The sequence below is a fragment of the Nuphar pumila genome, chromosome 1 (genome assembly GCF_984573655.1).
Source record: "Nuphar pumila chromosome 1, dmNupPumi1.hap1.1, whole genome shotgun sequence".
NCBI classification, from domain to species: domain Eukaryota; kingdom Viridiplantae; phylum Streptophyta; class Magnoliopsida; order Nymphaeales; family Nymphaeaceae; genus Nuphar; species Nuphar pumila.
This window is the reverse complement of record NC_143249.1, coordinates 73,443,186-73,504,133: the sequence shown is the minus strand read 5'-3', so window position 1 is coordinate 73,504,133 and position 60,948 is coordinate 73,443,186. Positions and strand designations below refer to the sequence as shown.

The 60,948-nt window shown below is 37.5% G+C and overlaps 2 protein-coding genes across 2 annotated transcripts; one reads left to right on the top strand and one right to left on the bottom strand.

Annotated features, from left to right (window-relative positions):
• Positions 1–20,082: 20,082 nt before the first annotated feature.
• Positions 20,083–20,715, bottom strand: LOC149849032 (uncharacterized). Its single transcript, XM_090006595.1, has one exon. It carries the CDS (start codon positions 20,713–20,715, stop codon positions 20,083–20,085), a length of 633 nt encoding a protein of 210 aa, XP_089862721.1.
• Positions 20,716–25,132: 4,417 nt separating this feature from the next.
• LOC149849031 (subtilisin-like protease SBT5.3) lies at positions 25,133–47,454 on the top strand. The gene is made up of 12 exons (XM_090006586.1): positions 25,133–25,270; positions 25,339–25,617; positions 28,357–28,463; positions 28,557–28,654; positions 29,271–29,435; positions 30,112–30,223; positions 31,042–31,691; positions 34,701–34,752; positions 45,016–45,483; positions 46,051–46,165; positions 46,273–46,486; positions 46,706–47,454. Exons 1-12 carry the CDS (start codon positions 25,133–25,135, stop codon positions 47,260–47,262), a joined length of 2,955 nt encoding a protein of 984 aa, XP_089862712.1. The 3' UTR covers positions 47,263–47,454.
• The last annotated feature ends 13,494 nt before the right edge of the window (positions 47,455–60,948 follow it).

The window sequence follows — 60,948 nt, the reverse complement described above, 5'->3', positions numbered from 1 at the left end:
TAAAATCCACTAACACCACTACATGCATAACCCACGTTCATGTATGGATGCATCATGGTTTTTTCATCAAACTTTATCACACCCCCTTGATGCAAAGTCGGATACACCATGTGATGCCCTAAATTTAGAAAACTTTGGATAGCTCAGTGCTTTAGTTAATCCATCAGCAACTTGATCATTAGTTGAGCAATACTCCATATTAATCAATCCTTCAGCAACAACACCCCGAATGAAATGGTGGCGCAACTCAACATGCTTGGTTCTGCCATGAAATACTGGATTCTTTGTCATTGCAATCGCCACCTTGTTATCACAATATAACTTTGTCGGCATTTCTTGTTTTTGGTGCAAGTCTTCCAAAATCCTCTGCATCTATATAGCTTGATAGGTAGTATTGTTGTTGCAATATACTCAGGTTCTGTAGATGAAAGTGTTGTGCTAGCTTGCTTCTTCAAACTCCATGAGATAACACCAGAACCAAGGCTAAAAACACTACAAGAAAATTGTTAATTAGCGACGGAAATTAGCGACGGATTTTTCCCGTCGCTACTTAGCGACAGATTAGCTAGAGATAGAATCTGTCGCTAATTTGCGACGGATTAGCGAGGAAACGACTTTTATCGCTAATCTGTCGCTACTTAGCGACGGATTAGCGACTGCATGTTTTTGTCGCTACTTTTGATTACAAGAACACCATTTTAGCGACGGATTTAGAGAGGGAACTCTGTCGTCGCTACTCCGTCGCTAATTAGCGACGGAGTAACGACAGAATATATTCCGTCGCTTTTTTGGTATTTGGGTTTCGCGACGGCTTCGCGACGGAATTTTTCCGTCGCTAAGCCGTCGCTAAATGTCGCGTAAATCCCTAATCCCATCCCTCTTTCTCTTTTCCCTGTTTCGCTGTACTGCACCCTCCCGCCGCCCGTCGGCCCTCGCCACCGTCCGGCCACCGCCGCTCGCCAGCCGCCGCTCCCCGTCCACCGCTCGCCAGCCGGCGCTCGCCAGCTGCCGCTCCCCGTCAACCTCCCGCCACCGTCCGGCGAAGCGCAGGTTCTTCTTCTTCTTCTTCTTCTTCTTCTTCTTCTAAACGCAGGGGGTACGCCCCTTCCCTGCCAGAAACGGAGGGGGTTTAACCCCCTGCCGTGCTTTCCGGCAGGGGGGGTCGACCCCCTGCGTTTCCGGCAGGGGGGGTCGACCCCCTGCGTTTCCGGCAAGGGGGGTCGACCCCCTGTCGGAAAGGCATGGGGGGTCGACCCCCTGCCGGAAACGCATGGGGGGTCGACCCCCTGCCGGAAACGCATGGGGGGTCGACCCCCCTGCCGTAAAGGCACGGCAGGGGGTCAACCCCCCATGCCGGAACTGCCTTTCCGGCAGGGGGTTTAACCCCCTTCCCTGTTTTGAAAAGAATTTTTGTCGGCTGGGCCGGCTATGGCCCTGTCATAGGCTCGCCTAGCACCCAGCCGACTGGGTGCTGGGCCTGGCGCACCTGCCAGCATGCTGGCAGTCAGCCGAGTGCTACTCGGCTGGCTGCCAGCCAGCCAACAGCCACCAACGTGAATAAAAAGATTTTTTTTTTTGAAATAAAGGGATCATACCCAGCCGATCACTCGGCTGGGCCAACAACGAGGGTTCACGGCTTGACTTCGGCTGGTCTGTCAGCCGACACCCATACCACATCGATCGTGCCATGGATTTCTTTTTGAAAAAAAAAATGAAAAACAAGGAAAAATATCAATATAACATAGTGGATTCGTAGATCCATTGATTCGCCATGGATTTCCATCAAAACATGCATGGAAATCCTACCTCTACCCGATTTCTCAAACGTTTCACATAAGAAAATGCCCGTACCTTGAGAGAAATACCCGATTTTTTTAGTTAGTGTTTCATCTTGTTTCATGATTAGTTAGTTTGTTACTTAATTTGTTTTGTTTTTGTGCAGATTTTTCAACGGAACCAACTCGTGCTCGGCCACCTGTGGTAAGTAAATGACAAAAACAATGCAAATCGGGTAAATACCCGTGGTGAGTAAGTGATGCAAACGTATCACATGTTATTTAATTTATTGAATGCAGCACTTTATTGTTCACACACTCACTTAGTTGTTGATATCTAGGACTGCTTTGTTGGAGTTCGGAGATCATGCTGAGCATGATTTTAATGTAGAAATATGGAAGTGTTCTTATTTTTGGAGTACGGAGTCCATGCTAAGCATGGTAGTAGTTAGTGAGATATTGAAGTGTGTTTGCTGCAGGTACATGTTTGCCATTTATTTGATATGAATGATTATGATGTATTGCAATGTTTGATGTAATTGTATCCATGCTTGCATGTAGTTACTTTCAATTTGATTTTGACTTCCATGTGAAATTTTATAATAAAAGCATGCTTCAAATGATTGTATCATGTCATTAATAGTTTGCACATGAAAATATTAAGTTATCAATGCATGCATCAAAATTCTTGTTATTGTTTGACATAGTATATTGCATGATAAATTTGATATTTTCTTCATCGTCGCATTCTGATTGTTTTTTTCTTAATTCGTTAGGATACTATTCGTAACATCATACGACAGAATGACTGCAAACCGTGAATGGATGTACCGTAGGATAGTGGACAATGAGTTATCGCATGAATATATGGATGGTGTCGATAGTTTTATTGAATTTGCAACGGCGAGTGTCAGTACGGTAGATCCCACAGGTCGGATTAGGTGTCCCTGCAAGATTTGTAAGAATAATCGATTTGTAGAACCTCATGGCGTTAGACATCACCTATACAGGAAGGGTTTTGTGAGTGATTATCAGAACTGGGCGTTTCATGGAGAAGAATTTAGAAACGATTTTGATGCACGGGTGAATGTGGTGCACGATAATCCATATACGAATTTGATATTTGATGCTGCAGGAACAGAACTGGGTTCTGCTATGAGTTCTAGTGATGTAAGAACTGTCGTAGATGAAGAATCACCAAACGATGCAGCTAGTAGATTTTATGATTTACTTAAAGATGCTGATGAGCCACTTTGGAACGGTTGTGAGAGTCACACTATCTTGTCTGCAGTTCTTCAACTAATGAATTTGAAGTACGAGTATAATTTGAGTCAATCATGTTTTGACCGTTTGTGCATGATTGTGAAGAGTATGTTGCCTAAAGATGAGAAATTGCCACAAAATTTCTATCGTGCGAAAGTTATGGTCAACGCTCTAGGTATGGGTTACAAAAAGATTGATGCTTGTCCAAATCACTGCATGTTGTATTTCAAGGAGCAGGAAAACGACATATCATGCCCGTCATGTGGGCATCCTCGGTTCAAGCCAAAGACAAGAGGCAATGGTAGCACGAGATCAAAGGAAGTTTCATACAAGTCGCTCCGCTACTTTCCTATCACTCCTAGATTGCAGCGATTGTATATGTCTTCAAAGACAGCTAAACACATGAGATGGCATGCAAATAAAGTTCGACACGATGAAAACAAGATCACGCATCCTGTTGACGCTGAAGCTTGGAAGCACTTTGATCGTACTCATCAGAACTTCGCAATGGAAGTGCGAAATGTTAGACTCGGTCTATGTACAGATGGATTTAATCCATTTGGGGGTAGATCAACTCCATACTCATGCTGGCCAGTATTTGTAACTCCATACAACCTTCCACCAAGCTTGTGTATGAAACGTCCAAATCTTTTCTTGTCTCTGTTGATCCCTGGTCCGACCTCACCTGGCCAAAATCTTGATGTATATCTAAGGCCATTGATTGATGAATTAAAAGTACTGTGGGATGACGGTGTTACCACGTATGATGCCCACAAAAAACAAAATTTCAACATGAAGGCCGCTGTTCTATGGACAATCAGTGACTTCCCTGCATATGGTATGTTATCTGGTTGGAGCACACATGGGAGGTTGGCTTGTCCGTACTGCATGGAGGATTCCAAAGCTTTTAAATTGAGGCATGGAAGGAAGCCTTGCTGGTTTGATTGCCATCGTCGATTTCTACCCAGCGATCATCCGTTCCGACGTCAAAAGAATGCATTTACAGCAGGCACAACTGAAATGGAAGGTCCATCCTCAAGATTGTCTGGCATAGAGATTTTAAGAAGATTGCGATACTTTCCAAATGTATTAACAGATGCCCGCAGTCCTACACCCTTCCGTGGATTTGGGAAGGAACACAATTGGACGAAAAAATCTATTTTTTGGGAACTACCGTATTGGCCGACCCTATTGATACGACATAATTTGGATGTGATGCATGTAGAGAAAAATGTGTTTGATAATGTGTTCAATACAGTAATGAATATTAAAGGAAAAACGAAGGATAATCCGAAGGCCCGTATGGATTTAAAATTAATATGTAAAAGACCAGAATTGGAACTCAAAGAGTATAATGGCAAAGTACTGAAACCAAAGGCGAAGTACGTGCTCGGACCTGATCAAATAAAACATGTATGTCAATGGTTGAGACAACTGAGATTTCCAGATGGATATGTCTCTAACATTGCTCAGGCTGTGAAGATTGACGATGGACAGTTATATGGGTTGAAGAGCCATGATTGTCATATCTTTATGCAACGATTGATACCCCTAGCATTCCATGATATGTTAGACAAACCTATATGGGGGGTATTGTCTGAGTTGAGCGGATTTTTCAGAACATTGTGCGCATCGGAGGTCATTGTATCAGATGTAAAGAATCTCGAGGACTCTGTCATCACCACTGTTTGTCTGTTAGAAAAGATATTTACGCCAGCATTTTTCGATGTTATGGAACATTTGATCATACATCTGCCATATGAACTAAGGGTTGGTGGCCCTGTGCAATATCGATGGATGTACCCATTTGAAAGGTATATGTTTTTTTATATTTGTCTCTTTAATGACAGATATTTAAAATTTGAAATGTATATTCTTGTCAGATGCATGTTCGACCTAAAAAAAAAGGTTCGTAATAAAGCAAGAGTAGAAGGCTCTATTTGTGAGGCGTACACTTTAGAAGAGATTTCAAATTTCTCATCTATGTACTTCGAACCTCATATTTCAACACGTTACACATGCCCGCCCCGTAACGATGATGAAGAACAAGTAACTGTAGCTGACAAGCTGTCGATATTTCAACGACTTGGGCATGCATTTGGTAGTTGCCGATCAAGGCTATTGACAGATCGAGAGCAAGATGCAGCACACATCTATATTCTTTTTAATTGTTCAGCGATCGACCCATACATCGAGTAAGTATATGTATATGCAACTCAATTATAAATCCTTTTATGTTCTATATGTGGATACATGGCTCGGTAATATAAGTATTTGTTGTTTGCAGACGATTTGATCTGGAGTTGCAAAGCAAAGTTTCACATCTCACTAATGCAGAAGTACAAAAAGAACGTGAAACTAAGTTTGTGGAGTGGTTGAAACAGTTGGTAAAGAAGCTAACATAAATTTTGTACTTATAAACAACACTAAGTTACTTATGAGCATATTATAATCACATATTCTATTTTTTGACTGCCTTAGCACACATATGAACATGCTATAATAACATATAGAGTTTTTTAACTGCCTTAGAACACATATGAACATGTTATATATCATTTATGATAGAATCACATATAAAATTTTTGGCTTTGCCTGCCTTAGAGCACATATGAGCATGCTATATTCACATATTCAATTTTTTTACTGCCTTAGCACACATACGAGCATGATCGAATCACATATATAGTTTTTTGCTTGCCTTAAAGCACATCTGAGCATGGTAGAATCACATATAGAGTTTTTTTATATGCCTTAGAACACATATGAACATGCTATAATCACATATTCAATTTTTTGACTGCCTTAGCACACATATGAGCATGATAGAATCACATATAGAGTTTTTTTATTGCCTTAGATCACACATGAGCACATGATAGAATCACATATAGTGTGTAATTTATTTCATTATATTTTGTTTATCAATACTGACTGTTCTTTTCTTGTGTAGGCTGCTAGCGATAATCAGGGTAGTGGAGCTGAAGGGACAGATAAAGACAATGAACAAGAAGACGCACAAAATCTTGGCGATGATTAGAGGACTGTGTTGAAGAAGTTCTATTTTTTTTATTTTTCCTAATTGTAATTGTTGAATTGTAAATAATTAAACTTCTTAGTTTTAAGGTGGAACGATTAATTATTATAGATACTTGTTATATGAATTTTTTTGTGTGGTTTGTTTTTTATTTACAGGAAATATAAATTGTACAGGAAATATAAATTGTACAGTTCTCCGTAATTAATTTTTAAATAAATTTTTTTTGATTTTTTTTTCGTTTTTGCGACGGATTAGCGACGGATGATTCCGTCGCTATTCATATTAATCTAGCGACGGCTTAGCGACGGAATTAAATCCGTCGCCACGCCGTGGTCGCCGTTTAGTACCGGCGGATTGGCGACGGAATATAGCGCTCGTTATTCCATCGCAATTAGCGACGGACTTGGCGACGGAATTATTCCGTCGCCAGTTAGCGTCGAAATATTCGCGACGTAAGCATACTGTCGCCGCGTTGTCGCTAATCCGTCGCTAACATGGTTAGCGACGGATTAGCGACGGATTAGCGACGAAAGGTGGTCGTCGCTAATCTACTGCTCTGTTGTAGTGAAATAAAGCCACATGCTTTTCCGATCATCAACAAAGCCTGCCCAATCACAATCAGTATAACCAAACAAATTAAAATTAGAAACTGGTTTGTACCATATTCCATAATTGGTTGTCGCTCGGATGTAGCGAAGAATGCGTCTCACCGTTCCAAGATGATAAACTGACGGATTATGCATGAACCTTGAAACCAAACTGACAGGAAATAGTATATGTAAAACCCACAAATTTTAAGAAATATTTTTATGAATAAAAATAAGCATTTATGTGAAAGAATAAATTTTTTGTAATATTCAATGTGATTTTGATGCTTGAGGGTTACTAGAGCGAACTTGGTAACAAATACTAGAAATGGGACTTGGATTCGGACTTTGGTGAGATCCAAGGATCCGACCCGGTTTGCGAGGCCAAGTTGAGGAATTCGATTATTTCAGGATGATGGTGTGAGATCCGAAGCGCATTAACTATAAGGTAGCGCGGAGATGGGATGACGTGAGAAAAACCCACAAGGAGATGCAAAAATCCGCCTACTAGGAAAACGTTCCAAGAAGACAGAAAGGGAATCTCTTTGTAAAAGTAAACAAGTGGTGTTGTGGTAGGACGCACGGTTGTGTAGAGCCGCAACCCCAGTTCAAAACCCACGGTGCACCTACGTAGAAAGGGAAAACATTTCTTTTTTTTTTTTCATGAAATTCGGAACTGAACCAAAAAGGTTAAATACAATAAAATCCACACACTTTGCAATGAAAACAAAGATAGCACAAGTGGTGGGGTTCTTTGCCCCTTTGGTGGAAGACCACGGTTTGAAACCTCTTGTGTGCAAAATGCCTTTTTGCACATAAAGGCCACGTTTTTATCTTGTTGGAATGGTAAAAACGTGGGCTTAAAGCCAAGCCTATTTGTTTGGCTTTTTCTCCACCAAAAACATGACAGGAGTTGCTACTCCTCTCACTTTACCAAAAATTGAGGGAAATCCCACCAAAATGGGATGAAGGGTACCAATAAAGCAAAGAAATTTGGAAGTTGGAGTAATTGTAGTCAAGAAGAGGGAGGGGTGTTTGTGGAAATGGAGGAGCACCCCCCAAAAAAAATTGTGGGTTGAGGTGGTGGCTTGAATTTGAAAATTTAAAACTCCCCTAAGTAGGGGGAGTTAAAATAGGGATTCAAATGGGAGGCTACAACCCACTTTGGACGTCCCTCTCTCTCTCTCTCTCTCTCTCTCTCTTGGTGATCGACTTCCATAGCTGGAAGTGTGGGTCTTCTCCTTCGTGAAGAAGCAGGCTCCAACATTAAGGAAAAGGGAACACCATTATCGCCGGTTAACAACTCCAAAGAGGTAAGGGGTATTTATCTTCTCATGTGTGTATTCGGTGTCCTGCGACACAAACATGCTGCGACACCGTCGAGTAAAGGTTGTACCTCGCAATAAAGGCATAGTAGAGGTCATCATGTGTCACGATCAGGGTGAGCCAATCTTCTTGGTTCGCCCGAATGGTGAGCCATGTATGGGTAGTCGACAATCACGGCTGAAGGACTGTAGGGACCGTGTGGTACAAGCACCCGGTCTGGAGCGTCAATACAAATTAAAGAGAATAATATACTGCACGGACCTCACCTTCATGACGACGGTGCAACTGACCAATAGTCCATAACTCAATGTTTGGATGGCCTGCTCGTTAAACTACTCTGTGATTGCATGCGATTTCTTGGAATATACATAAAATTTCTATAAGAAGATATCTTGAATTCGGTAGAACCGATTGAGCATGCTTCCCATTTTCGCATGTCCATAATGATCCTGCTCATGTCACTGTTTGATGCTTACCTAGTAGTGTGAGGATGCTAAGATAGGATACACGTTACACACACATACACATACTTATAAAAAAAAATCCAAAAAATTAATTAAAATATTAGGGTGTTACAGCTTTGGTATCAGAGCAGGACTGAATAATATGAGATCTTGGCTCTTCCAGCGACCGCGATGACTCTATAAGTATGCTATAATGTGATTTTAGTAACTTATAAGTAAATTAGTAAATTGTATACTGCGTTTCTATGGAATTATAAATATAGGTTGGTGACAAGTTTGTCTTTATTTAATTGTTTGTCCACATAGATGACGTGGTCAAACCGTTGCAACGACATAATGGAAACATTGCACAACCTGGCTAAGGTGGTTGGCCAGTACGCTTCGGCTATGCAGCAAATGAGCACGAATCTACACCAGGTGGCCCACGAGAAGAGTACGAACGGTGGGGCTATGTACCACAAGAAATTCATGGATATGGACTCTCCCGCTTTCGCTAGGAAGACAGACCCAGAGGTGGCAGAGAGTTGGATCTGAGAGATCAAGCACATCTTCCGTGTACTAGAGGTACCCGAGGAGTGTTGGGTGGACTTTGGGACTTATCGTCTCAAGGACCACACCGAAAAGTGGTGGGTGACCATTAGCGCAGTCAAGTTCCAGGATGGTCCTGTATCTTGGGCAGAGTTTGTGGAGGTCTTCAACGCCGCCTACTTTCCAAAGCATGAGAGGGCGAAGAAGATGCAGGAGTTCTTGGACCTGCAACAGGATAAGATGTCTCTGACAGACAACATCACTAAGTTCCATAGCTTGGAATATTACTGTCCGAACGTATACACTTTGGACGAAGATCGAGCTATGAAGTTTGCCTAAAGCTTGAAGACGGGTTTGAGGAACCGTCTGTACACTCGAGGGCTCAAGACCCTTGATGAGGCTATCTAGGTAAAATCACTATATTCGTTGTGATACAAGTTTTATCGAAGTTAACACTTGGAATATCAAGGAACATTGACTTGTTATCAACTACCTTTGCTATGTAGGTTGCGACTCTCCTCGATGATGACTGGAAGGAGGGGAAAAAGAATAGAATTGGGATTCAAAAACCCGAGTTCAAGAAGAGGTTTGGTGGGAGACGTTTCAACCATCAGACCAAGAAACCAAGGCACAACAGAGGCGCCAGACCTAGGCCAGGGCAGAATCAAAGGTGTCAGAAGTGCAACCGTTTCCACCCCAGTCAGCAGTGTCCCCATGAGACAAGAGGTTGTCTCTACAACAGAAAAATGAGACACTATATCAAGGAGTGTTGGAAGAAGCAGGCCAACGATGCAAGGCGTGAGACTGGGAGACACCACCACCACCACCACAGCCGCAAGCGGCTCAACAACAAGTAGCGGGTCGAGTCTACGCTACCTTGGCTGATCAATTACAAAAAGGGGACTTGGTGCAAGGTACATTATTTATTTTCGGCCAAGCTGCTCTAGTATGGTTTGACTGTGGAGCTTCTCATTCCTTCATTTCTTTATATTTTGCAAAACAACTTAGAATCCCCACAAAATCATTAAATCAAGAACTAGTAGTATATAACCCTATAGGATTCAATGAAATTTGTGTGAACTACATGCCAGAAGTAGAAGTTGTTTTAGGAAAACACAATTTACCTGTCAACCTAATTATACTCGATATGACCGAATACAATGTCATATTAGGTATGGATTGACTTTTTGAACACTATGCTAGAGTTCTGTATAGAGAAGGGAAAGTAATCCTATCTCGACTGGATACGCCGTAGGTTGAATTCTGACTGACAAGGCCTGGAATAAAGAAAAGGGTTATTTCGACCCTCAAGGCTCAGAAGTATCTCCACCGAGGAGATATGGCTTTTCTGGTCAGTGTGATCAAATGAGAAATGAAACCAACACTGATTAAAGATCTGAAAATCGTTTGCGACTTTGTTTACGTATTTTCAGAGGAACTTCCTAGATTACCTCCACAACGGGAAGTAGAATTCAAAATTGAACTGATGCTGGGTACAAGGCCTATATCGAGAGCACCTTATCAGATGACACCAGCAGAGTTAGAGGAATTGAAGAAGCATCTGCAAGAGTTGTTGGAGCACAGTTTTGTGCGACCTAGCACATCTCCTTGGGGAGCACTAGTCTTGTTCGTGAAAAAGAAAGATGGGTCTATGCGGCTATGTATAGACTACAAAATATTAAACCAAGCGACCGTGAAGAACAAATATCCTCTACACCGTATTGAGGATCTATTCGACCAGTTGAAAAGAGCAAAGGTCTTCTCAAAGATAGATCTGAGGTCAGGATATTACCAATTGAGAATAAAGGATTGGGATATCCCTAAATCAGCGTTCCAAACCAGATATGGGTATTATGAGTTTGTGGTAATGCCATTCAGATTCACTAATGCCCCAGCTGCATTCATGGACCTGATGAATCGGGTATTCAGGCCATACTTGGATACTTTCGTTATCATCTTCATTGATGACATACTGGTATACTCAGAGAATGCAGAGGAATACAAAAGACATCTTAAAATTGTTCTGGAAACCCTTCTGACACATCAGTTATACGCCAAATTCTCGAAATGTGAATTTTGGCTTGAAGAAGTCATGTTCCTTAGGCATGTGATCTCGAAGGACGGAGTCTCAGTAGAGCCAGTCAAGGTTGAGGCTGTGATGAATTGGGCACAACCGAAGAATGTCAGTAAGATCCAAAGCTTTCTGGGATTAGCAAGATATTACAGACGATTCATTCAAGACTTCTCTGAAATCGCTATGCCCATGATGAAACTCCTAAGGAAGTGGGTGAAATTCAAGTGGAATGAGAAGAGTGAAGAGAGTTTCCAGATCCTTAAGGCAAAACTCACAACAACACCAGTACTAGCTTTGCCATCAGAAAGTGGCGGATTTGTAGCATATACAAATGCTTTCGGTACTGAGTTGGGTTGTGTGCTGATGCAACATACAAAAGTTATTGCCTACGCATCACGACAATTGAAGACTCATGAAAGAAACTATCTCACTCATGATCTAGAACTGGCGGCCGTAGTCTTCGCCTTAAAGGTTTGGAGACACTATCTGTATGGGGAACAATTTGAAGTTTTCACTAATCACAAAAGTTTGAAGTACCTGTTCTCTCAGAAGGAGCTCAACATGCGACAAAGAAGGTGACTTGAATTCATAAAAGGCTATGAATTCATGATCTCTTACCATCCTGGGAAAGCAAACGTGGCCACAGATGCCCTTAGTCGCAAGGCTAGGGGAAATCTGGCTAGTTTGCTAAACATAGGTTGGAAGATGATTTCTGAGTTCATAGAATGGAGGCCTTTCTCCGACGATCAAGGCATACTCAAGATGTCTAGCCTGACGGTACGATCAAAACTGCGAGAGCGGATCATGGTTAAGCAAAAAAAAGACTCGCATTATGAAAGGTTGGAGGCATCAGTGCTGTAGGAGGACACAACATTCCAGTGCAAGAGGGATGGTAGCATATGGTTTAAGGATCGACTATGGGTGTCGAGCGATCTAGAGCTCAAAGAAGAATTATTGATAGAGGCACATAAGAGCAAGTACACCTTTTACCCAGGCAGTACCAAGATGTTCAAGGATCAACAACATGGGTACTAGTGGAATGGAATGTAGCGTGGTGTTGCAAGATACGTCGCGAAGTGCTTGGCGTGTCAACGGATCAAAATCGAGCATCAAAGGCAGGGAGGAACGATGCAGTTGATGGAAATTCCTCAATGGAAATGGGAGCATATCACGATGGATTTCATGATGGGGTTACCACGAACCCTCAAGAACCACGATGCTATTTGGGTAGTGGTCGACCGACTCACCAAGTCGGCACACTTTCTACCTATGAGGAAGGGTCAATCGCTAAAGAGCTTGACCAACCTGTACATCCAGGAGATAGTACGACTACATGGGGTGCCAATCTTGATCATTTTCGATAGAGACCCTCGGTTCACCTCACGATTGTGGGGGCAGTTAAAGACGACATTGTGAACTAAGTTGAAGTTCAGCACCGCCTTTCATCCACAGACTGACGGACAGTCAGAAAGGACCATACAAACACTAGAGGGCATGCTACGTGACTGTATGCTGGACTAGAAAGGTGAATTGGATACTCACGTGGTACTAGCAGAGTTCACCTACAACAATAGCTACCACGCGAGTATCGGCATGACGCCTTTTGAAGCACTGTATGGGCGGCCTTGCAGATCACCGGTACATTGGGATGAAGTTGGCGAAAGAGCAGTTGAGTCACCAATAGTAGTTCAGCATTACATCGAGCAAACACAAAAGATACAAGATCGACTTCGAGCGACACAGAGTTGACAAAAAAGCTATGCAGTTCAGTGACATAGAGAGCTTAGTTTCGAAGTGGGAGATGCAGTGTTTGTCAAGGTATCGCTGATCAAGAGCATTTTCAGGTTCGGAAAGAAGGGGAAGTTGAGTCTGAGATATGTTTGACTTTTCCCGATATTAGAGCGGATCGGCGAGACATCGTATCGAGTAGAGCTACCCTCCCAGCTGGCCAGAATTCATAATGTATTCTATGTATTGATGCTGCGGAAATACATTCAGGATCCTTTACATGTGATTCAGTTCGAGGACATCAGTGTGCAAGAGGATCTGACCATAGAAGAGAGATCGATCGAGATCGTGGATCGCAGTGAACGAGTGATGCAAAACAAGATCATCCCATTCGTCAAAGTGAGATGGAGGCACCATGGCTTAGAAGAATGCATGTGGGAACCAGAGGCTGCGATGAAAGACAAGTACCCTCAACTGTTTGATTGATATGTGTCACGAATTTCGAGGACAAAATTCCTTTTAGAGGTGAAGGATGTAAAACCCACGAATTTTAAGGAATATTTTTATGAATAAAAATAAGCATTTATGTGAAAGAATAGAATTTTTATAATATTCAATGCAATTTTGATGCTTGAGGGTTACTAGAGCGAACCCGGTAACGAATACTAGAAATGAGACTTGGATCCGGACTTTGGTGAGATCCGAGGATCCGACCCGGTTTGCGAGGCCAAGTTAAGGAATTCGATTATTTCAGGATGATGGTGTGAGATCCGAAGCGCATTAACTATAAGGTAGCGCGGAGATGAGATGACGTGAGAAAAACCCACAAGGAGATGCAACAATCCACCTACTAGGGAAACGTTCCAAGAAGACATAAAGGTAATCTCTTTGTAAAAGTAAACAAGTGGTGAAGTGGTGTTGTGGTAGGACGCATGGTTGTGTAGAGCCTCAACCCCAGTTCAAAACCCACGGTGCACCTACGTAGAAAGGAAAACATTTCTTTTTTTTCATGAAATCCGAAACTGAACCAAAAAGGTTAAATACAATAAAATCTACACACTTTACAACAAAAACAAAGATAACACAAGTTGTGGGGTTCGTTGCCCCTTTGGTGGAAGACCACGATTCAAAATCTCTTGTGTGCGGAATGCCTTTTTGCACATAAAGGCCACGTTTTTACCTTGTTGGAATGGTAAAAACGTGGGCCTAAAGCCAAGCCTAATTTTTTGGCTTTTTCTCCACCAGAAACATGAGAGGAGTTGCTACTCCTCTCACTTTACAAAAAATTGAAGAGAATCCCACCAAAATGGGATGAAGGGTACCAATAAAGTAAAGAAATTTGGAAGTTGTAGTAATTGTAGTCAAGAAGAGGGAGGGGTGTTTGTGGAAATGGAGGAGCACCCACCAAAAAGAATTGTGGGTTGAGGTGGTGACTTGAATTTGAAAATTTAAAACTCCCCTAAGTAGGGGGAGTTAAAATAGGGATTCAAATGGGAGGCTACAACCCACTTTGGACGTCCCTCTCTCTCTCTCTCTCTCTCTTGGTGATCGACTTCCATAGCTGGACGTGTGGGTCTTCTCCTTCGTGAAGAAGCAAGCTCCAATGTTAAGGACAAAGGAACACCATTATCGCCGGTTAACAACTCCGAAGAGGTAAGGGGTATATATCTTCTCATGTGTGTATTCGGTGTCCTGCGACACAAACATGCTGTGACACCGTCGAGTAAAGGCTGTACCTCGCAATAAAGGCATAGTAGAGGTCATCATGTGTCACGATCGGGCTGAGCCAATCTTCTTGGTTCGCCCGGATGGTGAGCATATGGGTAGTCGACATCCACGACTGAAGGACCGCAGGGACCGTGTGGTACAAGCACCCGGTCTGGAGCGTCAATAAAAAAAAAAAGGATAATATACTGCATGAACCTCGCCTTCATGACGACGGTGCAACAGACCAATAGTCTGGAACTCGATGTTTGGATGGCCTGCTCGTTAATCTACTCCGTGATTGCATGCGATTTCTTGGAATATACATAAAATTTTTATGAGAAGATATCTTGAATTCGGTAGAACCGATTGCGCATGCTTCCCATTTTCGCACGTCCATAATGATCCTACTCATGTTACTGTTTGATGCTTACCTAGTAGTATGAGGATGCTAAGATAGGATACATGTTACACACACATACACATACTTATAAAAAAAAAACAAAAAGGTAAATATACGTGGATAGACATACTTAGATAGACTACACAAGAACACTCAATGGGTTACACGCTAGTTAAAGAGAACACAAACATGTTGGGATATTGATTTCTGAAACACCCAAACCCACACAAGACAACATCAAGTTATTAGAAATGTCTTATCGTTATCATCAGACGGTCTTGATATGGGCCTTAGTTGTAGAAATAAAAATGATGGGGCTCTGTTGAGCCAGTTCACTGCTGATCAACCACTTACAAGGTCTGTGTGAACCTTGTTGCGGGCTGGTCCTGACCAGTCTGGTGGGTTCGGAGTCCGGGTATCAGGCCCGGGAGTCGTGACCGTCGCTATGGGCAGCACACACTGTTCCTTGTGTGCTGCTGGTACCACGTGCGCCAGTGGCACCGTGGCTTGGTTGGCCTAATTAGTCAGGCCTGTTTGCAGCAAGCTGAATAAGTCTGTGACCCCTCTCACAGGGCAGCACGTGCTGTCCCTGTTGGTACGCCTGATCTGCCTATATTGGGGCCATGCCAGACCTGCTGGGCTGCGGGGGAGTGGTACCCTGGTTACAAGTTAACGTGGTCAGTTTTGCAACTGTTGTCACTGTACGATCATGGCGACTATGTCGCATGCCACTACTTGGCGGAGGGCGGCAGACCGACAGGGGATCTGTTGATGTCCAGCAAGGTTTTGTGGGGATGCTGCACTGCTTGAGACAATGCAGCCCCACAACATCTCCCTCTTCTCAAACTGGTGGGTGCAACCACAAACCGGTGAGGGTGATAGACCGGATCAAGTGGTCCAGTTCCTCCCGAACCGGGGGCGACTAGGAGGTCGCTTGTTCCGGATCGCGTACGCTCATGGGGGCAACTACGGGGCCACATTGAGATAAGAGTCCATTGAACCGGGGGAGTGCCTATGGTTACCATGCGGGAGCCTTTTAAAAAGAAGAAGAAGAAGATATATATATATATATATATATATATATATATATATATATATATATATATATATATATATATATATATATATATATATATATATATACATTTGGTAAGGAATCGAGCCCATGTGCCACATGAATGGCACAATTAGTGGGTACGAACGCTTACGCCAAAACTTGGGAACAAATGTTTTAAAAGGTGGGCTCTGAGTCGAGCCATGTTCTGAGCAATGCGACCATGTTGGTGCTTATGGCACCCTAGCTCAGATGCATACAATGTGTGTAGGAACCCCGAGTCGGGTTCGGGATTTTGGAAATCCCCTGTGGTGCGATGGCTCGCACAAGAAAAATAATTAAGAAATAAAAATATGTACATAATCATGAGGTTGTGAGGTTCTGGGTATACCTTAAAGACGGTATATGTTACTGGACCACTCGTGGTGCGATGGTTCGCACATGTTTGTAAAGAAAAGGTTAAATGCAACATAAATATAAAACCTTCAAGATTCTGGGTATACCTAAAAGACGGTATATGTCACTGTATTCTCTGGGCTCTGGGTACACCTGAAAGAGGGTGTATGTTACCGGACCCATGGTCTACCTCGGAGAGGGTAGGTGGTACAAGCTTTGTGGACATTCTTATTTTTGTGAGAGCTAGGCGTCTCACCGGGTCCCCAGTCCACGAAGTTAGGGGGCCAGGACTACCAATGTGTCCTAAGTGGTAGATCCAAGTCTTCTACAGAAGTATCAAGGGTGCATCCTAATTCTTGTTCTAGCCTCTGGGGAGTTCTCTCTTCGTCACAGACCATCCTTTTTGGATATCCGTACGGCTAGTCATACGGGTTATTAAATAATATACCCCCGTATGGTCTCGGTTCAATACGAAGTCTATGCTTGTGCATACCCATAGGGTAAAAGTAAGATAAACACAAAAGGGTATTGAATTGGTCTAGAAACTTGTGCTTGAGAAATTATAGAAATTATTGATATGAAATCTGTAGAAAAGATAAAAATAAGCTCATGCTAGTATGAATGAATTTAGCTATAGTCCTATATATCTCTTGTACTGTATAATGATGTAGAAAGCATGCCTACTTCCTTAGAATAACAACAAAATACATGCTAGTTCTGAAATTAAATTGTTGCACATATTTGTACATGGGACACTGAGCACCACATATGAATATAATGCTTCTTACGCGGACAGGGGAGTCTGACCCTTCTGCTTTAAATCTTTTTCAAATAGCGAGTAAATCAGAGCATCAGGGCGTCGCTTTGGATAAAGCCAAGATATCTCATTTATTCCAGCATCTTTATGTTTAGACTCTGATCAGTTGTTAGTTTTCATTTATTTGATGTAATTGACATTTTGATCAATGAATGAAACTATTCAGTTTTTCTGTCTCATCTGTAATTCACCCAACACGTGGTTTTCTCACTTCCGCTATTTAAAAAAAAAAAATCCAAAAATTTACATTAAAATGTTGGGGTGTTACATTATATCCGGATGAGTATGAGTTAAATACATCAACCCACCAACCAAACTTATTAACATCTTCTCATTAGCTTTGACAGTTCCATCATTCAAAGATAGCTCCTCACTTATGTTCATTGGAGTAGAAAATATCTTGCACTTCTGCATCTGAAACTTCTTTAGCAAATCTGTTGCATATTTTTCTTGAGATATAAATATGCCATCAATAGTTTGATTAACTTGTAATCGAAGAAAATAGTGCAATACTCCCAAATCAGTCATATCAAATTCATGCATCATGCTGTCCTTGAATTCTTTAATGAGAGGATTAGAAGAACTAGTGTAGATAATATCATCTACATAAACACAAACAATAAGGACATCTTTACCTTTCACCTTTATATACAGTGTGGGCTCACTTTCACTTCTATGAAAATTATTTTGGTGAAGGTAGGAGTCGAGTCTACTATACCATACTCTTGGCGCTTGTTTAAGACCATAAAGTGCTTTCTTTAATTTGTAGACTTTGTCTTTATTCCCATCAACAATAAATCCCTGTGGCTGCTCAACATATACATCTTCCTCCAAAGGGCCATTTAAAAAAGCAGATTTAACATCAAACTGAAAAATTTTCCATCTCATTTGAGTTGCTATTGTTAAAATCAATCTAACTGTTTCAAATCTAACAACAAGAGAAAATGTGTCAAAATAATCAACGCCATGCTCTTGAACATACCCTTTAACCACCAACCTTGATTTGTATTTTTGCACATTACCATCTTGCTGATATTTGACTTTATAGACCCATTTCACTCCAATGGGGTCTTTTCCATGTGGCAAATCTACAAGCTCCCAAGTATTGTTCTTCTCAATAGCAATTATTTTCTCCTTCATTGAGTTCTCCCACTCATCTTTACCACATGCTTCATCATAGCTTGTAGGTTCTGCAACCATAAGAGCAAAGATACATGCTTCATAAATATCTGCTAAAGAACGTACCTTCCTTGGAGGAGTGTCTGTATCAGAACCAGAACTTCCACTGCTACAACTAGGATTGCCAAATGTACCCTAAGTAGGACTCCTTGTTGGGCTACATGTTGGTGATGATGGAGGAGACACCATATTCTCATCTTGCACTGTATCTGGCACATCTTCTACCAAAGGTGATTGCTGAATTTTTTCATTAGTCCATGACCAAAAACTGTTCTCATCAAAAATCACATCTCTACGGATGATTAACTTCTTAGTGATAGGATTATATAACCGATAACCCTTTGTTTCATCACTATATCCAACAAAAATACATTTCTCACTTTTCTTATCCATTTTACTACGATCATCAGAAGCCAATAAGGCATAGGAAATGCAACTAAAAAATTTCAAGCCACTTACATTAGGCTTACGACTCCACCAAGCCTCATATGGTGTCATATCACGTACTGCCTTTGTAGGAGAGATATTGAGGAGATAAACTGATGTTGCCACAGCTTCTGCCCAAAAATCATTTGAAAGCTTCTTCTCATTTAGCATGCTTCTAGCCATCTCCACCACAGTTTTGTTCTTCTTTTCAGCGACCCCATTCTGCTATGGAGTTTTTCTCACTGTCAATTGCCTGCGAATGTCATTCTGCTTGCAAAACAAATCAAACTCATTAGAAAGAAATTCTCCACCTCTGTCAGTTCTTAGGACCTTGATTACATGGCCACTTTCTTTCTCCATAAAAGTTTTGAACTGCTAAAATTTTTCAAAGGCCTCCGACTTCTGAACAAGAAAGAACACCCAACTCATTCGAGTAAAATCATTAGTGAACATCAAAAAATATCTACTCTTGTTTAAAGATAAAGTGTTCATTGGACCACATATATCTGCATGAACCAACTCCAATGGTTGCATAGCTCTCCATGCTTTTCCAACTGAAAATGACACTTTGTGTTGTTTTTCATAAACACATCCTTCACAAATTTCATCAACACAAGCAATGGAAGGCAAACCATATACCATATGTTTATGACTCAGCAATTTTAGCCCATTAAAATACAAATGACCATATCTTAAATGCCAAATTTGAGAATCATCATTAATAGGAGCAACTAATGCATAATCATAGGCAAGATATCTCTAACAGGAACATATTATTTGAAGTCAAGTATGCCTTAGCAATTACCGTACCAGATTTTCTATATCTTATTTCACATGTATCATCATCAAATATGCATGAATATCCCCTTCTCAATAATTGCCCCACACTAAGCAAGTGGTGTCCCAACTTTGGAACATAATAAATATCATGGACAAGTTTCTTAATACCTGACTTAAGCTGAAGTGCAATGGTTCCTTTGCCTGTAATCTTCACATAATTGTTGTCACCAAGCCAAACTTCTGATGTGACTGTTTCATCCATAGTGCGGAATAGGGTCTTGTCTCCTGTCATATGGTTGCTACATGCACTATCTAGAAACCATACATCAGAATTATTTTGTCTTGTATCCATAAAGGTAAGAAATAAGTTACCTTCCTCTTTCTTTTTTTCAACAACATTGGCTTGTTCTTTTTCTTTGTCCCAACAATATGCTTGTGGATGTCCATATTTTTTGCATTTGTCCTTGTAACTCTTCTTCTGCTTGCCTTTATCTCTATTTTCTGAATTTTGGCTACTTGATTCACTACGACCTCAACCTCAACCTCGGTCTCTTCCACGACCACAGAAACCTCCTCGGCCATTACCTCTACCTCCATTCTTCTGGTCAAAACCTTTGCTAGAGATCTCCACTTTGGTTTGAAATGCTTGCTCAACATTTTTTTCTATAGACCTGGTCATTCTTTCCTCATGTGCTAAAAGAGAACCCATTAGTTCATTAAGAGAATAAACTGATAAATCTTTAGACTCTTCAATTGCAGTAACCACGTGATCAAATTTTGAGAGAAGGCTCCTCAAAATTTTCTCCACAACTTTCTGATCAGAAACACTCTCACCAAAACATTTCATTTGATTTATAATTCCAGAAACTCGAGAAAAGAAAGCTTGTAAAGATTCACTTTCTTTCATAAAAAGAGTTTCAAACTCTCTACAAAGAGTTTGCAATTTAATAACGGTTACCTTGTTGTCTCCATGAAACTCCTGTTTCAAGATAGTCCAAGCTTCCTTTGACTTGGTGGCACCGGCAATTTGAGGAAATATGGACTCAGCAACAGCTTGTTGTAACACTAACAAAGCTTTGGCATCCTTCTTACGAAGCTCCTTATCATCTGCTTCCGCAATTCCATTCTCAACCAAATCCCACAAGTCTTGTGATACAAAGAATGTCCACATTTTTTTATTCCAAAATTCATAATTTTGTCCATTAAAAATAGGTATCAAAGATTGAGAGAGATTAAGGGTATTTATACCATTAGCCATATTGAATACCAACACAATTACCTCTAAAAAAAAACTTCAAACAAACCTTGATGACGTCGAAAGATCAACAACTACGGCAACGATCTTCTCACCCACGGCTACGCCCAGCACGACCGAAACCTGACTCTGATACCACACTGTAGGAAAAGCATATGAAGAATAAAATGTCAAAGGAAAAACTTCTCTGTATCTCCTGACGTTAAAACATACAACTTAAATAAAACAAAAAAAAAAACAAACACTTGGTGGGCATTCCCACTTAGCCACATACACACCATCTTAGGAGAGTGGGCATTCCCACTTAACCCCTAAACCCACCTACACACCACCATTAACTCAACTTCCTAGAAAAACTCCAACTAATAAAATCCACTAACACCACTACACGCATAACCCACGTTCATGTATGGATGCATCATGGGTTTTGCATCAAACTTTATCAAAAGGTTTGGGACTGGATCTCTCTTCTCATAGTAGCAACATGCGTGGGCACATTGCGTGATTTAGAAAAATATTTCTGAAAATGTCTGAATATGATTTTTGATAATGCCTATCATGCTAGTTGTTTTCATAAATAAATAGAATCGTAAATTAATTGTGTAAGGGAGTAGTTTTCTTTAAAAAAAAATTGTGTATTTTTACATGTTTACATAATTGCAGCTTACATATGATGGAAAGTCAATACCTTTACCTTTCAATCGTTCCATTCTCAAGTGGTCAACAGAAACTCACAAAATTCTCAACAAGGCTCAACTTCCAGATAGTGTGAGCTTCTATAACATCTTTGGCACATCATTTGACATACCTTTTAATGTTTGGTATGTCTAGCAAGCATGCTACTCTTTTAGATGTTTCTTCATCAAAAAATAGATGTCACATTTGGATTAATGCAGCTATGGATATGAGAGTTCACCTAACGCATGTTGGAATGCATGCGTGCATGTCAGAAATAAGTTTCGTATGGATTACGCTTGCTTGAATGATTTTATGGAAAACAGTTTTGTATAATTGATGCATGAGGAAAATAAAGTTTTGTGCACCATAAAATGATATTTTTCCTAAGTGATTAGACTGAGTTTTCTTGAGAAAAACTTTCTTTTTTAACTTGATAATAATTTGAAAAGGTTGTTGATAAAAATAATAAAATATTCATGTTTGCTAAAAACTGTTATTTAAAAAAAGTTTTGTGAAACTTATGAGTTTGGACACATTTTTTTATAATTTTGAATAATTTCAAATTTAGGGATATTTTAGAAAAGTGTTCTGAAAATTTTGGAAGTTCACAAATTTGTGTATTCTTTGGAAAAAAGGTTTCCTGAACTTTTGAAAGTTTTAGATTGCGTATATTTTTTCAATAGTTTCTAAAATATTGAATAATTTTGGATTCAATTTATTCTTTAAATAAAGTTTTTCAAAAATCAGAATATTGGTATTTTCCTATCTTCTTTATAAATGCTTTTTAAAAACTAAATTATTTATAGAGTTGGGTGTATCTGTTTTTAAAAATTTTGAGGTTTGGTAAATTTGTAGATTTGTTAGAAAAAGATTTTTAAATTTTTTCTCTAAGTGCATAATTTTGTTTTAGGTTTGGTGCCCAAAGCTATGACGTACATGAGTCAACCCGTGTACTTAAGAGTTGACCCCTAAATGCTTCACAAGTTTTTGGGCATACTCGAGGGTTAACTCATGCTCCTGGGAGTCAACACTTGTGCTACCTGGCAGAGTCAACTTTTGCAACCAGAATATGTTTTTCTTGTCGGTTGAGTTTGGTAAAAGGCTATTTAGCTTGGTATTGCATGAGTCAACCCTAGATTAGGCTAATGAACTTGTGTTTGATGTAATTCTGGGTTGAATTCATCAGTTTGAGTTAGGTGGTCCGATGAGGGACCTAAATCATGTTGAGATGCATGGTATAATGCATGTGAATGAGATTATGATTTTCATTATAGATTTTTTTATCCTATATATATATATATATGATGTGTAAATATATGGTTGGTTTATGAACATCATGTGTTCATGTAGTTACTAGAATCATTAGTGACATTCATCAAAAAATGAATTTATATTTTGCGCATAACATTATATTAGTGATTATAATCATGATAGATGTTTGCAAATGTGAAGGTTCAAATGGACTACATATCATGTTGTGGGTTTTGTAAAAATGTGTGTTTTATGAATTTACCCTTAATAGTCATTTTAGACCTTGAGAAATAAATTGCCCCATGTGTGAGCCTACTATGGATGGCAGTGAGCCTGAGCTTACTGTGGTTTTCGGCATGACCCATTTGAACATGATGTTGTTTTTGGACGCAAGAGTGACCCCAAGTGTACAACTAAGTGTTGACACAAGAAATTAATAATCTCATAAGTTAAGAACTTGGTGTAACTTGTTGGGCAAGACCCTGTGTACCTGAAAAGTATGATGAAAATTTAATTAATAATGAATATTAATTAAGTTGAACCGAGTTATATAGGGTTACACTTTGAAAAATGGGGTGACCTATAAATGGACTCGGCTCGTTGAGCGAGTAAGCACCAACCCTGTGGAATGTTAAGTTGCTGACAAATTCTTTATTATCAATGGTAGCTTTTGGACCCCTTCTTGGTCACTAAGGGTTGTCCTATCCCTAACCATAGTGGCTTACGGGGCGAGAACTCCTTATGGAGGAAGTCCAGCTATGTATGCTAGCAGTAGTTCCCTATGACTTTCTAAGAAAAGTAATGCTTTGATGAAGGGTTTTGGACTCTTGTTGTCGGTGTAACTGTGTGCTATTGGGGCTAATAAAAGATAAAATCACAAGTGTTTGAAAATACACCCCATGTAGACCGGTGAGCCTAGAGTGGCCTAAGCACTGGTGCTCCCGTGATAGAATTGTACTTAATATCAAAACAAGTAAGTGTAATTGCATCATGAAGAGCAAAAGAGAAAAGTTAATGAAAAATTAATAAGCTATGTTCATGCATTTAGATTATGCATATGTGTTGTTCTCCCTTTTGGATAGAGGTGGAGCCCAGTCAGATTCCACAGTGAGTCGGGTACAGACTTGGTTGGAGTCTGACTTGGCTGTGACCTATCCATTCAATATTGTGAGATGGGTGGTCGAGTTTTCAGTGAGATAGTGCTTGGTCTCACTCCCTACAATTTAACTTTTCAAGTACCCATGAGTAGGTGGTGTCGGTTGGTGATGGATGCAGATGACCTTGTAGGCTTTGGAGCAGAACTTGTACTCTTCTATTCTTAGGACCGCCGTGATAGTTTTGGGTCTGTTTGTGTTTTGAGACCCCTTTATATTTTGAAATATATTGTTGTAATCCTCTCTAGATTGTTTTTGTAAACAATATTGACATTTGATCGAATTTTGTATGGAATTTAGAAATATATATATAAAATGGTTTTGTTTCGCTGTGTAAATGAGATTCTGATTATAAAGTATTTTCTTTCCATCACTAAGGTTTTAAAAAAAAGGAGAATTTAAAATAGTTTATCTTCCGCTTTGTTTAAAAAAAAAACTTTTAAGTAATTGTTAATGTCTTTTAAGTTATTACTTTAAACTGCAAAAAAAAAATCGAAGAAATCAAAATTTTTATTTTTCTGGAGTTTTGATGGATAAGAATATTGGCAATCAAATTAATTTTAAATTCAAAACAGATTTTTACAAAAATGATAAATAGAAAACATATTTCCTGCTGTGTCTTTTCGACCGAGAAAGCTGGGGTTAGGCTGACCCCTACCAGTTATACAACCATAACATATGGGGTTCGAATTTGCAACATCCCAACACATGTGACATGCACTAACTGCTCCTGCTAGACAAGCGAAGGCCCCATTGGTAAAATAATTCCTGCTGTTATTTTCAAAGGGTGTTGTGTGTTCTCTCCCTGAAGACAGTCGTTAACCACAGTGCATGTTCGGAGGTCCCAATGAGCGCCACATATAAAAGCTCGTGGGGCTTGTATCCCCGTGTGTGTCAGCATCACTTAGCATCAGAATTCGGTGCGGTTGCAAAGACTTAAGTACCCTTTCCTGCTATTCTCGCCATGAAACGATGGTTTGAGAAAATGATAAAAATGTCCTCCATTCAAAAAAAAGGGAACAACAGTTCAAAAAAAGGACAAAAATATCCTCCATTCAGAAAGTCAAGGATGATGTTAACTCTTCAAAGTCCAAACAACAAAACAAACCTGAAACGCTCTCTCTTTCCTTTTCGTTTGAACTTTCTGTCGTCATCTTATTCTTCTTCCTTCTCTGTGAAACACTGTAAAACCCTTTCTTTCTCTCTCTCTCTAGAGAAGAAATTAAGAGAGGCAAAGAGTCGACGATCCGATGGTGATCATCGTCCTCTTTCTGCTAACAGTGGCCGGAATGCTGCCCTCGTCCAGCGGGCAACCTACTACGGCAACCCCTCCGTTGCCCTTGAGGGACACCTACAATGGAATCTTCCTTCAGTACACCTACAATAGAGTCTTTCAAAGTACAATCCGTCTACCCCTACGTCGACAATACTTCTGATAAAGGGCTATGCCTTTCAGGCCACCCTGACGCTGCTCAACACAAGCGTTCGCACCCTCAAGTCTTGGCAGACATTCGTCGGGTTCTGGCACCGCGAGGTCCTCATCTCGACCTCCGACGTCATGCTCTCTGATAGGACCCACCTCCCCACCAACATCGGGAATGGCACGTTCCTCTCCGGCTTCCCCATCACAGACCTCAAGATTGCCATCGGGACGGCTGGCGACTACAGCCTGATCACGACGAAGATCATGCTCAAAGAGGTGGAGTTCGGCATCGCGATTTATGATTTACACACAGTAGTGATTTATGAAAATCACATAGCAAAAAAAATGGCAAATCGCGTAGCGAAAAAAAAAATGGCAAATTGCTATGCGATTTTCATAAATCACTATATCGAGTAGCGATTTACGAAAATCGTGTAGCGAAAAAAAATGTCAAATCGCTAAATTGAGTAGTGATTTACGAAAATCACGTAGCGAAAAAAACAAAAACAAAAAATTGTTAAATCGAGTAGCGATTTACGAAAATTGCGTAGCGAAAAAAATTAGAAAATCACGAGAAAGGGTGTTACGAAAACCGCTAGCAAGAAACAACCGAAGGAAATATATGAGCGCCATGATCAAACAAAACACTTTATTGTTTTTTTTCGACAGTTACAAGAGGGAAAAAAAAGAAAGAATTTATACAAGGCCGAAAAAAAAATTTGTTTTGGGGTGCGCTGCCCCCAGAGACCCCAGCCAGCCCCCCCCCCCCGAGACCCCCCCCCGCCAGGGGCGCCCCCCCCCAAAGACCCACGCTGGGGGGATCCCCCGGACCCCCCCTCCTGTAAGGGCAAAAACTCTGAATCAGGCTATAGTCAGTGTGCAGGTCAGTCGGTGCTTGATGGAACAATATAGGATCATCTGCTGGATATGCACAGAGGTAGAAAGAGAAAGGAGAGAGAGAGAGGGTTCATGTTCATGGCCTTCTTGATCAGGGGGGTTCCTTTCTCAAATAATTCTGCAGTGCAAGGACTGAGTCTTAAATAACTATCTTCGGGATACTTAAGTCTTTGCAACCGCTCCTTTTCTAGAATCGTCGTTTTATGACATCAATGGCAGAAAGGGAAGTTAAGTCTTTGCAACAACGTCGGACTCCGATGCTAATTGATGCTAAGAAATATGGGGATACGAGCCGCACATGCGTGGCGCTCATTGGGACCCCCGAACACGCGGTGCAGCTAACGGCCGTCTTGGGGGGGGGGGCATATAACCTGCTTTGGTTATTTTCACATAATTCTGAAACAAAAGTCATATTTGTCACTTTGACCAAGGGTGCTATGAGACATATTGACAAATACCGCCCTCATTTTGAAAATATCAGAAATTTTAAGGCATTTTTTAACATCAACATAATAGAAAATCATGCTCATACTATTTTCAAAAGTACCAAGTAGTGACATTAGCTTTGCATTTCATATTCGATTTGTATTTCATATATTCATGCTTACTTTTATTATGTTCATGATTTTTTTTTTATTTTTCTGACATTTTCCCAGAACAAAAAAATGTAAATCCGAGATTTTCGCTAGCCAAGAAAATCTCCATAATGCCATGGAATTTATTTATGCAATGCGGTCATAGAGAACTATAGAGGCCCGGATTGCCATTGTCAAGTAGTGCCAACTAAAACCAACGAAGGCTCCGCTTGCCTGGTAGGAGCTGCTAGTGCACTTCACCTTGTGTTGGGACGTTGCAAGTTCAAATCCCAATGGTAAAGTTGTATAACTGGTAAGCGTCAGACTAACCCCAGCATGGCTTTTAGAAAGAAAAAAAAGTAGTGCCCACTAAACGTCTTTAAATAGCCTACAAGGGCTCCCTAGTGCTCATATAGTAGGGTGGCTTGTGAACATCACGAGTTCGAAACCCATAAGGGGCATCCCTTGCCACAAGATCAAATTTGGGTGCACTTCTTGCTGATTGGGGTTTTATCAACCAAAGTCTGCCAATGCGCGATTGACGATTGGAGAAGAGTCGTGAGGTTACTTTCTGGAGGAGAGTGGCATTTTGGAAGACTTTGGATGGCGACCACCCTATCATCAATGGAATATTTAGAACATTTCAAATATTGAAACTAGCTGGCATTGCAATAAGCTGCTAAATTTAGAAAATAGTGTGGGGAACCAAAAGCTTCCCCTCAAAAATCTGTCTGGAATTGTTCTCCCTAGGGTTGTTAACAGGGTGGAGCTGGTTCCAACCCACGTGGATCTGAATGCGGATCTGAGTTTGAGGTGCTGGTACCTGGTCTGGACTTAGGTCCTACCAAGTCTGTCATATGAGAACCATATTCGGGTCCTATAAGGTTTGTATGAACCAGACCCTGTCCATACCCAGTAAAAAAATATTATTTTAACTTTATTACATTGAAAATTGACGAGTCTTAATTAGAACTCGGGTTGGACACAGGTCTGGTATGAAAGTTTCCAAACCATACCCAGCTCCATATACTAATCGAACCTTTTGGGTCTGATCCGGGTTCTAATCCGACCTCCTGGCCAAACCCTGACCCTATAGGATTTGATACGGGTCGAGTCAACTCAACCCATTAACAACCCTAACTACCAATGATTTTCAGTCACCAGAAAGTCACTAATTAAAGTAAACAGTTTGCCAATCGCCTGAAAATAGGAGCAAATTATATTTGTAGGAATGTTTCCAACTTCCTTGGCTACTGGTGAGGAGTTGGCTTCAAAAGTTGTATAAAAAGGAGACCAACCTCTGTTTTTGGAGGGTGGGGGACCATAGGCAGATATCATTTCAGGATGGAGATGGGCTCTCGGGTACCCCTCTGTTTTGCTATCCTTTTCTGCTTATACCTCACACCTACCTATGCAGCCAAAAAGGTTCTCTCTCTCTCTCTCTCTATATATATATATATATATATATATATATATATATATATTGGGTGTGAAAATTTTCTAAGGAATGAAAAAAAAGGTTGAAGGAACCTTGAGTACAAAAACATTAACTGGGGTAATTGTTTTGTGATGTTGGTAGTCATATATCGTGTACATGGGGAAACATTCTCATGCATCACTAGACGACGTAGATCACGAACAAGTCAGAAATATGCATTATGATTTCCTTGGATCCTTTCTAGGAAGGTAAGAAGTCTGACCTTATAAACTTGTGTTGTTCGTATTTACTATGAAAGGTTCTTTTGTTTTTAAAAAGTTTTGCACGGTGACCTTCTACAGCACTGAGAAGGCCAAAAGCTCCGTCTTTTACTCCTACACAAATCATATCAATGGGTTTGCTGCCACTCTCGAGGAGGAGGAAGCTGCTGAGATAGCAAGTAATCATATTAAATATTTCTTTCAAACAAAATAATCATATTAAATATGGATATGTGATCTTTTTAAGGAAATAATATCACACACACACACACACACACACACTGTTGCAGCATTACACATTCATGTTTTCATGTATCTACTCACCAAGTGTTGGATAAACAGGATAGATAGATTTAGCATGCTTTATTTTGCATGTTAGTATATTTAATTATCTTCAATGCAATGTATATATATAAACAATTTGACAAAACACATTTTAATTTTTGGGAATTTATCCTTATAGATGTGATCTAAATGTTCAATTTAGCTGCGATTGGCTTTTGGATTAACAGAAACTAATGTCTGTACAGGATTTTCTAGCGATCCAAAAAACGGTGGCCATAAATGCACCAAATTTCACTGATTCAAAATGATGTAGTTTTTCATCGAAAAAACACGAATCAAGGGTCGATTCATGCTAAACCGATGATACTGAACACATTTATGAAGTTAAATTGAGTCAAAACGATTTGTATTGTGAGGGCCCAACTACAATTACAATGATTTTACAGACAATAAATTGCAATTATTTATCTGTAACTTATGCAAAGCATCTTTTGCAATTTTGTTTTGCAGAGCACCCAGATGTGCTGTCCGTGTTTCCCAACAAGATTCATAAACTTTACACTACCCGATCATGGGAATTCATGGGCCTGGAGAAAGATGGCCTGACTCTACAAAACTCAATATGGGAGACGACCAACTACGGTGAAGATGTGATTATTGCGAACATGGACAGCGGTATGTATGTGTCATCCATGTTGCTCATGCGTCTTTAGTGACACGACCGGACACGCTCAGACATGATATGATAACACATATGGATATCATCCTAATTTGTTTAATATATAATTTTCGTATAATTTCATTAAAAGTACATTGTTTATGCAGTTAAATATAGCAAAATAGTTTGTAATTGATTGAAATTTTTAAAAAATCGTGTCTGCTTCACTGGATGATGGATTTCAATGCTTGTGCACATGGATTAATAATTTTCATTGTATTTCATATATAATGTTGCATCTATGGTACCTGGTGAGCCCAACCTCCGAGAATCAATAAAAATATGAATCCTTGTGCTACTCCATGTATTGCACTTTAATTATAATTGATTTTGGTAAAGTGATTGGATCAGAAGTAAGGATTTGATCCAAACATTCAAATGTATCTGAATTTGGAACTGCCCATTATCATGAAATTAAGCCCGTTCCCTTTAATGGGAACGAAACAAACTAGCCCTTATTGGATCACAATTTTTTTCTTCACTTAAGAGTCCCGATAATGAGACTTTTCTTTTTTATTGAATTGAATTGATCCATACTTGCACCCTTGTGTTTGGTCATATTTAAAGTCATCTTTATGATTTTCCATCATACTAAATTTCTTATATGTACTTCTCCTTTTGTGGTGTTGCCAGGAGTTTGGCCAGAATCAGAGAGTTTCAACGATGAAGGTTTTGGGCCAGTCCCTGCGAGGTTTAAAGGAGTGTGCGATAATGGCACTGACCCAAACGGTTTTAAATGCAACAAGTATGCTTACTACAACCCTCCTCCTCCTTGCGTGGAAGGTTTCATGAGCTTATATAGGACCATGTCGACTCATATCTAACCAGTATTGTGCCTAAACTAAGTCCAATATCAAGAGCATCACACTAGGTCCTATATAACAGAATCCTAGTTCGGCCAGTTTTTACTGTACAGGAACCGGTGCAAATGTGGTCATCCAGAGAATGTGCTTATTCAAACCAAATGGTTGATCTGAGAGTGAGTGGAAATCTCTTAGATGGAGTTTGATGCGCTGGACAGTGTTTGTCCAGAGCTCACCGGACTCAGACTGGTGTGTCCTACCGCGACCCCTTTGGAAACACTGGCCAGGACTGCCTTGTCCTTGCAAATCAAACACAGCACAACACCCGCCTTGTCCCCGTGGGGGTCTTGTCCCATGAATCATACACCGCCTTAGAGGGAATTGAGATCAGGTGCAATGTGATTGCACACTCTAAGTGTGCTGCTGCACCACCATCTGCTGTTAGCTGACAGACTGTATCCGAGAGATGGTCGGGTGTTCAGGTGCAGCAGCACACTAAAAGTGTGCAATCACATTGCACCTGATCCTCCCTCCCTTATAGGCCGTAATAAGAGTATTGGTTTTCCTGAAAACCCAGAAGAAACCTATGTATTTTTTTTTTTTTTTGAGAATTAGAAGAAAGATGAACTGCTTTTGGAAGGACAAATGTGAAACCTTGGACCCATCTGCTGCGTCCATTCATTATGTGATGGAGCCTCTTTTTTTTTTTCTAAATTCTAGGCAGCCCATGGAAGATCTAACTTATCTCATAATGATGCAGCCTGACTGCATGCGTACTTATTTATATACATATATTTGGACTTGTGGTTGGCTCTAGGAAGTTGATCGGTGCCCGTTACTTCTACCATGGCTATGGTACTGAGCTGACCATGCAAGACTTCGTCTCTCCCCGTGACCATGACGGCCATGGTACACACACTCTGTCGACCGCAGCAGGCAGCTTTGTGCGCAATGCAAGCATCTTTGGTCTTCTTAATGGCATTGCTAAGGGTGGTTCGCCCAGGGCTCGTGTCGCGACCTACAAAGTCTGCTGGAATTCATTGGAGAGAGGCGTTGGATGCGCCGATGCCGACGTCATGGCTGCCTTTGATATAGCCATCGCTGATGGTGTGGACGTGATCTCGGCATCGCTTGGATTCCATTCGTTTGACTACTATTACGATGGGATCGCCATCGGGTCGCTTCATGCTATTGCAAAAGGGATCGTGGTGGTCAGCGCGGCCGGAAACGACGGGCCTACACCGGGCACAGTGGGTAATGTGGCTCCATGGTTAATCACCGTTGCAGCAAGCACAATAGACAGGACGTTTGCTTCGTATGTGACTCTTGGCAATAACATCACTCTCGAGGTTAGTGTTCAAAATTTTCTCTTGAACTTTGTAAATTACCATGTGATATATTTCTTATCATGTTGAATGTTGAAAATTACATCTAATTTTAAGGCATTTTGGTCATTTGACTTAGAAAGGAAATGTGTGACATTTAAAATTGTAATGTGTTTTAGAAAGAAAATTTGTAAGAGAAAAAAAGAGTAGAGAAGGGGGGAAATGGTGGTAGGATAACCAACCTACCACAGGAGCCTTATTTCTAGCATTAGTGGAGGCATTTTGAAGGTGATTTGAAGAGAAAAATGAGGGCTGAATATTGAGGCATGAAAATTAGTGTAAAATATCATTGCAATTTTGGTGGTCAAGAAAGTATTTCTCATGAGTTAAGTTGTATTTTTCCCTCTCTTTTATGTATTTAAAATGTGTTATGTGTTACTATGTTTTTATACGTTTGATTCTTGAGATTATCAAATGGAAGATGCTATTTGAGTTTATGTTTGATTTGTTACTCTCTTGTGATTTTTTTCCTTTTGTATTGTTTCTCTTTTAAGCCCACAAACTTGATGTCACGTTAATATGCACCAATTTTTTGATAATTTGCTGGTTAGAAGTGTGGTTGTTTGAAAATGGAATGAAGGGCTAATATATTTAATTTTAAGTGCCTATATTGTATAGGGAGAACTATGATAAGTGGAGTATGAAATATGCATGCTTCTTCTGTTCTGTTACATATGACTCTAAAGAAGAAAAAAGACATCTTGAAGTAGCCGATCATCTTGGATAGTCTTTAATGCATCTCTTTGGCTCATCAAGCTTTTTCTTCAATCCATGAGTATGATTGCATCAGGATATTGTACTTGAACATAAAGCCTTCACTATCTTCAAGTGAAAGACTCTTGCATCAAATACACGTTAGATTCATAGCACATCATATTCAGTCATATTATAACATATTCAGTTTCATACATAAAAGCATATCATATTTATCATCACATATGCATCATCAAAACATAGTTTCTCAACATTCTCCCCCCTTTTTTATGATGACAATATATGCCCCCCTTATCAATAAGCCATATATATTAAGATGATTTAAATATTATATCAAAAATGAAAAATGCATAAAAAATAGCAATCATAAAAAATACAAAAAATAATAACATAAAAAGTTTGTGTACACTTCATGTGTATGAGATAGAGAGTTAATCATTTTTCTCCTATATAGGAGAGGTAGGTTTTCTCCCCCTTTGTCATTGACAAAAATGAGGGATCAGAGTATTAATATTACAGACCAAGAAAATGTTATTCAGAATTTGATGGTGAATGCAGATTCTTGAGGATTAGATCTTGTCCTAACTTCAATGAGTGAAAAGCCTTGATTAAGGCAACTTGATTCTGCATAAGAAGGTCTTATGTCGTCTGGACATCCACCAGAACGGAGAACAAGTCAGAATGTGATGTTTGCTCAGATCCTGGTTCATTGAATTCTTCATCTTCATATGGTTGTTGTGGAGAACACCCTTGAACAAAAAAGTTAGCATCGAAGACCTTAGTAGAGAAGGATGCTACCTCGTCGTGAAGGGGTACATTGAAGTATGAAAGAATTAATGAGATGAAATAACCAAAAGGAAGGAGGCAAATTTTTTTGAAATTGATCATGTTTTCAAAAATAATAGACGACCAATTTATTGGTAGAGAGCAAAACATTGCATATAGTAAAAGAGAAATTTTTTTGGCCACAAATCCTTGTGAATTGGATTTTGGAAAGAAGTTGTAAAATAGGATGTGAGAGAGAAGATTTGCATGTGGTTTGAGATTGTTGGAATGCCATGAAAATTTGGTCGAATTAGTAGAGGTGAGAATTTTGCAAAACACAGAACGTTCAAGTAGTATTATGTTGGACAGTTCAGTACCACAGGATGGGATATGAAGAATGACACCTAGTGTATGAGCATTGAAGGAAAGGAGATGGCCACGAACCATAGTGGTAATGGTCTAATGGTCATTATCAACTGACATATTTGTGTAAAAGAGTTTGATTAGGTCAGGATAATAGGTGGCACATTTGGACGATCCTAGAATATAGGTGAAATCGTGTAGAGATGTTTCAAGGTCAAATGAGGAGAAATCATCAAAGGAGATCAGTCTACCTGATTGAATTTGAAGGGAATTGACGTAGTTGTAGTGTTGTATAAGATCTGGATATCTTAGTTCGGAGGAATCAATCATATCAAAATCATTGGTGTAGGATTTTGAAGAGGAGGCCATTTCTAGTGACTGAGAGGTGGATAATTAAGAATAAACTTGAAGAGAGAGAGAAAAAACTTGCGAATGTATGATGGATTTTTGAGTGATAGAGGTACAAATGCAAGGGTTCATTAAATAGAGAAGGTTGAGTTATTTCTTTAATGAAAAGAAATAAAGCTCGTATAATGAAGAAAAAGGACATATTGTCCGATCAATGTTTTTGACAGATGAATGAGAGTGACATAAGGAGATGTTATAGCAATGACATAGAGTAAGATGCAAACAATAGTCATAAAGAGACAAGTTGAGAGTCATAGTTTAAAAGACAAAAGAAACTCGACATGGGATAGTCCATAAAATAAAGAGAGAGAGAGAGTAGAAAGTAAAGTTTTACAATCTTGTCAAAGGGCCAATCCACGGTTTTGAGATAAAACGACAACAAAAATAATTCACTTCACGTGTGATGGTAAGGACATAAGGTCCAATCACATTATGTCAAGCTCTTTATGAATGAGCGATAAGTATAGATAAGACATAAAGGAAAGTTGAAAAGTGAAAAAAGAAAGAAAGAAAATATGCAACAAGTGTTGGAGTAAATAAAATAAAAGAAATGAGACATGAATTTTTAAAGAATCCAGTCATAGGGTTTGAGTGTACTTGTTATGTCAAGCTTAACGACAATAATATTTTAGAATATGAAGGGATAAAAAAAAAGACGTGCAAAGATATGTTGAAATGAAATAAAAGGTGATGTGTACTTGACAGGCATTAATAAGGTGTCATGATTGAAAGGTATGAATGACATAAGGAATTTGTCATGATTTGTGTGATTTAATGTTTATAGCTCATATAGGTGTAAGAGACATTGATGAGAAAAAAAGAATCAAGAATGGCATGTATATGTGATGAGACATAAAGTGGGATATAAAAATATTTTTGAGAGAAGACACCAAAAAAATGTCGTGAGAGAGAGAGATAGGACACAAAGTAGTATGAGTTTTGAAGTAATATTTGACTGGGGATACCAAATGTGGTGAGAAAGAAAAGACATTACAGTAAATATTTTCAATGTAATATGCATGAATGATAAACTAGACTATAGTATAGAATTGTAAAAACGTAATGTGAAAAAATGTCATATGATACTACAAAGTTTTATATGTGTAAAAATACAATTAAGTGTGATAAGTTAATTATATGTCACTTAGTTTACAAATTTCTAATTCTCTTATAATACGTATAAAGTCTTCATGTTTTAAAGGTTTAATAAAAATGTCAGCTAATTGTTGATTAGTGGGTACAAATTCAAGTTTAATTATATTGTTTAAGACTTGTTCTCTTAAGAAGTGGTGTCGAATTTGTATGTGCTTAGTATGTGAGTGAAGAATAGGATTTTTAGATAAATTAATTGCATTGGTATTATCACATAAAATAGTTGTATTTTTGAATTTTAAACCAAAATCATTTAGGGTTTGTTTCATCCAGATAACTTGTGTACATGCTAGGCTTGCAACAATATATTCAGCTTCAGTAGTTGATAATGATACACAATTTTGTTTCTTACTGAACCATGACACCAGTGAGTGTCCTAGCATATGACATGTTCTACTTGTGCTTTTTTTATCGAATTTACTACAAGCAAAATCAGCATCACTGTAAGTGATTAAATCAAATATAGATGATTTTTAATAAAATAACCCAAAATCAACAGTTCCTTTTAGATATCTCATTATTCTTTTTACAACTTTAAGATGTGATTCTTTTGGACTTGATTGAAATCTAGCACACAAGCAAACACTGAACATAATATCTGGACGGCTAGTAGTTAAATATAGTAGAGATCTTATCATACCTCTGAATAATTTTGTATCAACAGTCTTACCATCTTCATCTTTGTCCAATGTAGTGGTTGTACTCATAGGTGTATTCTTTGAAGCAATTGAGTTCATGTTGAATCTCTTTAGAAGTTCATGTGCATATTTTGACTAGTTGATGAACACTCCATCCTTGGTTTGTTTAATATACAACCCAAGAAAGTAGGTGAGTTCTCCCATCATACTCATCTCAAATTCTTTTTGCATAGACTTAGAAAAATCTTGACAAAGACCGTTATTAGTAGATCCAAAGATGATATCATCCACATATATTTGAATGATTAAGGTATGAACATCCACTACTTTTACAAATAAAGTTGAGTCTGCTTTGCCTACAAAAAATCTAGTTTTTAATAAGAAAGTTTTATGTCTATCATACCAAGCACGAGGTGCTTATTTTAATCCATATAAAGCACGTTTTAGTTTGAAAACATGATCAGAAAATTGTTCATTTTCAAAACCTGGAGGTTGTTTTACATATACTTCTTCATTTATAAAACCATTTAGAAAAACACTTTTAACATCCATTTGATATAATTTAAAATCCATAAAACTTGCAGAAGCCAAAAACATTCTAATGGATTCAAGTCTAGCAACAAGAGAAAATGTTTCATCAAAGTCAATACCTCCCTTCTGATTGTATCCTTGAGTCACTAGCCTTACCTTGTTCCTTACAACATTACCTGATTCATCTAGTTTGTTTCTGAAGATCCATCTTATCCCAATGATTTGATGATCTTTTGGTTTTGGTACAAGGTCCCACACATCATTTCTTTGGAACTGGTTAAGTTATTTAGTCATTGTCAGCATCCAGAACTCGTCTATGATGACTTCATCAATCTTTTTAGGTTCAAATTGAGAAATGAAGGTCATATTTGCAATATGTTCCAACAGAGCTCTTGTTTGAACCCCCTTGGTTAGGTCTCCCAAAATCTGCTTTTGAGGATGATCTCTGATTTCAACAAATGTTCTTTGATGATCATTTTCATTAGATTCAGCTGTATTATCTAAAGGAAAATCTATACTTTCAAGGTCATCATCATTAGTGTTATTATGTACAATTTGACTAATAGATTCATCAAATCTGACATGTATAGATTCTTTAATTGTATTAGAATTCTTATTGAATACTCTATATGCTTTACTATGACTTGAATATCCTAGGAATATGCCTTCAACAGATTTAACATCAAATTTATCAAGACTATCTTTAGTATTCAGGATAAAGCATTTACAACCAAAGACTTTAAAATCGTCTATTCTTGGAGTTGTTATAGAATAATTCATAGAGAGTTTTATTCAATAAAGGCCTAATAAGAACTCTATTTGAGATATAGGATGCAGTGTTTACAACTTCAACCAAAAAATATTTAGCAAGCTTGTTATGTTGGAGCATTGTTCTGGCAGATTCTTGAAGAGTTCTATTCTTTCTTTCTACTACACCATTTTGAGGTGCAGCTCTAGGAAAGACAAAGTTATGTGAAATACCATACAAGTTACAAAAATTTACAAAAAGATCATTATCAAATTCTCCTCCATGGTCACTACGAATTTTAATAATTGTAGATGATTTTTCATTTTGTAATTTTTTATATAAAATCTCAAATTCATAAAACGTATCACTTTTATTTTTCAAAAATATTACCCAAGTGAATCTTGAGTAATCATCAATAATGACAAAAGCATATTTATTATGATTAAGACTAGCTACTCTAGAAGGACAAAAAAGATCCAGATGAAGAAGTTCTAGAGGTCTTTTGCTTGACACAATATTCTTTGACTTGAAAGATGATTTTGACAATTTTCCTAGTTGGCAAGCATCACAAAAATAATCTTTTTTAAATGATATTTTAGGTAATCCACAAACCAAATTATTTTTGGCAAGTTTAGATATATATTTAAAATTTGCATGTCCCATCCTCATATGCCATAAGTTTTGAGTCATTATTTGCTATGAGACAATGTTCATAAATATTATCTAAATATAATTCATAGACATTATTTTGTCTTGTTCCATTTAAAATGATGTTTTTGTTTGAGTCAACTATGAGACATGCATCATGTTTGAAATTGACATTATATCCTATGTCACACATTTGACAGATGCTTAAAAGATTATGCTTTAATATTTTCACAAGAAGAACGTCTTTAATAAGAGGATAATCAATATTTTCAATATTACCAATACCAATTATTAAGCCTTTGTTGTTATCTCCAAAGGTGATAGTTCCTCCTTCTTTGTATTGAAGAACAACAAATAGTTCTGGACGTCCTGTCATATGTTTTGAACATCCACTATCTAATATCCACCTGTTCTTCTTTTTCACTGCCTGCAACAAATCAAGTGAAAGACTTTTTTGATACCCAGTCGGGTCCCTTCTTGTTAGACTTAGGAACCCATATCCATTTATATTTGGGTTTATCTATGATCTGAGAGGAGTTCATGGAATAAGAATTGCAATTATTTTAAGAATAATAACTCTTTTCAAAGTCAGCAGAGCTTTTGATAAAAAAAGTTTTTTTATTTGCACAAAAATGAGAGTACTCAATGCCGGGCCTGTAAAAAGAAACTTTTTGAGAGGCTAAAAGTTTATCCAAGTTCTCTTTTCCTTTGGTAAGCTTGAAAACCGTTTTCATAAGGTTTTTAATTTTAATTTTTAATTCTGAAATTTCTACTTGAAGATTTTTAGTCTTAGAATTAGTAGACATAATTTCAGAGGTAAACATGAGATTCTTTCTTTTTAAATTAGAATTTTCAATGGAAAGTTTCTCATTTTTCTGAGAAAGCTGTAAGATTTTAGATTTTAAAACTTTATTCTTGTGACTTATTTTTCTAGATTCTTCAAATAGTTCTTGAAAAGCCTCTAGAAGATCATCAAAAGAAAAGTTTGAATTTGGACTTACAAGGCTTTCTTCCATCATGAAGCACATATTTGCAGTTTCAGCTTCATCATCACTTGACTCTTTACTAGTGGATGGTTTTGAGTCATCCCATTGAGCATGGAGAGCCTTTTTCTTGAAGAACCTTTTCTTTGTATTTTCTTCTTTGGATCTTCTTTTTAGAAGAGGACAATCATGTCTCACATGACCTGGTTTTTTGCATTGATAGCACGCAATCTCCTCTTTTGGATCCTGTTTTTCTTTGAGCTTTTTGGACAACCTATCCTTTCTCATGAATCTTTGAAATCTTCGAGTAAGAAGAGCAATTTTAGAATCTTTTTCTGAATCATCATCTTCTGAGAGAGCTGAAAAAGCTAGATTTTTCTTTATAGGTTATTTTTCTTCCCTTCTTTCTTTCATATGGACTTCATAGGCCATAAGGTTACCTATCAGGTCGTCTAAGGTGAGTTTGGATAGATCTTGGGCTTCTTCAATGGCAATAGTCTTTTTCTCCCAATCAGAAGTAAGTGATCCCAACACCTTTTTTACCTTGTCGGACTGAGAATAATTTTCTCCCAGTGATTTAAGATTATTTGTGATGTTGGTGAATCTAGTGAACATTTCAGTAATGGTTTCATCTTTGATCATCTTGAAAAGTTTGTATTTTCGAACCAATGAAGATATCTTAGCTTCTTTTACTCTGTTTGTTCCCTCATGAATAACCTCCAAAGAATGCCAAATATCATAGGCAGAATCACAAACAGATATTCTATTAAATTCATTTTGATCTATGGCACAATATAGTGCATTCATGGCTTTAGCATTTAGATTTGTCATTTTTCTTTCTTCATCATTTCATGAAGAATAGTCTGTTGCAGGAGAAGAATATGAACATTCTACAATTTTTCATACAACAAAATCTACAGACCTGAGAAATATGATAATTCTACATTTCCAGTAGCTATAGTTAGTGCCATTAAAAAAAGGAGGGCAAGATGAGTGTTGACCTTCAATGTCACGAGCATAAGAGGTTGATGCTATTTTTGTGCTGGAAGACTTGTTATGTCGAAACCAGCAGAACCTGCTCTGATACCAAATGAAATACCACTAGAGGGGGGGTGAATAATGATATTTGATTTCAAATCGATAATTAAAAAATAAAGCAATAAACACCACACAATAAACACATGATTTATACTAGTTCGGTCGAGTTACTGACCTACGTCCAATCCTCAAGTAAAACACTTGAGCTTTCCACTATTTAATCCTTGTTACGGGATAAATAATACAACACCCTCTTCCTGAGAGGTCTACTTCTCTCAACAGAGAAGGGAAACACCCTCTAACACAGAGGTCTTCTTCTTCAACCAAGAAGGAATACAACAGAAAATAGAAAGTTACAACACTTTCTTATGGAACCTTCAGAATGATATGCAGAGTATAAATGCACGTATGAAGATTCTCTTAGAATGTTCTCTCTTTCAAAAGTAGTCAGAATAATTACTCAGGAGAACAAAATATTCTTCTTTCTAAAACACACACTCGATTTTTGTCAGAGAGCTTTCTTTGTCTTTTTCTCTTTTTTAAAACTCTGAGTGTTATCTCGAAAAGTGTTTTTTGTGTCTTGTTTTTGACATTCTTTTGTTTATATATATAGGAGTAAAAGAAGAGTCGAGTTTATTTGAAAATACTTTATTCAAATGAGAGTACTTTTGATGAGGGTTATCTTGTCTTATCAAAGACATCATCTCTTTTATGAAACGATTGTGTGCTTTTTGAAATACAATAATGTGTGTACTATTTACTTTTTCACAAGTTGTCATTTTTCAATAAATTCTTTTTGAAAAACGATAGAGGTTTGTATATTATAATATTTGTATATTATAAAAGGTGATGATTGATTTTTCAAGTCGTCATATCTGAATTAATTGATTTGTGGTACATTAAAGATTTATATTGTAATTTGTCATTTCTTACATAAATGATTTGTAATATATTAAATATTTGAATATAAAAAAATCACCATTTTGAGTAAATACTTGAAAGTACAATAAATGCTCTTTGTAGTACTTATTTTACAAATGGTCTTTTCTTGAGTAAATGCTTAGAGGTACAATTAATGTTTGAGTAATAAATAATGTTCTCAAATACCAATCGTCATGTCTTAAGTAAGTAAATACAAATGGTCATTTCTTTGTAATTAATGCTTTTTGAAAAATTTGACACTTCATATATGATGCTCTTATCTTTTTGAGCTAGCATATCTTATCACTTTTGTCTTTTTTCATAAATGCTTTTAGAAGGTACAATGATTAAAAAGGTCATTTTGAAATACTATAATATGCATAACGGTTCTTTTTATGAAAACTTGTCTTTTTGTATATGAATGACTGTGTATGATTTTAAAGCATATACTCTAATATGAAATATGCATGCTTCTGAAGGTTCTGTTACATATGACTCTAAAGAAGAAAAAAGACATCTTGAAGTAGCCGATCATCTTGGATAGTCTTTAATGCATCTCTTTGGCTCATCAAGCTTTTTCTTCAATCCATGAGTATGATTGCATCAGGATGTTTTACTTGAACATAAAGCCTTCACTATCTTCAAGTGAAAGACCCTTGCATCAAATATACGTTAGATTCATAGCACATCATATTCAGTCATATTATAACATATTAAGTTTCATACATAAAAGCATATCATATTTATCATCACATATGCATCATAAAAACATAGTTTCTCAACATGAAGACCTTAGCATGGTTGAATATGGTAAAGGGGCTTCCTATGATTGATAATCCACATGAAGTTTGTATTCTTGGAAAGCAACATAGAAGGAATTTTACAAAAAAAATGCATATCGAGAGATATAAAGTCATTACAACTTGTGCATGCGAATATATTTGAAGCTTTAAAGCTTATGTCAAAAATAACCATTTTCTCACTTTCATTGATGACTATAGTATAAAGACATGGGTGTATCTCTTGAAGAAAAAATCCAATGTGTTTGAAAATTTCAAAGAGTTAAAGACACTTGTAGAGAAGCAAAGTAGTTATCAAATCAAGGTGTTGAGGTATGATAGAGGTGGCGAGTACACCTTAAATACATTCCAAGAGTTTTGCAAGAGCCATGAAACTTCTTACACTCTTCAAAAAAATGACATCACAAAAAAAAATAACAAAACCACTCTTGATATGGCAAAAAGCATGGTGAAAGGAAATGATTTGCCTAATGAGTTTTGGGTCAAAGTCATAGCATGTGCTATGTACATTCTCAATAGATGTCCAACAAAGATTGTAAAGTTCAAGATAAAGCTTCTACAATCCAAATGTTGCGCACTTTAGAGTTTTTAAGTGTGTTGTCTATCCTAAAATCCTCAAAGAAAGAAGAACCAAGCTTGAAGATCAGTGAAAATACACTTTTATTTGTTATAGTGAGCACACAATGAGTTATAAGTTATATAACCTCATCACAAAGAGAGTGTTTAAAAGTAAAGATATAAAGTTTAATGAAGAAGAAACATATAATTGGAAGGGAACGAAGTTGTAAATGAAGTTGTAAATGAAGTTGGCATTAACATTGAAAATGAAGAGCAAGAAAAGGGACCACAAGGTCCTATACATAGCCCTTAATCACATCCAACTAGCTCTTTATCTCCATTCAATTCACTACTCGAAGAGAGTTATAGTGAAAGGCTTCAAACAACAAAAAGCAATAATATATATATATATATATATATATATATATATATATATATATATATATATAATGAAAATGATGTTACTGATGAGCATCCAATTATCTTTTGTTTTCTTGTACATTGTGACCCTATAAGCTTTGAAGAAGCAATTCAAGAGAAGAAGTGAAAAGATGCCATGGATAATGAAATCAAATCAATTGTGAAGAATGCCACATGACAGTTGACAACTCTCGAACATGGGCACAAACCTGTCTGTGTGAAGTTGGTTTACAAGAAAGAATGCAAATGGTGAAATAGAGAAACACAATGCAGAGCTAGTTGCAAAGGCCTACAATCAAAAGCAAGACATTGATTATGAAAAGGTATTTGCTCTCGTTCGATTAGAAACTATTGAATTATTGATTTTTATAGCGGTATAAAATAAATGAAAAAATTTTCAAATGAATATGAAAACGGATTTCTTGAATGGCCTTTTTGAAAAAAAAAATTATGTTGAACAACCATTGAGTTATATGAAGAAAGAAGATAAATAATAAAGTTTATAAGTTAAAGAAAGCACTATATAGCTTAAGCAAGCACCACATGCATGAAATGCAATGATTGATGCTTATTTTCAAGAGAATGACTTTAAAAAATGCCCCTATGAACATGTCTTATATAAGAAGATGAATAAAAAGAATGACATCTTGATAGTATACTTATATGCGAATTTCTCATCTTTACCGGCAACAATTCAAGCATGATTCATGAGTTTAAGAAGAACACGACTCGTGAATTTGAAATGACCGATATGAAGTTGTTCACATTCAAAGATGGCATATTTATCTGTCAAAGTGGCTATGAAAGAAGAATTCTCGAGAAGTTTAAGATGGATGGGTGCAATCCTGCACCCACACCCGTGGAGTGTGGAATTGAGTTGAAGAAGGGTGCTCGTGATGGGAATGTGAATCCCACTTAATTCAAAAGCCTTGCTGGAAGCTTTTGGTATTTGACATGCATAACACCAGACATTCTTTATGGAATTGGTTTGGTGAGTAGATACATGGAAGCACCAAATGACGTACATTTCAATGCTACAAAAGAAATACTTCACTGCATAAGAGGTACACTTCATCATGGTTTATTTTATTTATTTGCAAATGATTTTTGTTTTGTTGGTTATACGGATTGTGAGTGTGCAATAGATCAATACTTGCGGTTTTGCTTTGTTTATGGATAACACCGCATTCATGTGGTGTTATGAAAAACAACTCATTGTCACTCGATTTACTTGTGAAGAGGAGTTGGTTGTCGCGAATTCGTGGTTTATTTTATTTATTTGCAAATGATTTGTCTTGTTGGTTATACGGATTGTGAGTGTGCAATAGATGAATACTTCTGATTTTGCTTTGTTTATGGATAATACCCAAAAAGTTGCTTGATTTTTTAGAAATTCATCAAAAAAAAGCAATGAAAGTATACGTTGAGAACAAGTCAGGAATTTCATTGGTGAAGTTCACGATCTTCTATGATGGAAGCAAGCTTATTGACATCAAGTTTTATTTTGTTAGAAAACATGTTGAAGAGGAAGAAGTGAAGTTAATGCATTGTCTGTCACTAGAGCAAGTAGCAGACATATTTTCATAGCCATTAAAGTTTGATGTATTTAAAAGGTTGAAGGTTATGTTTGGCATAAAACAAATGAACTGAAAATGGGTTTAAGGAGATTTGTTGAAAATTAAACCCAATAATTTAAGGCCATTTTGGTTATTCGACTTAGAAGGGAAATGTTTGATGTATTTAAAATTGTAATGGGTTTCATTTAGAAAGAGAAATTCGTATGAGCTTAAGAGGTGTGAAAAAGAGGGCGTAGAAGAGAAAAAAAAAAGTAAAGGGAAAATGGTGGTGGATACCCTACCCACCTTGAGAGCCATATTCCTAGCATAATGGAATGGAGGCATTTTGAAGGTGATTTTAAGAGAAAATGAGCGCTGAATGTTGAAGCACGAAAATTAGAGAAAAAGAAAGACCATTGCAATGGTGGTGAAGAAAGCATTTCTCACGAGATAAGTTGTATTTTGTCTCTTTTTATGTATTTGAGATTTGTACTGTGTGATGTACTAAGCAGCCATGCTTATATATGTTTGATGCTTAAGATTATCAAACAGAAGATGTTATTTGAGTTTATGTTTGAGTAGCCCTCTGGTGCAATTTTCCCTTTTGCATTGCTTCTGTTTTGGGCCCACAGAAAATCATCAAGATTATCAAGTTCACCATAACGACCACTACATGGTGAGCTCATTCATCAATGGTTTATAAGTAGTTGTAGAGACGTCGGAGTTCATAAAGTACTAGTAGAAACATCACCGACTAAAACATTAGTCTCACTGCTCTGTTTCTCTAGCATCAGGGGTGAGTTCTAATAACTAACTTTGGTAATCTCTGATGGTTGTTGAATGATTGTGACTTAGAAACCTTTCCTGTAAAATCCTGCCACATTTTGGTTTACTAAGAAACGATTCCCTTGTTTGATTAGGGACGAAGCCTTCCCTCAGCATCCCTGCCAAAAGGGTCTTACCCATTGGCTTCAGGGCATGACCTCCAAATCTCTAACGCTACTGCTGCGTAAGTTATTTCAGTATTGCCTTCTACTTGATCAATGGTTTTGCTTTTGTTCTGTCCTGTACTAATAATGCAACTTCTCTTTGTTTGAAACTACCAGTGGTTTGTGTTTAGAGGACAGCCTTGATCCAGAGAAAACAAAGGGAAAGATTGTGGCTTGCTTCCTTGGAATAATTGACGGAATTACAAAGGGCTACGCAGTACAGAAGGCCGGAGGAATCGGCATGATCCTGTGCAATGATCCGGATACCGGAAACAGAACCTCGGCCGATTTTCACGTGCTTCCAGCCGTTCAAGTCACTGCATCAGATGGCCAGAAGGTCTATGACTACATCAGTTCCACAAAGTATGGTGCTTTTCCATATGCCCTTGTTCTTGTTAACAGACCGCACGTTTGCTTGAGAAAATTGCTTTCAACAGCAGGAATGTTGGAGTTCATGAACTTAGCCACGTTTCACCTGATTGCCAAACATACCCAGGTCCAAAGAACTGTTCATGATCTCTTCTTTCTTAACATTGGAGTGTTTGCCAAAATCAAGATATTTGACCTCAGCTTGATCGAATTCGGGTAAACTTATAATTAGGCCTATACAAAACCCTACCCTTAAGAAAACAATCAAACCTCAAACATGGGTTTTCAGATTGACGATAAATGAACCAATCTCTTGTAAAACCAAGTCCTATGGGTTTAACTTACATACTATATGTTGAATATCACAATGAGACTAGTGTGGGTAATCTTACTTATGGTATTGTTTTGGATAACCAATTATTTTTTGTGTTTGTATCTCAAGGAATCATTTTAACTTTTCTTTTTTAATTGTCAATTGAAGTTACGTACCTTGATTCTGGACTGTTTTAACAAGTTTTTATTATGAAGTATATCTTTATAATGGTGTCTCCTAAATTGGAAGCTGTTAAAGACATCCCAAAAATTATTCTTTTCATGGGCATGCCAACGTCATAAACAGCTTGAGTTGGCGGTCAAGCTTTCGAGTTCAAACTCATTACACTACAGGAATCCGAGCTCAGGCTTGGATAACCGGACTAAGATCAAGCTCCTGTTTGACACTCATTCTAACAAGCTGATGAAGTCAGCAGGATGTATAACCAAGAACCTTGTTAATGCATGCAGGTCTCCTGTAGCATATATATCTCCTCCGGTCACCACACTTGGCTCAAAACCTGCACCAGTCATGCTTGACTACTCAGGCCAGGGGCCTAATTCTATAACTGAGGGGATTCTCAAGGTCTGCATTAGTAAAGTACCCATGATAATCTTCAGGAATAAACTGATATACGTCTTGATCCTTGGGTCATTATAATTGTGTGGTTGACCCTTTCTTTTACATGGCAGCCTGATGTAACTGCACCTGGAGTGAAGATACTTGCAGCTTACTCTCCGGCTAAACGACTGACAGTACTTCCATCCGACCAGCGCCGGGTGAAGTATTTCGTCGACTCTGGTACATCAATGGCATGCCCTCATGTCGCCGGCATTGTTGGCTTGTTGAAGAAGGCTCATCCTGATTGGAGTCCGGCTGCTATTAAGTCTGCAATTATGACCACTGGTGAGAATTAATCACTTCTTTGTGATGCATATGATACAACGAACATTCTAGGTATCAGGACTGCCTTCAGTCTTATATGGTACAAGTTTTGATATTTTGCTACTTTGTGACAAGTTTTGATATTGCATTTATGCTCCATTCTGCAGTGTCCTAACTTATCCCATCAAATTTATACTCCCTGCGTGAATCCTAATTTGTTTCGTGTATTTGTTTATTAAGCGAGCCCGAACAGCAACACCGGGGAACCAATCTTAAATGCGTCTCTAGTGAATGCAACACCATTTAGCTATGGAGCTGGTCATGTTAGGCCCACCAGCGTTTTGGACCCAGGCTTGGTTTACGATTGCAGCGCTGATGACTATGTTAACTTCCTCTGCGCCATTGGTTATACCTCTTTACAGTTCTTTTATATGAACATCCACGCCAATTGCCCCCCTCAGGTGCCTAAGGTTGGAGACCTCAATTACCCTTCAATTTCTTTCATTGGTCTTAACGGATCCGATACCGCCTCTAGAACTGTCAAGAACGTCGACACCCCTGGAACTTACAGGGCTATTATCCAGTCACCACCTCATGTGTGTATCACAGTGAAGCCAGAGTTCTTGACCTTCGAGAAGGTTGGCGAAGAGAAGCAATTTACAGTGACTGCTGAAGTTAAGGAGGGTGCTAGTGATGGTTACGTGTTTGGGAGCTTAACATGGTCTGATGGCAAACACCTTGTTAGAAGCCCAATAGTGGTCAAGGTTACCAGAAACCAAGCACGTCCTACAGTCTAAATCAAGTGGAGCTCAACATGCCCTACAGTCTAATTCCAGTGACGGAGCTGCAGGTTGAACGCCCATGATATTCCAGGCACATTTAACTTCAAAATTTGAAAGAGTTCATATTTTGCTGCCTTCTTATTCTGGAAATTTGTCATGACAGTCAACAATATCTATCCTACTGTATCTACATCACAAAAAAAAAAATAATAATAATAAAAGTGCTACAAATTCTCATTCTCATGGTTTTCTTTATGATTCATTGTGCCTTCCCATATACTTTTCGTTTGATATAACCGGGTTGCTCGAATGCCTGGGGCTGGGGAGAAGCTGCTGACCACTTCGTCCCAGGTTCGACTCTCACCATGTGTACATACACTACAAGAAACCTGTGGATTAGCGATGACTTAAATCCGTTACTAAACAGTTTAGCGACGGATTAGCGTTGGATTAGAGATAGATAGCTTCCATCATGAATTTTTTGATGCTAAGTAGCGACAAAACTTATTCGTCGCTAATTTGCGATGAATTAGCGACAGAAATGATCCGTCGTGAGTCTGTCACTATTTTAAATTAGCGATGGATAATATCCATCGCGAGTCCGTCGCTATTTTAAATCAGTGACGGATAATAGCCGTCACTAATCCATCGCTAAATTTTTAAAAAAAAAAAAAAAAAATTTGCTTCCTGTCGGGCGGTATTTCGGCAGCAATAGGCCGGACTTGGACCGATTCGTCGACGGCGGCGGCGGAGGAAGACAACCCACCACCGGATCCCAGCAAGCCGTACTCCCTCAGCCCCAAGATCTCCGATTGGGTCTCGCAGAGGTCGGAATGGACCGATCTCGTTGTTGACGGCCATGACAGAGACGAAGTCGGTGTCGGGGCAGATGGCGTCACGGAGGCGGTTGAGGTCGAGGAGGCCGTCGGAGCCGACGGGGAGGTAGGTGGTGTGGAAGCGACCTGCTCCCTGGCATGCTCGACCGCCTCGTCCGACTCCCAGCCGTAGAGGTGAGTGCGGGAATGGGGGTTGCTGAAGCGGTCAATGAAGAAGGGCAGCATCGCGTCCAGCACCCGCGGGTCCACCGGCGGCGTCGCCTGCATGTCCAGGTACAGCGGCCGCCCCACGATCCGCACGCCCTTCATCGAGATTGCCCCACCCTCCTCTGCTGCGTCGGAGTTGGGCGACGGTCGACACCGGCCAACGGGATCGTTCGGCGAGCCTTATGGCGACGAGCACGAGGCTCCACTTCATCGATTGGCCAGCGGGATCGTCCGACGAGCCTTGCTAGTGGTCGCTTGACCTCCTCGACGCCAGGGATCCGATGGGGCCGAAGGGGAAGATCAAGACGGAGGTAGGAAAAATTTCGCTCACAAGAACGATCGTTTGGGAACGATTTAAATTGAACATCGGTTTAAATTTCGAACGGGGGAGAGAGGGAAAATTTTGCGCCTTAGGTGGGACAGTTTAAATAAAAAAGTAGCGATGGAATTAGCGAGGGAATTTTTCCGTCGTTAAAAAATCCCTCGCTAAGTTCCTACAGTTTTTGCGACGAAATTTTTTTGTTGCCAATTTGTCAATAATTAGCGACGGATTTGAGACAGAATTTGTATTGTTGCTAATTTCAAAAATATTTCAAAGATTGGCGACGGATAATGTTCTCTCGCTAAGTCTATCGCTGATTTGCGACGAAAAGAATCTGTCGTAAATATTCGTCGCTAATCAGGGTTTTTCTTGTAGTGATATACCTACCTACGGGTGGGCTTCGTAAGGGCTTGGATGTCAGCGACCCCTCCTTGGGTTTACCTTGCAAAGGAATGGGCCCATTAAGTTACCCCATTCTTGGCAAGGGTTCCTCATCATCAAAAACAAAAAATAATTATAAGAAAACCATTGACATGGCAAATGGAGAATTATGTATGTAGTAAATCCAATTTCACAATCATGAGTCCGGAACAAGTTGGATGTTGATCCATATTGGCTCAGTCCATATCCAAATCCAATGCAAGTCAAGGTGTGCTGAGGTCCAATATGTTTTGCTAAACTTGATCTGGTTCCATAGCAAAGTGGATCAGGACACATTATAACATTTTTCATGTTTAATTCCTAAAATCTTCTTACCACTTCTTAAGACCAAAAAGGGGCATTGGTGTGCTAAAATAATCCGTCTTAAAAACTTTTTACAATTTACAAAAAACAAAAAATAATATTCTCCATTTTTTTTTAAAGATATTTTTATCCTTCACACAAGTGAACCTATTAATGTTCGTGCGATAAATAGATATGCCATCCAAAGATCTCAACATCTCAATAATAAGAAGATTCACATAATCATTTTGTGAACCTGATGAAATTAGAATAAAGTATTTGCGAACATGGCTAACTTGAATCCAAACACAAAAGATTCACATATGAAATGCATGAATCTTCTGAGATTTACAAACCTGATGCAAACTTTCTAGAATTTAAAAGTTTTAGCTTGACATGTCGCTCCATACAATTGTGATAGTCTTGACATTTGTGCAATGTTGTGCAAACTTTCTTTAACTAAAAACTTGTATAAAATCACAACATACTTATGCAAATATGTGTTCGACCTTCATAAATGTATGTTGCAAATGTCCGTAACTTTGCGTGCTTTCTGTTTCAAGCTCGATAGGTTCACGTCATACATATGTGAATGTTCCAACCTTCGTGCGGATATCATGCAAATATCCTTTAACTAAAAACTTAAATAAAGTTTGGACATACATTCAAAAATATATAGAGTAAACCTTCTGTTAAAATTATATGCAAAAATTTGGCACTCGTAAAAGCCTCACATTCACAAACATTATAATGCAACTCGACTTTATTTAACATGTGAATATGTTAAAGTTATTTTGTGAATGTCCTTACCTTCACATGTTTTTTGGTTCTAGTTCAGCATGTTCACGCCATACATTTGTGGACGTCCTACTAATATTTGCATAAATGACTTGCAAACCTTCTTTATATATGCAAAACTTCTGACCTCAATTCTAGACCTACTAAATATTTACATATTTAGCATGTGAAGTTGTTAGGTTTACAAATATTCTCATTACTTGCATTACATTTGCAAAGCTTCGTACATGCACTAAATGTGACTCCATATATATATATATATATATATATATATATATATATATATATATATATATATATATATATATATATATATATATATATATACATAGAGAGAGAGAGAGAGAGAGAGAGAGAGAGAGAGAGAGAGAGAGTACTAAACATATTAGGTCTTCTTTTCTCGTTCTGCCCCATTAGGCCCCATAGTTTAAAGTATTTTATGATAGATATGAACCATTACATGTGTTTATCATGCTCGATTTAGTGGAAATTAATCGACTCTTGGATCATGTTTTTTTGATAAAAATATGTATTTTTATGAGTAAAAAAATTTGATGCCTTCATAGCCATTGATTTTGGATCACCCAAAAAACCTATATACAGGCAGATTCCGGTGATCCAAATGTTGATTCCCACTAAACAAAACCTATAGATCACACTATAGTGTTAGATGTGAGAAAATTACTTAAAACTATGATTTTTAAAGGGCCTTAATAGGACAGAATGAGCACATTTACTCATATATATATATATATATGTATATATATATATATATATATATATATACAGAGAGAGAGTACTAAACATATTAGGTCTTCTTTTCTCATTTTGCCCCATTAGGCCCCATAGTTTAAAGTATTTTATGATAGATATGAACCATTACATGTGTTTATCATGCTCTATTTAGTGAAAATCGACTCTTGGATCATGTTTTTTCGATAAAAATATGTATTTTTATGAGTAAAAAAATTTGATGCCTTCATAGCTATTGATTTTGGATCACCCAAAAAACATATATACAGGTCAGATTCCGGTGATCGAAATGTTGATTCCCACTAAACAAAACCTATAGATCACACTATAGTGTTAGATGTGAGAAAATTACTTAAAACTATGATTTTTAAAGGGCCTTAATAGGACAGAATGAGCACATTTACTCTATATATATATATATATATATATATATATATATATATATATATATATATATATAAAGTTTTGTTCATATAACATTAGGGTTTCTTAGTGAGAGTTTTGTGGTCCCCATCATGTGTGGTCATTCTATTTTTTTTAATTCAATTTCATGTGAGTCTTTTTTGACCATTTTTTTCTTAATTTGGCAAACCTCTATCCTCGAATTTAATTGTTTATCTTTTGTTTAACTTGTATTATAAATATGACAAGGGAACAATGTCACAATTCTCAAGTTATTTTTGTATTTTCAATAGTTTTTTTTTTTTGTAATTCAATTTCACGTGAGTCTCTTTTATCCTCTTATTTACCGTTATCCTCAAATTTGGTTATATAGAAAATTGTTTATCATGTATTATAAAGACAACGAGAGAAGAAAGTGTCATAAAACACCTACACCTATTAGTCGATCAGAGAAATAGGTAGGATATGTATATGCTATAAAAAGACCAATAAAAATTGCTCTCTATCATAAACCTTGTGTAATATGTTGAAATTGTTATCTCTTGAATATTGATCTTTCCAGATAATTCATGCATTCATATATGGTATAAGGTTGATTTGTGAATCAATAGTTCACCTTAGTGCAATGGATCTTTTAAGGGCATTCAGTCATAGTCTATGGGTTTTTTCTCGTGCATACAACAATCACTCAATTATTGCATCTCTTAAAAAATGTTACCTTTGTGTAATGGATCTTTCAAGAGAAATCAATCATAGTCTATAGATTCTTTCTCGTACATATAATAATCACTCAATTACTACATGATCATACATAATTTTTATGCATAAATTCATACATTTTCATGCTTGATCATGTACGACAATTGATTAAAAATGCTTGTTTGTGAAGGTTTACACGTTTTTATCAAAATTGAAATTTGAGCAAATTTGAGCCTTGTTGGAGTAATTATGAGAGAATAATTAAGTTTTAAAAATTACGTGTCAAAAGAGAGGCCTTTTAGAAATATTAAAAAATTATTAGACTCTTTTTGAAATAGTTTCTCATAACCTAATTAGAAGACTATAAATTGTCTCGTTTGAGGAAGAGAAAATGTTTTTCTCTCTGTCGTCTACACCCCTCTCTCTCCTCTCTGCCTCCCCTCCTTCCTTTTTCCCCCTTGTTCGATCGACCGGTTGCCTACCTCCTTCTTCTTGCTTCTTATGCTTTTTACTCTTTCTTCTAAACCTCGTCGTCGCCAGTTCCTTGCATCCCCTCTGTTGAAGAGAGAGCAAAGTTCATTCAATTGCACAGGTAAAAACCAATTTCTTTCTTTTCGCCTTTCTCCATAGTTTAGTTTCATAGCATGCATTGTAATTAGCTTTTCATCATTTTCATGGCATATTGCATGATTTAATTTCAGCATATCATATCATTCATTGTTTCTTGTTTTCAAAAAAGAAAAAGAATAGAAAATAATAAAATAATATTTTTTCTTGGATTAGCAAGTAGATAACCGTAGATTTATTTTAATTTCCCATTTTTTTATTCATGTTTCTTGCTATGCTTCTAGTTAATTAGTTTAATTATAAATAACTTAATAGAATCACTTTTATTGAATAACATTTTTTATAGTCTCTGCATTTTTCTTTAATTTTTTTCCTTTTTTGGTTAATTAAAGCTGACATTTTCTGGTTGATATTAACAAATTAGTTAGTTGTTTATCTCTTAATTAGTTGTCTTAACATGTTAATTTAGCTTCATTGATTGATGCTTGTTAGTTTTCTTGACCGTAAAATAGATAGATTTCTTACCCGATAAAGTAGAGGAGATAGTTAATCATTTTCTTTATTATTTTTTTCTTCTTTCAGCAAATTTGATTAGAATTATTTCTTGTGTTCAACAATTAGTTTAGTTTATTTAAATTTTCAAAATTTATATTCCCAACACTTAGATTTTAATTTAGTTATTATTTGTTGATTATTGTTTTTCCTTAGAAATTACATTTGCTAATTTAGGTAAATTTAAATTTCGGTACTTAGTTAGTTTTACTTCCATGTTAAATCTGATTTTTTTACATTAATTAAATTTAATTAAGTTTAGTTTATGTTAGTAAATTAATTAGAAATTAATTAGTTAATTTAAATTATTTGAATTACATTAACCAATTTTTATTATTGCATTAAATTATCGATTTTGGTTAATTAGTTAATTTGTTGCTTGCTTGCTTAATTAGTTGATTAGATTCCTTTTTAGAATTTGGTTAGTATAGCATGTAAGTTAAATTAATTTACTTTATTTTATAGTTTACGTTTTCCTTTATTAGTTAATTAGTTTAGTTTATTTCTTGTTATTTGCATTAGTTAATTCCATACCCTGCTTTTTGTTTCTTGTTTCTTGTTAGTTAGTTAAGTAGTTATGCTAATTTGTCTTTTAGTTAGTTGATTCATGTTAGTTCGTAGTTAGTTATAGAATAAGTTATGTTATTTTGTCTTTTAGTGTAGCGTTATTCTATAGTTTATTTAGTGTTTTTATGATTTTTTGTAAAAATAACCCTTAATATTTTTATAGTTTTTCATCGTATCTTTGTGTTTCGTTAATTTATTTTTATAGGAGACCGTTCAAACGTGCGATGAGCCCTCAAAAATACCCTCAAAGAGCCCTCTCAGGTTCCTAAAAGGTCCTCTCAAAAGGCCCTTTAAGCCCTCAAAGAGCCCCTCAGGGAGCCTTCAAAGAAGAAAAAAGGAACATAAGTTAATATTCAAACAACAAAGGGATTAAAAGCTCAAAGCACTGAAAACCTTTTTCTTTTCTTTTTAGCTTAAGGTTTATTTTATTTGATTCAATTCAATTTAAGGTTTGTAATAAGGCTCTTTATCTTTATTTGTTTAAGCCCTCCGCCGAGGGCCGCACTCCCTTTTATTTAGTTAATTAATTTTTATTTTCAAGGCAATAAAGAGTAGTTTAACTTTTCTGTGGAATACAAAGTATTTTTCCCGTTCCTTGAGTTTGACCCAAACTTTACCACAAGTGTGAACTAGTTTTTATTATTTGATATGCGGTTTGCATAAACATTTTTACTGAAAATATCTTTTTAAAATACTTTATTAAAAAAGTTGCATCAAATTTTTTGGCGTCGTTGCCGGGAAACGACGATTAAAATATGAGCATTCACTTTATTGCCATTGCGTGTTCTCGTTTACTTAGGTTGCTAGTTTTCTTTTTGTTCTTTGCTTTGGATTGTTAGTTTATTTCAGTACTTAGGAGTTAGAACCACGTTGCTTGTGAGCCCTCAAGACCAACTTATTGTTCCTGCACGACCCACCTATTAGGCTTTCCTTGGGAGGTGATTGTGCATAATTGGTATCGTGCTCATAGTTTACTTTTTGCAGATACATGTTTGGTGCAAGTGTGTGGTACTTTGTTTACTGCTTTTTAGTTGTCTTTTTCTTTACCTGTTTTGTGGTTTGACTGCTTTGCCCATTAGGTAGATAGAAAATTAGTTTCTTAGGATGGTTGTTGCATCGGTCTACCCTCATGTGCATGCAAAGGTGACACTCGCTTGACCCTGAGCTTGTAAAATTTTTAGAGGATCTTGAGTGCCTTGTTAGGAGAGCCCGTAAACCCGACCCTATGGTTGAGTATCAACAATTGACTCGTCCCTTCAAGGAATACTTTATTCATAATGTTTACAGTCCCAACTCCTGCATCACGAGACCTGATGTAGGAGCCAACCATTTTGAGATTAAGGCCAGTGGCATTCAAATGTTACCATCATTTTATGGCCTTAGCAATGAAGACCCTTACCGTTATCTTGATGAGTTCCTTGAGATCTGCTCTATAGTACGGATCAATAAGCATTGGTTGAAGGCTCTAGATACGGTTCAGATTACCACTTGGGAACACATGTAAAGAGAGTTTCTCAAGAAATACTTTTTGATTGGTAAGACTAACCAATATCGAAAAACCATCACCAGCTTTTCACAAATTGAAAGAGAAATATTTTATGAGACGTGGGAGAGGATGAAAGATCTTCTCCGAAAGTATCTTCACCACCAGGTGCCCCGTTGGCAACTGGTGCAATAATTTTATGACGGGCTGACCTAGAAGAACCATCAAATGGTCGATGCCTCCTATGGAGGCACTTTCATGCTGAAGAGTGAGGATGAGGCGTGGACCCTGTTTGAGACCCTGAGTGAGAATTCGATGCACCATGCTTTAGCCTCACGATCAGAGAGGGTGGCACCTGCACAAGATGGAGCGAAGAAGGCTGGCATTTACGAGATAGGGATACACCTTGGGTTGCAAAACAAGGTTGATATGCTAACCCAAAAATTGGATCAGTTATTGTCAAATCCCTCACTAGTTGTGCAGGTGTGTGCGTTGTGTGCTAGCCCAACACACCATGTGTTTAACAACCCCACGGTGCCACAACACCTAGAGTTTGTTTAGAAACAAACCTAGATAGTGCAAGGTTTCGCTAAACCCGTGCCTAACCCATATTCTAGTACTTATAACCCAGGTTGGTGAAACCATCTCAATTTCTTGTGAAGGAATCCACAACATCCCCATGTACCTTCCCAGAACCCACCCAAGCAAGGCAGCTATGTGCTTGGTTCCCAACGATCTAGTTTCCCTTTCCGCCTAGCCTTTATTTATTCAGCCTCCATCCCAGAAGCCTACATCTAGTAAGTCCTTCGAAGACAAGATGTTGCAGACCCACACGCAATCTATTGCCAAATTAGAGACATAGATGGGACAAATCATTGAGGTACTTAGCAGGCGAAGCGAGGAGACACTGCCTAGTCAATCAGTGGTTAATTCTAGGGGTAAGGAGCGGATGCATGGCCTGCACATGACAGTTGCCCATTAAGAGCATGCTCAAGCGGTTATAACTCTTAGGAGTGGGAAGCAGTACCAATCGAGGGAGGCTGCAGAAGAAAGTGAGAGATCTAGTGTTGAGCAGCCAGTCCCTACTGTCATACTTCAGGAAAGCGAGAGGGCTCTCACATCTGAGCCTTCCAAATCCTATATACCCAAAGCCCCCTTTCCTAAGGCGTTGGAGAAACTGAAGTCATTCGACAAGCAGGGGGTGAAGATGCAGAACGTGCTTGAGATTTTTAGACACGTTCATATAAACCTCCCCCTACTTGACGCCATCCAGTAGGTCTCTGCATATGCAAAGTTCCTGAAGGAGCTTTGTATGCAGAAATGAAATTTGAGGTCCACTGTGCCGAAGAAGATTTATTTGACTGAGCAGGTGAGTGTAGTGCTCCAGCACCAAACTCCACCAAAGCTCAAGGACCCAAGGGCTCATATTATCTCTTGTGTCATAGGAGACATTACTGTCGAACATGCTTTGCTTAACCTCGAAGCAAGTGTGAACATTCTGTCGGGTTTCTTTTATGATGAATTTAGGTTAAAGGAAATAAAGCCAACACCTATGACGCTGCAGCTGCCAGACCGATCAATCAAGGTTCTGCGAGGGATTCTTGAGGATGTTCTGGTCAAGGTGGAGGACTTCTATTTTCCTGTTGACTTCATTATTTTGGATATGGAGGGAGTGAATGATGTGAGATAAACACTCATTATTTTAGGTTACCCCTTCCTAGCTACTACCAACATGTGCATCGATTTCCGCATTGGTGCAATAGATGTCTTATTTGGTAACAGGAAGATGAGGTTGAATATATTTAATGCAGCAATGGGCCCTACAAGAGTGGATGCTTCTTTTAAGGTCGATTTTGTTCAGAACCTGGTGGAAGCAGAGCCGACATGGATGTTGAGTGATCCACCTCACAGAAAGGATGATGAATCACTCGAGGGGGATAGCCTGAGATTGATTGCTACAGGGTCAGGTGAATGGACATATATATCACACAATGTTGTCAGGATCTAGAGGGGTAGAGTTGGAGGTCATGTTGTGGACAGGGTCATCGATGATACTATTTTCCTCAAACCTCCTGATTGAGCATGACTTCACGTCCATTGATCTCATGGACGATGAAGGGACACCAGAGATCTGTCTAGCTAAAGACGTAAAACTTAGTGCTCTATGAGAGGCAACCCATATTAGTGTTGTGATATTAGTAGTTTTGTTATTTTTTGATCATTTTCTTTGTTCATGAGCATGAATGACAGATCATGTAGGCATTGCATTTTGTGCATTTTTATGAGTTATAAACATTGAGATAAGTGGAATGCTACATCAGGTAAGATTTCACAGTGCAGGTGACTTCTACTACTTTCCTCCCATTTCTTTTGTTTCTCATGTGCATTCATATAGTTTCATGCAAGCATGGGGGAGTGCCACTGAGGACAATGTCATTCAAGCATAGGGGAGGGTGTAGTTTTTTGTCTTTGTACTTGCACATTAGTAAAAACTCATAAAAATTAGGCTGTTAAGGAATGCGTTTAATCTTATATGAATGCTTTACATAATCTAACATTTTTAGAGAATTTTTAAGCTCCATAAAAATTTTTATTTTGACATTGATCTAGAAAACCATGGTTATTTATATGGATTTCAAAGAAATGGCGATAGATGCATGATAGACTTTATTTTAAATCATAAGTATGAATATGCATAATTTTATTTTTGAAAACTGAGCAAATGAACAATATTAAAAATAAGAGCTCAAAAAGTAAAAAAGAGCATACATTTAGTTGGTTGATCTCTTCGTATTCCCTAGTAGCTGGGCTTAGACACAAGTTGAAGTGTTTGATTTCCATGTCAAAAAGGATAACAAAGAAAATCACTTCTTTGTCTAAGTTGATATTGGTGGCCTATCTTGTTTGAGTAAGTAGAGTCTGAAGGGTGTTTACACCTGGTGCCCTAAAGCCTTTTGGTTTGTGAGCCATCGGCCCGAAAGCCCGTTACATGGACTTTATAGAGAGCCTAATAAATGTTGACATTGTGCATGACAAGAAGCAAGCTATACGTAAACTATAAAAATAGAAGGTCTAGTGACTCGAGCAATTAAGTTCGAGAGATACTTTGTATCTGTTTCCCTAAGGTCATCTGTGTTGGGAGTCACTGACCCAAAGCTCGTTACACGGATCATGAAAACCGAAAATTTGATATAGTGCTCAACAAAAAGAAAGAAAAAGTATGAAAAAAATTGAAAATCCAAAAAAAAAAATTAAGAGCAAGAAAGGAAAAAGTTTATTGCTTAAGAATAACTATTGAGAAAACCTGTGCAAAAAATATATAAGTGAAGATAAGTAAACAATGACATTTATATATTTGATTTTCCAAGAGTAAAGCATAACTGATTGTGATTTTCTCAGAAAAGTACAAGAAACAATTTTACTCTGTAGTGGCATGTAAAAGACTCTAATTATGTTTTGAAAGTATAATGACAGAAAATATTTGCGAAAACAAATTTCTTAGTTGCCTAATGCTTTTTAGAATTTCAATATTTATGCATACATGACAGAGATGTTTGTGGATAGCATCACTGCAAATCCTCACGAGACCTCTCGTCCACTGAGGTAACCTAGGGGTTTAAAGGGCATGTGACATATGCTAAATGCAATCATGATTCCTATAAAAGTGAGTTAGGTTTTTGTTTTCTTTAGTTTGTTTTTGTTTTGTTAGGCCAGTTTCCTCAAGGACTAGCAAACAATAAGCATAGGAGAATTTGATCATGCATAATTTTTATGCATAAATTTATACATTTTCATGCATAATCATGTACGATAATTGATTAAAAATGCTTGTTTATGAAGGTTTTCAAGTTTTTATCAAAATTGGAATTTGAGCAAATTTAAGCCTTGTTGGAGTAATTAGGAGAGAATAAGTAAGTTTCAAAAATTAAAAGAGAGACCTTTTGGAAATATTGAAAATTTATTGGACTCTTTTTTAAATAATTTCTCATAACCTAATTATAGGCTATAAATAGTCTTGTTTAAGGAATAAAAAACATTTTTCTCTCTATAGCCTGTGCCTCTCTCTCTCTCTCCTCTCTGCCTCCCCTCCTTCCTTTCTTCCCCTTGTTCGATCGATTGGTTGCCTACCTCCTTTTTCTTTCTTCTTATGCTTGACACTCTTTCTTCTTAACCTCGTCATCTCCGGTTCCTTGCATCCTCTCTGTCAAAGAGAGAGCAAAGTTTGTTCGTTTGCACAGGTAAAAACCAATTTCTTCCTCTTCCCCTTTCTCCATAGTTTAGTTTCATAGCATGCATTGTAATTAGCTTTTCATCATTTTCATGGCATATTGCATGATTTAATTTCAGCATATCATATCATTCATTGTTTCTTGTTTTTGGAAAAGAAAAAGAAAAAGAAAAAGAAAAAGAAAAAGAATAGAAAATAATAAACTATTCTTTTTTCTTGGATTGCGTGCAAGTAGATAATCATAAGTTTATTTTAATTTTTGATTTTTTATTCATGTTTCTTGCTCTGCTTCTAGTTAATTAGTTTAATTTAGTAATTAGTTTAATTAGAAATAACTTAATAGAATCACTTTTATTAAATAACGTTTTTCATAATCTCTGCATTTTTCTTTATATTTATTTTCTTTTTTGGTTACTTAAAGTTGACATTTTCTAGTTGATATTAACAAATTAGTTAGTTGTTTATCTCTTAATTAGTTGTCTTAACATGTTAATTTAGTTTCATTGATTGATGCATGTTAGTTTTTTTTTACCATAAAATAGATAGATTTCTTACCCGATAAAGTAGAGGAGATAGTTAATCGTTTTCTTTATTATTTTTTTCTTCTTTCAACAAATTAGATTAGAATTATTACTTGTGTTCAGCAATTAGTTTAGTTCATTTAAATTTTCAAAATTTATATTCCCAATACTTAGATTTTAATTTAGTTATTATTTGTTGATTATCGTTTTTCCTTAGAAATTACATTAGCCGATTTAGGTAGATTTAAATTCCAACAATTAGTTAGTTTTACTTTCATGTTAAATCTAATTTTTTTACATCAATTAAATTTAATTAAGTTCAGTTTATGTCAGTAGATTAATTAGAAATTAATTAGTTAATTTAAATTATTTGAATTACATTAGCCAATTTTCATTATTACATTAAATTATCGATTTTGGTTAATTAGTTAATTTGTTGATTGCTTGCTTAATTAGTTGATTATTTATTTTTTTTAGAATGTGGTTAGTATAGCATGTAAGTTAAATTAATTTAGTTTATTTTATAGTTCACGTTTTCTTTTATTAGTTAATTAGTTTAGTTTATCTCTTGTTATTTGCATTAGTTAATTCCACAACCTGTTTCTTGTTTCTTGTTAGTTAGTTAATTAGTTATGCTAATTTATCTTTTAGTTAGTTGATTCATTTTAGTTCTTAGTTAGTTATAGAATGAGTTATGTTATTTTATCTTTTAGTGTAGCGTTATTCTATAGTTTATTTAGTGTTTTGTGATTTTTTGTAAAACTAACGCTTAATGTTTTTGAAGTTTTTCATCGTATCTTTGTGTTTCGTTTGTTTATTTTTACAGGAGAAAGTTTAGACATGCTATGAGTTTTCAAAAATACTCTTGAAGAGCCCTCTGAGGTCCCTAAAAGGTCCCCTCAAAAGACCATTCAGGCATTCAAAGAGCCCCTCAGGGAGCCTTCAAAGAAGAAAAAAGCAACATAAGTTAATATTCAAACAACAAAGAGGCTAAAAGCTCAAAGCACTGAAGACCATTTTTTTTCGTTTTAGCTTTGGGTTTA

What these genes read in the sequence shown, in the direction of transcription:
- LOC149849032 (XM_090006595.1), bottom strand. Translation starts at nt 20,715, where the DNA reads ATGTGGACATTCTTTGTATCACAAGACTTGTGGGATTTGGTTGAGAAT.
- LOC149849031 (XM_090006586.1), top strand. Translation starts at nt 25,133, where the DNA reads ATGGTGATCATCGTCCTCTTTCTGCTAACAGTGGCCGGAATGCTGCCC. An exon ending in CTTGGATCCTTTCTAGGAAG is followed by an intron (nt 28,464 to 28,556) that starts GTAAGAAGTCTG and finishes GACCTTCTACAG; the next exon opens with CACTGAGAAGGCCAAAAGCT. An exon ending in TGTGATATATTTCTTATCAT is followed by an intron (nt 31,692 to 34,700) that starts GTTGAATGTTGA and finishes TAATGTTTATAG; the next exon opens with CTCATATAGGTGTAAGAGAC.